This window comes from Sylvia atricapilla, chromosome 10 (genome assembly GCF_009819655.1).
Source record: "Sylvia atricapilla isolate bSylAtr1 chromosome 10, bSylAtr1.pri, whole genome shotgun sequence".
NCBI lineage: Eukaryota > Metazoa > Chordata > Aves > Passeriformes > Sylviidae > Sylvia > Sylvia atricapilla.
Window position 1 is genome coordinate 117,787 of NC_089149.1, and position 59,872 is coordinate 177,658.

Here is a 59,872-nt window from a genome sequence, read left to right on the forward strand (position 1 = left end):
AACAGTAATTTCATTTTCTCACTTTTCCAAAGAATTAGAGTCCTTATACAAATGCTACTTACAACTGAAATTTTCTTGTGAAACATCAGGTACGCTGACTTCTAAAAAATGAAACTAGAAGCAGACCAAAGCATGAAAAGCACTGGGTTTTTTTGAGGATAATACACATGGAGACACACTGTATATTGTTGCACTTTTCAGAAATACACTGAATCAGGATTAACATTGGGCTCTAAAGATATATAAGTCAGTGCCAAATGGTCACTGAGAAAGAAGTTACAGAAAACCAAACCCAGTGATAGCATTCTGTGACACTTCCCTGCAAGCAGGGAATAACAAATGCATCTGGGAAAATTAGGAGGCAGATCACTCTGTTTCTAAAATTTGAACCAACTGGCATGGTTTCCCAGGCATCTCCTGCTTGTTTGCCTGCTTTTGTGAAGTCAAGAGGAAGAAGAAAATCCAAATTACATCAGCAAGAGGATGATTGTACCTGATGGACAGTTGTGCACTTCAGCATGCACAGTGATGGGAAGAATATGTAACAGCAAATGCTGTATAATCGCTGTAAATAATAATTTGTGTGACTTGGCAAAAACTCATTACAAGACAATAGAGCATACACTCCCAAAGAGAGAAATAACAGGTGACCCTAAAGGAAACAATCTCTTTGTTATCCCATTTTTGAAAATATCTTAGGTGGAATTTTTGTCCTCATTATTTAAAGTACTTCAGTGGTGCTTAGATGGTCCACAGCTATTCTGAAGTTCCCTTGTTTTCTCCTACAGACATTGTGGATTACAAAAAAGGCAATTTCATTAATAAATAACAACACATATTTCATATGAATGAACAAAAATAAATATCACAAGACTTAAAAAATGTAACAGTATGTAATAATTTATGTAGTAATTTAAATAAGAGAAGCATCAGAGATTGCTTAGAGCCCACATGCCCCTTTGCTAGTGGTTGACAGTTACTTTTGTAACTCATGTTCAGAGTATGTCTTGAGGAGAATGAAGGAATGGAATTTTACTAAAACCCTTACACAAGACATTCCATGTTGATAAGGGAATTTGTGGGAGTTGGTGAACAGGCAGTGGGGACATGTAAAACAGAGACAAGTAAAACAGAACATGACTACAGAACAATAGAAGAGCAAAGAAGTGTAAAGTTAAAGTACTGTTAAATACAGTAGTTCTAATGTGCCTTCCAGCCCAATTCTCCTAGACACTCATGATCAGCATACTTGGCTTTTTGTATTCATGGTGATGTGATGTCCACGTGTCACTGAGGACACCCCCCAGTCCAAGCTACACTTGCCATAAGGTCTTATCTGAGCTTTGACAAAGGTCAAAAAGATATGAGGGAAATGCTGTGTACATCGACAGTCTGTGCTCAGAGCTTGGGAGAGTCCTGGGGCTAGGACAGGAAACCCATTGTGAGGAAGTCCATGACACCTGGCTTTTCCTTAGGCACCTTCCCCTCTGCCCTCAGGTGCCTCACACACAGCCAACACCCAGGTCTGACAGAGGAGTCTGGGAATAGGAAAGGGAATTGATTTGTCCCATGCCAAAGTTGTGTATAGGGTGTAATGATGCCTTTTACTTTTGTACATTTACAGCTCCCCTCTTTCAGCTTCTCACTAACATGCATTGCATATCCATGCATTTCACAGGCAGTGGCTGAATCTCGGACAAGAGGAGTAGGGTCTGTCCCCTCAGTACATCCCCACTGAATGTACCCCTTTACTATACAGCTGTCAGAGCTGGAGGGCTTTTTGGAAGTCTCCAAAGAACAGCCTGTGCTAATGTGATCCTTTGCTGCAATGAAGATTTTAGTCACATGAAGGGAGACATTTTTCAGCTCATTCTCCTTTGCAATCTCTTTAAAGAGAGGAACTTGGTGCACAGTTTACCCAGACTCTCTCCAGCCCTCAATGGAACAGCACAACACCAAGTGACTACCACACCATATTATGTGTATTAAGAGCCATCTTATGCAGGAACATCCTTCAGTATTTCTTTCTTGACATCAATGTGTCATCATATATATTTTATAAATTATACATTTTTTAATATGTAAATGCGCATACACACAAGTTTACTAGCACCAGCAGAGGCTTGAACAGATCTGTTTTCTACTAGGCTACTGTAAATCCCATCCTATCTATAAATCTGTACCATCCCTGTCCCTCCTGGCTCAATTTAAGGGAGGGTCAGTACCTGTCACAAGCTTATCAAGCTCCAGATATCTAAACTGTGTTTAGACTATGGAAGCAGCTACACAAACCACAAGAGCAAGGACTCATGACCTCAGGTCATAACAGTCTAATGAGTTCAGTAATTGACACAAGAACCTGATCAAGACAAAGCTACAATTCCAAATTACTAGATACATCAAAATACAAAATTTGAAAAGTATCAGCACTGCTTGCATCCTCCTGAAACTACCAAAACTGAGTGGCCTGATATTCCTACAGTTTTCCACAGTAAAATGTGTCATTTCACCTCTTTGCACAGCATGGACTTTGTATGGCTCAGGAGACAAGGAGTGAAGGAACACCTTCACACCAGACAGAAAGGAGTGTCTGTCTTCTGTTATGATACCACAGTTCCTCGAAACATGCTGTTCAAGAGGACAGGATGACACAACACTCAAAGACTGGCTCCACCCCAGTTATCAGCCCTCAGAGTCTCCAAGATGAAGAATTTATTCCAGAAGAATTGTGACTAATGTTTGACAATGGATCACTCCTCCCACATAGATGGCCGGAGATGAAAAATATGGGCAGGAATGGAAGGGGAGAGCCTCTTTAAGAGCAGCCAAGTGTGCAAGCCACTCAGTTTTTCCCTGGGGAAAATACTTGACTCATTCTGAGTACTGCTTTCCAGCTCAGGCTGGATGCCACATTCCTGCTGAAAACAATGTGTAGCTTAAGCCCTTACATAAAACCCAACAATAGTTTAAAAACTCCATGCATAAATGAGTATAGTTGGACAGAGGGGTCTGGCTAGACTTCAGTGGCACTGGCTATGTTAGTGAGTGGAGGAAGAGAAAGCACAGGAGTGAACACCTGGCAACAACCTGGTAGAAGAATCTGCCTTTGAACCACTTGCTGTGAATCAGGATGGCAGGGTGCTGGATGCAATACAACTTAAAACTTTTCCTCTTAACTGCAAGCCAGAATTCACAACTGCAAAAAAGCCACATTCTAGTCATATAAAGAAGGGGAATGAAGTCAACTAAGACTTACTTATATTCCAGCTACAGCAAACATTTTCCCTGTACCTATTACTGAGCCACTGTAAGTGGGAGCCAAATTACAGATGCTGTCTACCAAATGGAAACGTCGTGAAAGCCTATTTAATGTATCAGGTGATGTATAGTGAGTTTTCAGGTTCTGAATCTTTGCCATAGAATCAATACCTGGCTGCCGAAAGCCATGGAAACTGATTATATTGGCCCAACTGACATCCTACTGAATACCACACGTAGGCTGTGCTCTCAGGACTTTTTTTCTCTGCCTGCTCTTCAATTGCATAATAGCTGTCCTTCTTGAGATGAAAAGTTAAATTTATGAGCATGTGCCTTTCAAAATGCTATCCGTAGGGGCCATATGCATGTTTTTGTTACACAGATGGGATCAGAGGCTCCTCTCTCCTTCAGGGACCAGCCAACAAACCAGTGGCAACACCACGGGCAATGTCTACCCTGCACAGAGGAACAGCAGGTCCTGGATCAGACACGACAATGCCACGACATGGCTGGCAGCACATTGGCAGCTCCCAGCACCTGGCAGAGACAGATGCTCTGGCTGAGCAGTGTGGGATGCTAACGGCCATGCCTGCCAAACTGTACCAAACAGCACGTGTCCTTCATAGCCCCCACTAGTTTTAGCAAAAAAACTAAGAGGGAAATCATGATGACACATGAAAAGCAAAAAATCACACAGCTTCCAGAAACTGGTAAATCATCAGCTGCAGGCTCCTGTGCCAACAGCATGGAACACACTATGATTAATAGGGATCTTCCAGTCCACCAGGAACAACCACTCTCACTGTCCAGGTTGTTCTGCTAAATCTGTGATTCATACCAAGAACCTGTTGACTTGATTCATGTTGCATTATATGCCAAATTGAGAAGGCACTCAAAAATTTGTCTTAATAAATAACTGAATAAAACCTTTTACAAAGTAAACTAGTGTCATTTCCTCAGAAATCATGAGTCTGCTCAGCACGACAGATCCTGGAATTCCTAGGACTGGCCCTCCTAAGAAACCCATCCTCTGGTCTTCCTAATATATTATAGAATCTGTATGATTGGAAGTAGTGACAATCATTTCTTGCCATCATTTATTCAATAAGCTTAGATATATGTTATATGAAATGTTCTTGTATGAAAGGGAAAAAAAATGTGTGAGTTATCCTAAAATATGGCATATGCCATAATTTCAAAATGCGATATATGGAAAATACTGTCAGGTTTTGAGTCATCTTCATCATATAACTTAATGTTTGGTGAAGAGGGCTATTAAATATTAAAGCATTTCTAATTCAGTCTTTCCTGCAAACAGTCTGCCATCATGTAGAGCATGAAATCACAAAATAAATTAAAAAAACCCTTTTAATCTCCAAAACAAAGAAGAAACATGTGCCCTGAGGCACAGTCCAACTGCCTAATATCAATAAATAAGTGCTTCTCTTCCTTCTGCCGTCCAAGACCTTTCTCGGGTTTGTGGATGTGTATCTTTATTGGTCTTTACCAGCTCATATTTATATTATCTAGTTTCTCTACTACTTCAGTTACAGAACTGTCTCATGACATGTAAAAACTTGGACTATGGATATATTATTCATATCAGCTGACTCATTTTGCGTTTTTTAAGTCAGTCCTTGCAAAGTAAGTGTTTTCTAATATGAAGAAAGGTCCTGTGTTGCAAAAATGATGATCCAGAACTAAGACAGATATCTACCCATGACCCGAGCCCAGATTATGAGGTGTGTCAGCCACCTTAGTAAAATATTAACAGAGTTTGTGAGTTATAGTAAAATGAGAGGCTGCCCTGCACATTATTTCATTTACGGACGTTCAGAAAATTGACATCACAGCTGCAAGGACATATAAAAAGCCAGCACTGTGCATTTTGGATGGACTGTGGGAACACTGACAGGAGCATTCTACAGGCTCAGCTCCTCTAACGGCACAACAGAAACTGGATTTTGCAAAGTACACTGAGAAGCTTCTTCTTATAAATCAGTTCTGAGAATATCTGAGAGACTTTATTTTGTCTTCAACTGTGTTTGCAATTCCTTTAAAGAAGCATGTGTACGGGAGGCTGTGCCAAGTGCCTGGGAGGCACTCTTATCCCCCTGGCTGTGCTCTGCACCCTTGCTAACATTTTGTTGTTTTTCCCTGGAGGAAAAGTGGCTGACGACAGTGCACACATTACAGATGAAGTTTGGTACTTCGGAGGGATATTGGGATCGGGTGTATTGGTAAGTATCTATATTCAGACATTCCTACCTTCCCTCTACTGGCAGCCATGACTTGTATTGTTGAATTTTCTCAGGACTGCAAATTCCTGTTTGATAAACAAATAACTTTTAAGTCAACCAAAGGCTTGTCAATAAGTAACTTAAGCTAATGATAAGAAAAAAACCAAACCCATAGAATTATTATATTTAAAAGAAAATATAACTTGAATTCATCCCAATTCAAACTGTATTTCTATTATTTCTAGATGATCTTCCCTGCCTTGGTATTTTTGGGCCTTCAGAATAATGATTGCTGTGGATGTTGTGGTAATCGGGGCTGTGGAAAGAGGTTTGCGGTAAGTGGAAGGAAACATGGCAAAAAAAGTAAAAGCTAAACTGTTCCTGATATATGAATCTTCCTCTCACAGTCATTGTGAGTCTAGACAGAGGCTGTCTTGAGTGTGGGACACACAGCCCTGCCATTTGTTTGAGTGCTGGGAAGTGGAAATAACAGGTTTTAAAAATTGTATTATTCCCCTGATATTTTACCACAGGTACCACAATAGTATGGCCTCATTGGATTTTGCCAGGACAAGATACTTATAGTTACTATCACTTTTAAAATTTATAGGTGAAAGATCTACACTTTGTTTTGCAGAGTACAACAGTTCTCTCCTTAGCCAATTTTTGTCGGAAGCTTTTAAAATTAACCTGGCAGTCAGACACTACATTCCCAACTCACTGCAAGCCCACAAAATGAGCTGTATCTCGTTAGATTTACAAGAAATTTCAGGAAGGAATACACCTCGGCAGGTCACCTAATCCAACCTCCTATTTTAAGCAGTGTGGACAAGACTCCACCTTGAATTTACAGCTTCCTTTCACACTAGAAAAGTTTCCAAAGGATACTTTCAGACACTAGTAAACATCTCAAGCATTTTAGTTTAAAAATTAAATGAGAAAAACATTTTATTTCTACTAAGAAAATATGTCCTTTCAAAATAAATTATTGGATCAAGTAGATCATTACATTTTTAAAATAAAGGAACAGATTTTCAATTGGGGAAAAAAAAAAGAGAAAGAGAAAGAGAAAAATAAATAGGAAAAGATTCATACCTATGAGGTTGACCAAAGAGCTTTCCCTAAATTCTGCATTTGATACTGTCCTTCATGCAGTACCAACAAAACAGGTTGAACTTTGAGAGGGAGGAAATGGAACCATTTGTTTATCTTTACAACACTGCATGATCCATTTTCTGCAAGCAGTGAAGAGAAGCTAGCTGAGATTTACAGAGCACATACCACTCTACAAATACCCAGGCATTGGGGTTTTGCTGCTGCTCAGCCAGGTGGTGACCAGGGGCACGGGCACACTGCAGTCCCCATGGTCACGTGCAGTGCCAGAGGTCACACTGCAGTGCCTGCAGTCACACTGCAGTGACCACAGTCACACTGCAGTGTCCATAGTCACACTGCAGTGCCAGAGGTCACACCACAGTGCCCACAGGCACACTGCAGTGACCACAGTGAGTGCTGGCTGAGTAGCAGCCAACCTGCACGTGTGTGGTGCTGCTTGCAATCCTGCAAAGCAACCTGCTTCCTTTGCTGACAGGTGTGTTAGAGTGCAGCTGATTTGGAATATTAATAGAGTCAAGACCAAGTACACTGCACTACAGGAGCCCTACAGGCCTTATCACCATCAGCATAACTGAGAAACAAATTTGGTCTTGTATGTTAGCTGAAATCCTACGTATGAAATCCTTGTATGTTAGTTTGTATGTTTGCTGCAAAAGCATAATTTTAAGGTTTCCCCAGTGAAATATATCAAGATAAAAATGCATGCCAGGACTCAAGACAAGAGTCTTGAGGTCTGAACAAAAACTCACGTAAGATTTGGTGGTATTAGAGGTTGTTTCCAACCCAAATGATTCTAAGACCTGAAAGTATGGGGGTTTTTTCCTCCACCTGTATCACTTTATTCCAATAAAGGACACTACCTCTACCTACAAACTGTTATGGCTACAAGTATTTCAGAATTCAAGCAGGGCATCAGTTTTTGCATTATTTACTTACATATTAGTATATATTGAAAATTCTGTAATAAAAAGCCAAACATACTTTCCCATCCATTCCAATCGCTCTACTAGAGCTAACACTGGTAAGTACCTATGAGGAGATAAAGTAGACTAATATGAAACCTAAAGGGACATCTGGGAAGGAGAACTACAATTATGTGTCCAAATGTAACCAAGATGCCAAAGCTAACTTGTGAAGGATTCCGTAGATTTTTTAAAAATGCCTTGTGTGGTCCAAGACTTCAGTCTTGTTGGCGATCTCCTCAGAAAAAACATCTGGCTGCCGAGGAACAGGAGCCCTGGAACAGGAGGCCCCAGAGAGGAGCAGTGCCATCTGCTGCCAGCCTCTGCCTTCTCCTCCTCAGGCACATGGGGCCAATGCTCATAAAGCTCTAAAATACCAGTGCAGGTATGCATTACTCATTTACTATGCAATGAATACTAACAGACTAGCTGTTTAGGTGCTGAGTATTTGACTATTTAACAGCTGAATTTGAGGAATGTTAACTGACATTAAAAGCGCATTTAATTGTTTGAATGAGAACCAAAATAACCTTATTTTTCTCTTCATCAGATGTTTTCTTCTATAATATTTGCTGCCGTTGGAGTTGTGGGAGCTGGATACTGTTTCATTTTGTCAGCAGTAGCCATAAACAAAGGCCCTAAATGTCAAACTACAGGAAACTGGACCTACCCTTTCCAGGATGGGTAAGACAACACAATCAAAAAAAAAAAAAAAAAAAAATGTATATATATATATATATATATATATGTTTTAAGTTTGTGAGATGATTCAAATTCCAAGTCCGTTGTATGAAAACAGGAATGACACCATTTGTCTAAATTATAGAAGCTCTTAGAAGTGCAGCACACAGCAACATTTACAACCAAAACCACTGAGTTTCAGAGGGGCCGATAAAGAGAAATGCACAGCCTCTTCCTAGGTTATTCTTGGGATGATAAGTAACATATGGGGATAAATTCCACTTAGATGAATAGCAGTGACACATTCTGACACCTCTCAGAGTCCTGAAGGAATTGGCTGATGTAATTGCCAAGCCATTCTTCATATTTGAAAAGTCCTGGCAGTCAGGTGGAGCCCCATGTGGCTGGAAAAGAGGAATCAACACATCCATCTTTAAAAAGGGTAGAAAGGAGGACTCTGGGAGCCATCGACCTGTCAGCCTCACCTCTGTGCCTGAGAAGATCATGGAACAGCTCCTCCTAGAAGGTCTGATGGTGCACACCGAGGACAGGGGAGTGATTTGGCAAGCCCTGGTTGACAAACCCAGTGGCCTTCTATGATGGGGTGACTCCATCAGTGGATAAAGGAAGGACTACAGAAGTCATTTATTTGGACACAATCCCACACAGTATCCTGCTCTCTAAATTGGAGAGAGATGGATTTGATGGGTGAACTGTTAGATGGAGAAGGATTGGTTAGATGGTGGCATCCAGAGGGTGGTAGGCAGTGGCTCAGGATCCTTATGGGCATCATTGAGGCATCCCTAAGGGATCCCTACTGGGACTGGCGCTATTTTGTATCTTCATTAATGCATTACACAGATGGAGGAAGGTATCAAGATGATCAGAGGAATGGAACACCTCTTCCATGAGGAAAGGCTGCAAGAATTGGGATTGTTCAGCCTGGAGAAGGGAAGCTTTAGGGTGACCTGATTGTGGCTTTCCAGTACCTGATGGGAACCTACAAGAAATATGGAGAGGGACTTTGTATAAGACCATGTAGTGACAGGACAATATAACGGCTTTAAACTAAGAGTAGGTTTAGATCAAATATCAGGAAAAAATTCTTCCCTATGAGGGTGCTGAGGTACTGGCACAGGCTGCCAAGAGAAGCTGTGCATGGCCCAGCCCTGAGTCCCTGTGTCCTGTCCAAGGCCAGGATGGACATGGCATGGAGCAACATGGGACAGTGGAAGGAGTCCCTGACCATGGCAGGGGCATTGGAAAGAGATGATCTTTCAGGTCCTTTCTTACGCAAACCATTCTGGGATTCTACGATTCTATGATTCTATTGAAATTTAATGGTACTTAAAACATTACTACTAATAATATATTTTATAATATTATAATATATGTATAATAATACATATTACAATTATATATAACTATATTAATGATATTAATGATATTAATTATATTAATTATATTCTATAATATAGAACAATATAATTATATAATTGTGTTATTAACGATATATAGAAACTATATAATATTAATATATTAACATTATATATTGTATATTATATAATATTACTATGTATCAATAATGTATATTTATATTAATAATATGTTATAGCATTATAATATAATATAATATAATAATATAATATTAAGATCTCTCTATATTATTATACATTGTATAGTTCAATTGTATATTATATATGATATGTACATTATTATATATTATTATATATATTATCTATTTATAAATTTATTTTGGCTATGGCATTTGGAAGTTGCTTCTTCTCATGCTATGCAACTCAAATTTTTGCTGCCATGTATATTTATCACTTAACCCCAGCAATCCCACTGCTCTTGCAGAAGTCAAGACAAGTTCAACAAACAATAGGACACAGTGTGCTACTGAGGAGAGCAGGTGTGACCAGAACAGAACAGCAAGGGCTGCAGTAAACTTCTCATTACCTCAGAACATTTAATGCAGTCTGCCTCAGTCAAAAGGGACCTGGCAGCCTTTCTTATATAACATATATAAAAAAAATTATACCTCAGGTTGGAAGGAAAGAAAAACAAACAAACAAACAAACAACAACAGAAAAAACCCCAAGAAGTATACAGATAGAGGATTATTTGTTCATGGGCTAGTGAGGGCAAAAAAACCAAATCACTTAGTCTCATTCTGAGAATATTTGGAAATATGCTGTTTCAAATGGTTTTGGTTGCAGTCCAGAAATCATTTGACAAGAACACAAACAAGTCAGCACTAAGAATAGCCAGACGAAATATAGCCAGTGCCTAAGCAGTTTACAATTAAATCAAAATGTGACGTTACTACATTTACTTTAGATGAGGCATCTAGAACAAAAGCTGTTATTTTCAGTTCAGCGGGGAAGAAGTGACTTGCATCATTTCATGATTTGATAATTCAGTTGTTTTGATTACAATGTAATTCCTTGTTCCCTACTGTACTTTGAGATACTGGATTACATACCCTGATCACAGTCCACCCACCTCACCTCCCTCCCAAAAAAACACCACAAAAAAACCCAAAACCAACCAACCAAACAAACAAAACAACAACAACAACAAACACAACAAAAAAACCCCCACCAAAACAAACAAACAAAAAAACTGTAATCAAGTGAAAGCAGCAAAAATGCTCCTGACAAAACACTAGAACAGATAAAACTCATTTGGCACATGCTTGGCTAAGATCTTTTCTTCCTAAAACACTAAAAAAATGTTCAATTGTATCAAACACATACTTATCTCCAATTGCACCCTTCTGATGTCTTGCTTTTTTCAAATCACTTGCTACAACTTACCCAGAAAACAAACTGAAGTGTATTTCTAGATAAGTAGCACCAGTGTGACAATGGAAATTCTTACCCTCGGCCATGTCACAGCAGTGACAACCTCCCAGTGATGAGAGACCTCCTCTGTAAGCTGATATAGTTTTCTTCCTAACTATTTTGTTTTCCTGTAGGGATTACCTTGGTGACCATGCATTGTGGAATCTGTGTATGTCACCTGAAAATATTGTCCCATGGCACCTGGCCCTCTTCTCCTTGCTGCTGATCATGAGTGGGATCCAGGGAGTGCTCTGTGGCATTCAGATGGTGAATGGCCTGTTTGGAACCCTCTGTGGGGACTGCAAATGCTGCGGATGTTGTGGGGTGAGCAATGGATGATATTCTCCTCTGTTACTTTGTGTACTGACAAGTTCCATACACACCTCTAGCTGACAGAGAATCTAAACTGGCCTTCCTTCAGCTCCATGATCATGACTTTCTAACCTACTGCCAAAACCTTACACTGTCACCATCAGGAAATAACACAATCCTTTGACAGTCCCAGCAATAGTAGCCAGGAAATGACCTCCATGTTTTTATTCTTCCAGGGAGATGGAACTGTCTAACGAATAGGAATATTGCAGACACCTCTCCTCACCCTGGGAGGATCCCTTCTGCAGCCACTCCACAAGGCAGCCCCCAGAGATGCACTGACTCTGGCTATGGAGATGAGAATGAAGGGCTCTTCCTCCCACCAGTGTTTTGAAGCCCTGATGTCCTTTCCAGCCTTCCTGAAATCCATCATCATGGAATAAAATAAGTGAAATACAACTCTCACATTCATATTTATTTTTGTGAAACAGCTTCCACTTAAAAAGAGGGTATTCTCATGCAAAATACAAATTTGGGTTACAATTTTTATTCAGGTCAGTTAGGTAGCCTGTTACTCCTCAGAGCTTCCAATCTATACATGAGTGCAAATGTTGTTTATTAATCTTTTTGCAGAAGTTCAATTTAGCTGTGTTGAGCACAGTGCTATGAAAGAGACAGGAAAGATAATAGAGAGCTAGCTCAAAGGCAAAAATAACTTTTAGAAAGAACTTTCAAAAACTTTAAAAGAAAAGGCTATTTTCCAGAGGAATCAAGGAGAAAATAAGAGGGAATGGAGACATTTGAGGGATTTAAATCAACCAGTATGCTGCTTTAAAAAAATTCTGCAACAAATTTTCACAAACTAGCTTACAAGGCTGGATGTCTCCATGCTTCTTGATACTGCCCATATCTGTTCCCTAAAATTTTCTTCCTGAAACAATGTTTCTGTGGCCTGTGCTTTCAGAAAATATATTTCATGTAGTGTGTATTTACACTGGAAGACATCTAAAGAATCTAGAAGTACTTAAAAGCACTGAAAGCAATATGCAGAAATGTTAAACAGTTTGATATAGGTACTGAGAATTATGTTGTACAAGACGATAAATTGCAAAAAATCCTTAACAGCTGTCTGTCCCACCTGTTCTACTTATTGCCCAGGAATTTGAGAGTACCCTTTATTTCAACACACACTGTGCACCATCTCATATCTATTCTTTCATCTGTGGTGAGCAGCTGTCCTGCACCTCATCTCACATTTATCTTGTCTGATTTATATGAAGCCTTTGGGAACAAGGAATGTTTCTCATCAGCATTCAACAAAGGGGTGGGTAGCTGCATAGTGCCCAACTTTGGGATATCAATAAAGAGAGTACATAAATCTTTGTGGGAGATGGGAGAAAAAATAACAGGGAGCAAGCTATGATATCTAAAACCAAAATCAATGAGCTACTGCTTCTAAGAGACACCCAGCCACATGATGGCTTTCTAACGTGAGCTAATATATAGCAGATACTGACACAAGGTGCACACATTTCATCTTGTGATCCAGACTGCATTCACCCCTTGGCCTTCAGGTGTGAAAAAGGATAAATGAGCCAGAACAAGGAGCCCAACTGAACTCACACTTTGAAGTGCCAACACTGGTGTTCCCAAATCTATTCAGTTAAAGCTAACATGTGAGGCTCTCCCCAGCACTTAACCTCAAGTGAATCACACATCTGCAGTGTCAGTTCTGCAGTAACTGGAGATTGTTCTGTGGTTTTACTCAGTAAAGAAACCAGTAAAATCAAGGAGAGGGACCAATCATAGCTCCTCATAACAGAGAATGATGTAAAAAGCCAGTGTTAATTCTGGAAAAGAAGGCACAGATAAAGAGAGTGCAGCTCTAGGAAGGGACAGAAGCATGATAATAAGAAAGAAGGCAGAGATAAAAAACAGGGATAATTGAAAGTGTTAACAGACCTCAGGAACCAAATTAAGGACCACACTATGTTACAGTGTGTAGAAATAGCAACATACACTAACACAGAAGTAAAAACAATAGTAGCCAAAAGAAAGAATATTAGTAATATTCTTTGTCAAATCTCAGAAATAGCCATGCTGGCTGAGGGTTCCTTATTCACCCATAAATACTGGCTGCTGGGTGAACGGGATGCTGAGAACACAGCAACTTCAGCATTGCATGGCACTGTTTTAGCTGAGAGCCATCAGAAAAGGATACACATTGGTTATTTAACAACTCAGATTCCATGTGCAGTGTGTATATGTGATTTTGAGCCCATGAACTTCAGCAGGACAAAATTGGTTCAGCCCCTGCACTGCTGAACTATATATAGTTAGTTCTCTTTTTTGATTGTCTTCAATAAATGGACTGCAGAAAAATGAAATGTTAACCACAGGACAGTGTCAGCTTTTCGGGAATGATGCATTAACTGGAGACTCTTTGCAAAAGGTTCATCTCTAAAGAAAGGAAGTAACATATACAATGCTGAAAAAAAAAATTGCTCAGCCCAGAACAAGGGATGTTTTCTCACATCATTCCAGTCTTGACTGTTTGTCACCTGTCTCCAGTTCAACATTAGCTCCCTCTTCATGGATTGTACATTACTCATGGTGCAACCAGCATCAAACCCTGGAGCCATTCCAGCTGCTAGAGGGTGGGAGGGCTGACTTCTTCCATTACACTGATATGGGTGGGGTCTTTGCCCCCATGTTTTAATTCAAATGTATATTGAATTGAATATACATATTGAATACGTAGATACATGTATGAATAGCTCAATATACAATATACAATATAAAACTGAATATTTTAATTCAAAATGTATGCTTTTTTCATAGAATAGTATGTCTGCACCTTTGTTCTGAGCAGTGTTTTACAGTTCCCTGTAAAGCACATGCTAAAACTCTCAAACCATTCCCTCCCCTAAAGATGTTATTCAAAAAAACCAATATGCATCCGAAGTCTTTCAAGTTCATTTGTATTTTTTCATGTAAAAGATCAAAGAAGTAATTAAAACCAAAACAGAATCAAACTCAGGATACAACAGTTTGATCTGACTGCCTCTAATACAATCTATTGCAAGGTAATAAAAATTAAAAACAAATGCTCACACAAGTCATATAAAAAAAATAAAAATGTAAATAAAATTGTTAAAGAACTAGCATATACATGGATGTATGTATTAGGAAACAAGTTTATTTGGACAACCACCCCCATTTTTCTGTAATTAAAACATAGATTTAAATCCTTCCCTTCCCCCAAACAGCATTTGTTGAAAAAAGTCAAACCCAATCCCTCCCCAAGTTACATTCTAACAGTATTTCCAGAATACAAACTATAATTAACCATGTCCCATTACTTCTGTATCACCAAGACTTACATATGCCCCCTCAGGGATGGTCACAGCAACATTGTCCAGCTGGCACATTGGTTGCATTTATACTACAAGTAGACAGTGTACAATTTGGTACATAAATGCTCAAAACCTGAAATAATACAGTGAAATATTATCAACAATAAATTTATTTTCGTATTACATATGCTTTGAATACTGAAAAGTTCTGCCATAAGCCTGTTTGGAACCAGAAACTTTTTTAAAAAGATAACTTTGAAAAAATAGATTTTATTGTCATTGCACTTCATCAGACACATTATCTCTGTAACAAAAATTAAAAGCTGACAGTGTAAAGAATCACTTTTAATTCAACCAAGATTTGTTTCATGACTAAGTAAAGATCTAACCCAAGATTCTGGCAGCTATTTCAACCTGAAGTATTGCTCCACACAGCACCCTCCTGTTTCAGAACTGCTGCTGGTTTACTACGGAAGTAACACAGAAACACAGTTTATTATTGCTTTAACCTTTTAAGGTCTTTGCACCAAGACACTCAACCATCAGAAACACAAATAAAAAGAGAATCAAGCTTGCAGCTTCACAATTCTGATAAATATCTGATGTGATTTCACTAGAAAGTTGCATTAGTTTTCCCTGTACAAAGAGCACCCTTTGGCTGACAACAATGTGTGTGGCTGGGCAGGGATCAGCACCAGCTGACTCACAGCAGCTGCGAGCCCGACCTGCTTAGAATATCTTCTGTTATGACAAACTTACAAGTTCAGTGGTGCAGAGTTACTAGCAAAGGAACAAACTGCATTCTCTAAACATAACCTGCTGATGTGCACTATCACCTGGATCACACCAGCACTCAGGTCCACAGCTGCTGTGGGTCACACCACCGGCTGTTGGCTCCTTATGCCAACTGAGCAGTGCTGGTGACACGGCCTTGAAAGTTGGCCAGAAAATCTCCAATTCTTTATTGAGATCCATCCTGGTACTAAAGAACAAAGCCTTAGGACCATCTGTTTTTAATTTATGCTGACAACCTGAAGAAATCCTTAAAAAGAGAGAGATTAAAACTAATTACACTAATATCGGTCAACCCTGCACGGTCCCCTGTTTATTGAAAACAAATTTATGCTACCTCGACAGTTAGCAAATCTAGCAAGAATTAAAAAAAAACAACAACCCAAATAATAACCCCTCAAAAGAATAAAAGAAATGCCCATTCAGCGATTAAATTCTGTGCAGACACAACTCTGCTGTTACATCTCTTTCTATAAAAAAACCCCACAAAACATTTTTTAAAAGCTACTTTTTACTATGTAATAAAACTTCATAACTGCAGGTCTTTGCCCGACATCTCTTTTTTCAAAATTTCAGTGTGTGTGCTCTGTATTTTTCATCCTGTGACATCATGTGCACTTAGCAGTTCATCATGGACACGGTCATTTACTGTATTGAGTTCTTCTGTTATGTTTTTCACAAAACACTGGAGATTCATTTGCTATGTTTCCCTGTCAGCAGCCATCCTTCCCAGCACGCATCTACATTTATCACCTCATCATTCGTCTTCTCAAATTTGTCAAATCTACTCAGTATTCCCATCACTTCATCACTGACCTTTTCACCTACCTTCACCCAACCAGATGGAAAAAAGTCTTTAGGGGTCAATAGTCCATCACATCAGTAAGATCTTGTTAAGTGTTATCAGAGCTGGCAAACACACATGTATACTTAGTGGTACAACTTTTCTTCTCTTTACATAGCCTGGATTAAGCTTAGAGAAAAGTCATAATGCCTTCCATAAAGTTACCTATTTTTCAATACAAAATTCTTAAATCCATTAATTATAAATTGGATAATCTCAAAACATTTAAGAATATTCAGGACTTCATTTGCATTTCAGGGGAACTGCAGGCTTAATGTTCTTGATGTCTTCTAAGTTCCAAACCTCTGATAAGGAAGTTTTGTAGGATATATGACAGGCAAAAACACACAGCACATGTCTTGTGTCCTGTGCACCAGTTATGGTAAGTGAAAGACATAAAAACTAAGCAGTTTTACCAGGTGTGTCCCAGTGCTGCTTTAGCAGTGCCCTGATAAAGTTCTTGGGTTTTTTTTTCATGTATACAACTACATGTATTTTGACACTGTCAGTTAAAAACATCACTGAAAACAGTAGGAGGAAGGTTTTCTCCCGCCCAATGTATGACATTAACAAGTTGTGCCACATTTTCCAGAACTGATTTTAAAATAATAGTTTTGCACATAAGATACTGCCACAGATTTTAAATATATAAAAAATTGCTTGTTCACATGTTAAGTTACAAAACTGTAGTGCTTAATATAATAAACTAAAAAATCTAAGAATTTTTTTAAAAAAGCTTGTTTGTAATATATTTCTTTGTTTCTAAAAGGCAACTGTCAGTACCAGCCTGGTTTATTTTGTAACAATATTGTAGTGTAAAAATGTTGCTAAACAATTCTGGTACTTTGACAGTGGAATTAATTATTTTCTGAAAACTATACAGTAATTTACTGAAAAAAAGAAACTGATACAGTATTGTTTGTGCCTTCACAAATATATAATGGGAATTACTATGCTTGATATGCTTTGAACTGTATTCCCTACAGAACAGTTAGTTACTATGAACTAAAACAGATTTTTAAGGCTTAAGTAAGTTGATTTAAAAAAAGCTTCTGATACTATTGTCATAAACATAATACTAAAATAGCTCTCATGTCCTGATGCTTTGCACTTTTTCTGAACCAAGTGACCTAGGAGTTAGCTTTTCTGATTCACAAGGGGTCTGTGATGTCAATCAGTACCCAGGATAGGCACAAGCATCAGCCACTTTCTGTCCTAAAAGTGAAGCATTTCTGCCTGGTTTGAAAAGGTGAAAAAGTACACAGATGTGTAAAGTGGTGTGGGTTTCTTTGGAGAAATATATATCCATGTATGTATTTTATATATATATATATATATATATAGGTAAAATACGTATTTTATACTTAAATTAGTATCAATAAAATCCAGGCAGATATTAAACTGACCATAAAGATGATGTAACAAAAGTCAATAAGGCAGTATGTCGTGTCTCTTGAGGATATGCAGATATTCTATGCCTACCCCAAGAGGAAAAATAAATCTGAATTGCACTGTAGGCCCAATAAGCATTACTTGATTACAGCCAGGTAAGGAAGGGCTCGTTTTTGTTAAGCACTGACTCCACGTCGTTGAGAATAGGTATCAAATCTTCTGACTCTAGAGTCCCAAGATCAACATTTGTCCCTGGAAGACAGTCGAGGAAATCAGGGAAACGTGTTTGTTGTGGATTTATGTTCATTGTTGTCTGTGCTATAGTTTCTCCTAGGAAAAGTAAAGAAGAACTTTTGAAGTACCAAACTCTTATTGTGGGTAATTCAAAACAAAAGAAAGGAGATGAAAATTGATTCTTCCTGTTTCCCAACCACTTGTGAGCACCCCTATTCACCACAAATGTTATTTCAAAACTGTATTTAGGAGCAGAGTACATATTCTTCTAAGAATGCATTTCACATCCTTGCTTTGATCTCAAAAGCACAATAGGTCCTTTCCAGCGGTGCTCAAAGCATCCAGCTCTAGCCTTCCACTTGGGAAACAGGACAGTTTCAGGTTTGTTTCCTGTCTGCCAAGGGGACCTCATGTACAGCTCCATCCTGATCTCTGCACCAGGGGCAATGCTGTCCATAGGAAATAACTGAAGAAAGTTCTTTACAGCAATTTAGTTCTGTCATATTACCTTTTCTTTTTTTTTTTCATAAATTAATATGAACAAGCAGAAAACCTTCAATAGATAAACCTCTCATTCTCTGCATAATACTGAATTTCTGATGACTTCAAAAGAAGGCTTAGGTGAGGAACTGCTGAGAATTTCCCTCTCTGAATAAACCCTTGATTTCTCAGTAAATTATTTCAGTATTAAATACCATGAGGACACTAATATAAAATAAATACATATCAAAATGCAAGCTAGCTAAATACATTCTGGTTTAAGGCAAATCCAACTTTGCCAGTATAAGAGACTTACAAGCAAGACTGATTTTCCAGAGTTAGAAAATGTATTGATTTGTACATGTAACCCAAAACAAGCTTTTTACCCCCCATACCACGGAAAATGGTATGAAAACAGAAATTAAGGCTTGCATTTTCCAGGTTTTATTTATTCTGTTTAATATCAGTCTGAGGTAAAGGGGCAGAACCTGGATCTAAGTTAAAGCTGAGAACCTTCTGGGCACTAAGCACCTTCTAGGTATTTGCTCCCACAGTCTCAGTCTGTTCTCTTGGATAGGAAACCAAGAGATTATCATTCAGTTATGCAATTATAAAACATTACTAGTCATACTACAAAGTTATTAAGTGGACTATACTTTAAACTAAATCCGAGTATTCTACCTGTATCCATCTCATCCACGTTGCTGAGGAAATCTTCAGGTGTCGTTGGTATACTGTAGCATCCTAATCCCAAGCCACTGTCTGTACTCTGTTCCCTGGAGTGGTATGGCCCACTAAAAATGGGAACATGAAAAAGACTCAGTAAAGATGCTCTGACAGACACAGTTCCTGAGCACAGTGTTGGAAGAGAACACAGTAGGTTACATATTAGAAATAGATACTGAGTCATTAAACTTCAACTGTTGGCCACTGATTAGCCAGCATCATAATTGTGTCACATCCGCCCAAATAACACAGTAATTGAAGTGAGGCCATTCATACATTTTGAAACACACACGTGTATCTGTAACTCTCTAGCTGAAATCAGTTCTGACAGCCTAAAAAGTTGTGTGCATTTATACTTAGGTAATGTACCTATCCTACCTAGTCTTCTACATACATTAACAACAGAATTAAAACCACCTATTACAATTTATTGCTTTTTCTAAGATTCCTTCTTGAAACATAAACTGAAAGATTTCAGATTAGCCACTCAGCCAGACCCCCTGCTTACAGTAAGTAAACAAAAGAAGACGATATAGAGACTAGTTTAGAGAGACAGCTATAACAGTTTAGAGAAGGCAACAGAAACAACTGCCTAATGAGGAAGAATGAACTTGCCTGTTCAAGAAAGGATCAGATCCATTATTTGTAATAGGCCTCATGTCTTGTGTCATGGCAGGGGTGTTCACAGCTGTCTGAACTGGGACCATGTTTTCTGAGTCCATAGGAAGTTGTCTGCAAAGAGCAGCTTCCTGAAAAGACAATCAAATGCATGGGAAGGGTTATTCCAACAGCTCAGGAATACAGTAGTCTTGTAACAAGTGAACACGTAACATATACACTGAAGGAAAATAATTCTGAGTGATGTCACTGATGAGTATTAGTTTACACTGATACGAAGAAAATCATGATGGTAGACAATGACCCTCATACCCACCTGTGCTGGCTTAAAGCACCACAGAATCTAGCCGCCAGTTCTAACATATCTGGAAGGCAGGCCTGTAATTCAGCAACTATAAAGTACTTAACATGTTACAAGGAAACCACTGGCACCAAGACTGTGATCTTTACAAGGAACACTCTGCCTAATAGTAACCATATGCCTAATGACCTGTCTGGTGTCTGCTATCTGCAGGATGATAAACAAGCAATCAGAGACAAAGGAAACTTATTTTTCGCAACCCTTCCTGAAAGATAAATTCTTATAGCATTATCTCTGCGAAACACCCATGACATCTAGTGGTACAGAGTTCTACACAGAGGTTGTCTGGCTCCATTGCAATGTTCCCGACAAAAATCCTAAGACCTGAAAATAATAAAGCTGTATCTGTTTTTACCATAATTAACTTATTTTTTTAATGAAACAAGCAAAGTAAATATTTCATTTAAATCCTAGTAGAAAACCCTCTCCTCTGAATCAATCGTTCAGTCTCCCCAGTACAGAAAGGATGAAGAGGTTCTCAAGGCTAGAATATGGTGTTTTATTATGTTTTCAATTGTTTTTTTCATTGAGAAGGACTTTTCAGAGATTTCTGACTGACATTACCTCTACTGACTTCCATTTCCATGAAGTTCTTAAGCAGCAAGCACATTCTCTTTTTTCCTTTGGAAAGCTGGCAAAACCAAATTAGTATAGAAGAACATTAACTCCTTATAGAATGACAAAACTGAGTAAGGAAACCTTTAAACAGATGCTATCATATTGGTTTTCTGAAATGCTGCCTTTCTTGCATGTGCTCAGTCTAGAGTTCTAGGGTTGTAGCAAATACACGAAGAGAAGGTCAAAGAAGGAAAGAAATTCCCTAAGCCAAGAGCTTCCAGAGCTATGACCTCTTCCCAGCTGGGCATGCTGCTCCACCCCAGCAGCTGCTACCAGCAATGGCTGTGGGGAGCCAGCAGCTGCTACTGGGCTGAAAGGTTTGTGACCCTCCAAAGAATCCTTCCCCTCTCACTCAAACACTCTGCACCTCCTCACAGCTGCTAGCAGCAGCATACACACTTACTCAGCATTTTCCCCTTAGATAGGTTATGCTAGAAACGCAAAAACAGCAAGGGAGGGTTAGGTCAGGAGTAGCTGTACTTGAACACTGATGACCAGAGGGATTTGTTGTGCCCTCAGCTGCCAGGGTTCAGGATACCGAGGTTACTGGAAGGAAGTTCACAACATTCTGTTAGGAAGAAGACATTTTGCATCTTGCTTTCCTCCCTAAGTGTGACACCACTTGTAAAAACTTCAGTAATGCAAAGTGATGCTGTACTACTTCATGCAATGTAGAGCTTCAGCAAACACCATAGGGGCAGGGTGGTATGAGCACAGTAACTGGGAGTCTGGACTGAGTGTGGCACAGCTGCAGAGGGCTGTGAATGTATTAGTTTCAAAGTCAGCAAAGCAGCAAAACCCTCCCTTGTGTTAATGGCACAACTGTTTTGAAGCCTGATCTGCTCTTGTCTTGAATCAAGAATAGAGTTAAAGAGAGTAAAAATAGCTAAACTTGTTGTTAGCATGACGATCATGACTAATCTCATACCAGATATCCTCACTCTCTTCTCACACCTGTCTCTATCATGAGCTCCCGATGAGAAAGGACACAAAAGGCTTGAGACCCCACCCATGTCAGAGACTGCCACCTTAATAATGTGGAAGCTGCCATTTTTAAAGGCAGAACTTAGGACTGTTAACTGCAGCACCTGCAAGGCCACAAATAATAATATGCTTTTTGATAAAGTGTACTTCTTTCATGCTGTTTCTGAGAGAAACAGGTTCCACTAAGGAATCTGATCAATATGCCATGCAAACATCCCACCACTAGTAGATTTGTCTGTAACAGATGAAACTCAGTTCTTAAAAGTTTATTTTCTTAAGGCACTATAAGGGAAGTTACATATCTATTTCGTACCATATGACATTGTATAGTCATTACATAGAGCTGAAACTTAATAAATAGAACAATAAGCAAAACATCCACAAATAACCAACTCTGAAAAGTCTTCAGACCAGAGGTGTTCACATAAGATGTAAATGTGATTTTAACTAAAAGGCAAAGGGTGAAAATCAGGAGAGTAGGGATTTGAGTCAAGAACAATTCCGTAAGTTCTTCCTTTATCTTCAGTGAAGCAAGAACATGGTCTCCTATGCAAACCAAGTGAAGCTGCACATGAATCAGTGTTAGCTGCTTATGGACAGACAAAGAACAGAATCTGGCCCTTGTATGACTATTAAGAAAGGCTGGTAAGAAAGACACCAGGTCTGTAACTTCTGACTGATGGCCATTCCCTGTTCTGTTCAGTGCTAGTTTTGGGAAAGAAAAATGAAATTAGCTGTTTATATTAGCTTTTTGGTTACCCATCTGTAAAAGCACAGTTAGTCTTGACATAAAGTAACAGAGCCACTAACTGTACTTGTTAAAAATTCAGATGCATTGAACTAAAAGCTCTTGAAGAAAGAAAGAGTATCTTTGGTGTTACCTGTCGCAGTAACTCCTCCTGACGCATCCGAATTCGCTCCCTCTCCATCTGGATCCTCTGGAGCCTGAGTTTCTGCTGCTGCTGCTGCGTGGTGAGCGCGCCGGGCAGCGCCAGCAGCGCCGGGGGGCAGCTCTGCTGGGCCAGGGCTGGGCTGGGGGGCACCTGGGGCTGCCCCTTCATCACTGCAGGAGAGACAAGGGCTCATGGCACCCGGGCCACAACTGCATCTGCAGGGAGCACGGGGCCCAGGACACACGCTGCTCACTTACAGGAATGCACGATTAGAATTTCTGTACTTCAAACGATTGAGACTCCATCTGGCAAGATTTGCACTAGCAACTGCTTAATAAACGGTTTTTAATGTTCTGAGTGTATCAAACAAGAACACCTACAATAAAATAAGTATTCATGTTTATCCTGGTATGTTCAAATATTTACCTAATAAACTAGTAAATAACAGGAATTTTTTTTAAATTGAAAATTCCTAAAAATGTGTGCATATAATAGACAGTAAGCCAGTAAAAATATTTCAACTTAACATTCTCTTTATTGACAGATTTAAATCAATCATTATTATTACCAGAAGTAATTTTCAATTAACAACTGAAACCTTTTCTGATAGGACATGACCCATCCATCCCCCAGCTTTGGTAGGAGATTCACAAGGTTGACAGGGGAAGAACTTCGTAGATGGCAGGGTTAGAAACAGGACCTTTAGTAAGCAAAACTGAGTTACTGAGTAAACAAAGTAAATCCCCTCACTTGCTGACAGAAGGCAGTTGCTGAGTGAGTTAATGTCGCTTAGATTGTTAATGTTTCTTAAATCAGCATCATCTTTTCTGATCAAATTCAGAAAATAAAAATCAGAGCAGAATTCTCTGTGAGATGGACATTTTTACTCATAGAACTGCTATGAAAAAAATTGCAAGAATGTGTAGCTGTGTGACAGTCTGGTGCCAACATGTTACAAAGCTAATAGAATGCCCTGTCACCTCAGACAGCAGGTATCACTCCTGACTTACCAAGACAAATTTTCTCCTGTTTATGGTGCTAAGAATAGCATCCAGCATTGATATCCTCCAGACAAGCCAGGAGTGAAACACAGAGAATTTTCAACATTTTAACTCTATGGTCTGTTCAGGACTCAGGTTAGATTTATTACCTATGCAGACCAAGCCCAGCTGCATGGACCAGGTGTGAATTAGTCCTGGGCCATCTCCTGGGCCAGCCTGGATCTAAGGGCAGCTTTATTACCTGTAGGTGGTGCAAAGCCCACGCTAATAAATCCTTCTGGACCTTGTGGAAAGTATGCAGGCAGATCTAAACCATCTTTGCAACTTGCTTCCAGAACCAGGTGTTCTGGAGAGTACTGCACAGATTGATGCCAATGTGTCATCCCACGGGAGGTTAGATTCGAGATTAGGAAAAATTTCTTTGCCAGGTTTGTCCAACCTCTGGCACAGGTTGCTCAGGACAATGGTAGGGTCCCCTTCCCTTGAGGGATTTAAAAGATGTGTCCCTTGAGGACATGGGTCAGTGATGGCCTTGGCAGTGCTGGGTTAATGGTTAGACTCAATGACCTTTGAGAGCTTTTCCAATCCAAAAGATTCAATGATTCTGATTGTATCAGACCTGGGATAGATCTTCGTACAATTTTATATGCAACACTGAAGGTAATGCCAGGTAGGTTTTGTCCTGCAACCTCACCTACTTGGGCAAACCCCAGCACCCAGGCAGAACACCAGTCTCTTCAAAAGAAGTGTGGCAAAGTGTGATGATACAGTTGTTACAGGGCTAAGACTTCTTACTGCTTTACTAATGTTCACTGTGTCAGTTTGTCAAGCAGCAAGAAAAAAAATGGAATAAACTAAGTTGCTTTTCTTAAGGGTAGAGTTAGCATGATATGCATAGGGAACTGAGAAAAATATTGTATCTGGAATAGTTTTAAGCATACTTCATAGGTCTGATATTGTCTAGACTTCAATTTAATAATGGACCTTTAAATATACTGGTAGAATAAAAAGAATCCCAACAATGGACAAATTACCCTTGTGGTATATCCTTGAACTTAGTTTGTGAAAAACATTTTACCTAAGTGCTTTTCCTGGAACTGCGCAAGTGAACCAGAACTGAACCCAGGCAGTAAAACTGGGTTGGTATACAGCTGATAAGTTCTTGTCACTAATGGTCTGAACTTCAGCGAAAGGAAAGTCTTTCGTCGGCCCCAGTGAGCAACTTAACAAACAATTACATTCTACAAATCCCTGTTCCTTGTGATATAATCCTATGGCACACCTGTTGTGCTATTTATGATGTTTTAGTAATGCCTGCTTTAATTTATATTTCAGTTCTGAATTTGTATTTGAATAGTATGAGTAACATAATGGAGTTTGGACTAAAAAAAGAAAAACCTGGAGTTCACATTCCAGCTGGACTGCCCAAGACAGACCCCACTCTCAGTGCACTGACACCATCAGACACACCAGGGACCCTTGACAGCTCCTCTCAGCCAGAGCTCTGCCGAGTCTTGGGACCACTGGCCTGGTTTTAAGAGGTCAAAAAGTTACTGAAGAAAAACAAATGGTCTTCAGTAAGCTTCAATTCACTAGGCAGCCTCTGGGACTCCAGTGTAACATTTCTAAAGTTCTGCAAAGAAAAAAAAAAAAATTCAAAAGCTCAAATGTACCACTCTGGTAAAGGAGATGGGTCTAAATAAGAGAAGAATATTTGTCATTACAGCAGACAGACTCAGGGTGGCCTTGAATTCAGTTCTCTTGGGGAAAACCAAATTTATTTTGCAAAATTAAGTTGTCTTTTAATAAACAGCCATTACACAATTATCCAGCCCAAATGAAAGCAAGTAAAAATATGGAACTAAGTTCCAAACCTGAACTATGTGGCCACAGTTTCACTGCAGTCCATGAAATTGCAACTATTTAGTTTACATCAAGTTAGACCTATGTAATTTTCTTTTTCCAGTTAGATGAAAAATTTTTTTTTGTTGCTTTTGTTTGCTTTTAAGTTATTATCGATATCGTAGTAAATAGGGTTTTCTGACATTGTAGGAGACCTTTCTGTTGGATTGGGTAAAGATTACTAACCAGGCAAAGATTACTTTGTGGACAAGAGATACTGCAGGTTGCAGAAGCCAAAAAATGCAAGTGTCAATCATTTTAGACATTTCCATTGAACTGATTGCACCAACTTTTATTATTTAAGTGTCAGAAGTGTCTGGAAGCAGCTGTGGATCTTTCTGCTCTGTTTATAGGTACCCAGATGCAAATTCAGATGAACTGGCCAGCGCCAGGTCTCATACAACACAGTCTGATGAAAAACAAATGTCTACACAGGTTAAAAAAAACCAACCCCAAACAACCCAGCCATACTACAGTTCTGACTTAGCCATGACACTGTAAAGAAAAAAGACTGGGCTCCCCCTCCTTTTCTCACTCCACTTCAGCCAACAAAGAACTGCTTGTTTCATTTATTTCCCAGAAACAAGCATTAGCCTTCTAACAAGGTCAGCAAAAAATGCTGCTTTTCAGTTCTGCTGTATTTTGTTCCAAAAATCTGTAAAGTATTAAAGCAAAAAGTTGCACTATTCCAGTGCACAGAGACTTCTTTATTCAGATTTCTGAGCTGAAAATAGCTATATAGAGATTTCTCAACAGTTTCAACTGTTAAGGTCTGTGATATTCACATTTAACTAATCTTTCCTCTTTTCAGTGATTTAAGATTAAAATAAACAATACAAACAACCTGCAGGTGCAACATCAAAGCTATGATTTAGCAGAAAGTTATTTAAAAGATTAGAGATTTACTCTGCAAGCACGTTTAACAATAAATCAGTAACAAAAAGTGATGATGGGGGCTGCTTGAGTGGAGAGACAGCTTTAATGCTAATGATTAATCCTGATGACTGTTAAATTTAAAATATTTAATGAATTATTTTTACTTTTATTTTGCTTCATGCAATCTTCAGCTTTTGCATTTCATTCACTTTGACACCATGGTAATGACCCTCCATTCTTGCACTGGCACATGTTTGGATTACTACCCTTGAGGGGAAATGCTTACACCAACAGGAACTTCTTTGTGTCAAAATTAAAAATGACTAGAATTTGAAAAAATGCCAACGTCTCTCTTGAACACATCAACCTTTAACATGTCAGTTTTATTAGATGACCAGTTCGTGGTTTAAAGGTGTGTCTCCTTCGATTCAATATACCAGATACTGAAGTTAATTCCAATTACATTCTGGACTATTAACCACTGGCCTTAAACATAAGTAAATTACTCCATTTGAAATCTGCCTGATAAATCACTTGTTAGAGGTTTTTATTGCAAACAACCCAAACCCCCTCACTCTTTTGAGAGCTACATCCCAAAGCTCTCATTCCCACGGAACGTGCAAATCCTCTATAATACTTTCAGCTCTCTTGTAAGTAACCATCAGAAGCAGGTGCCAAGATTATTCCCATTGACCACAAATGAATTGTGTTTGCCTCTTTCAGGATATCCAGTAATTAAAAGTGACCTGGAACAGGAAGCCTTTCCACCATGCAGGTGGTATGAGGGCATTGACTACAGAAAGGGAAAAACATGTTCCTCTCAGTGTCACACATTTCTAGCCAAATTTCCAGCCAATGCAAACCAAAACTTGAAAAATCCCGGACGTTAGTGAACACTTTTCAGGGACATTAGTGAACACTAAAATACACATCATCTGGCTTCGAACACTTAAGGAGTGTTAAGTTCTCCAGAGACTGGCTTTGACATAGTTACCAAAACTGCCTTTTATCATCCTTAAACAATAGCAGCTACACCTCTTTTATCGTGGCAGGATATGGAAACTTCGGTTCATGTGTTTATTGCTCCTAGATAGGATTTTGGCATTGTTTTATTGATTGGATTTCCTGGCTGGTTAAAAAAAAAAAAATGAAAGCAGAGCTAAAGTGCTATAACTCCCAGTTATCCAGACCCATTTGAAAAAACATTAGCAATACAGCTGAAAGCTAAACTTCTTAGATTCATGGATGATTTTCCATTAAAGAACAAGCGTTGGAGGCTCTTCACAATAAAAATTTTCTAGTCTGTAATACCCAATGTCCTTCATCTTAGAGAACAAGTGAATTAATAGTGAAAGCCATCCTGCTTGTATCACTTGGGCCATGCCTGCTTGTGGGTCATGACAGAGTACCTTCTGAGGTAAGGTTCTCTTCTTTCAGAAGGGAAAACCAAAACAGAAGCAAATAGTTCTCCACCTGGAGTTCGATACAAGAAGTAAATGTGTTTGAACTCTCAGGATCAAAGCATACACTGAACCCTACACAAAGTAACATCAGGTTTTCCACTGTTTTCTGCCTGAACTGGTCTATTCATAAAATAGAGACAAATATTACCAGCTTCTGCCAGAGATGAGCCATGCTATTTTTCTTATAGTCAGTATTTACACATAATCTGATCAGGTGAAAATGGAGACGTCAAGAGCCAACTAAAGTACATGTGGCACTCTTCTCCCTCTGCCAGAAATTCTTCTCCATTCTTAAGTGTTTGTGTGTGTGCATGGGTGTGGGTGTGTGACATGTCCTGAAACTCCTCCACTCAGTGCTGATGACAGAGCATCTATTTCCTTTGTGGTGCCAGTCTCCTTCCTGATGAAGATGTGAGAACTACACCAGCACCTTCTCCACTGTCACAAAGGATTTCTACACCCAAGTGCACAAAGTCCCAAGCTCCTGCTCTTGTCCCACTGCTGACCCTGCTTTCAGCAGAGGCTGGGTTAGAGCTCTTGCAAGGCCCCTTCCCACCTCAGCTGTTCTGTGACGGACACAACTGTAACTCGTGCAAGGCCTCACCCTGTGTGGAAACTCACTGAGAAAGAAGTCCTTACCTCAGAACAGGCATCTTCATCTCTGTGAGCTCACGACATCAGTACTGATCTCCCAGCAACTGTCCCTCCATTCAGTACACTAGAATGAGTCCACTAATGAGGTTCTTATCAAACCTCTTTGAGGATGTGGCTAGCAGACTGCTGATAAACCAGTAGCACAGAGATAAAGTACAATCTGCTCCAAATATAGAGAGTACAGGAACACTGAAAATCTCAGGAACTATAACATTATTTGTGATTTTATTCCATGCAAATGTGCATTTTGATGAATTCATTTTGGCAGAACCTAAAAATATATATAAGAATATGTATTTATAAGTTACTATGTCAGTGTACAGAATTAAAGAGTGATCCAGGTACATTTTCTGAAGGCAGCATTACCTAGGTCAACAGACACTATCACCCACCACCACAGAACACCCCCAGTCAGCAGGGACCTTGGAAGATCAGCTTGTCCAAACTTACACGGAAAATAAAACATTGCAAGGGAGAAAACAGAGAGGGTAATAGAAGATGGCTCAGCTCTAACACTTCAAAGATCCACATGAACACAGCTTGTCCCTGAGCTCCAGACCTTGTTGCTCCCGCCCTGACAGCCTGGTCATAAGTAACTACAGCATTTAAAATCCCTTCTGCCCATCAACTCCATCTCTGTGCACAGTCTGATGAATCACACAGGTTCCTGTTTGTACCAGAAGGGGTAAAACCAGGCACACCTTTCTGTAACTGCTGCTGCTGGAGCATCCACGGTGAAGAGAGGCAAAGGGGACAGCGGTGGCCAGGCATCAGGGGCACCCCACCTGGCTGGGCTCTGGTGGCTTGAGTTAGACCAAACACCAATTTTAACCACAGGTAGATAAATTGAAAGCCCCTATCCACGTCCAAACAAACTCAGAGGCCTCTCACAAAGTGGCAGTGCCCAAAACTCTCAAACCAGCAAACTCTAGGCACTGCTTAACACACGTTTTTGTCACTCACATGGGATGTAGAGTAACTGTGCCTTGCAGCCTGCAACTGCTATTTGCTCCAAGGTCCAAATCCCACATCCAACTGTGCCACAGGGTGGGCAAGAAGTCTTCTGAGTTTGTTTGCAGATAGCATGTTCTTTTTGTATGAGCTTTTTAAGGAACTCACATATAAACTCATGCTATCTTATCCAGAAAACATAAACTATTAGAGGGGTTGATAATTTTATGGCAAAGTAAGTTGCAAATTGTTAAATTTGGAAAATACTTAAATGAAGACCAGATTGTGCTTACCCTCTGGATGAAGAGTGCAATCACAAAAGAAATCTGTTTAAAACACTTTGAAGGGAGAAGGATGGAAATAACAATGGGTTTGAGTGTTGCATAATGTAGAATAGAGAAAAACTACAAAACAAGTAGCATTTAATTTAAAAAATCGTACAAAAGAAACTTCTGTAAGAACCTAATTTTTCCTCTAAGTCTTGAGACATGTAGCTCAAAAATCACTCTCCACAATCCTTTCACATCAGGGAATGCCATGAAGGCAGAAGGGCGTGTGTGGCTCAGATTCAGGCAGCAGAGTGACCCTCAGCTTGGTGCACTGCAACTGCTTTCTCCTCCCTCTCAGGCACAGGGGTCCCTGTGGGTTGGTCTCCTTGTTCAGGGAACTAGGCCTGACAACTAAAACAGGGATTAGGAGTAATCCTTCCTTCCACAAATGGCCCTTGATTATACTGCAATAATTGATGGGCAAGAGAAAGTTAATATCTTATCAATCAGCTGGAAAATACTCTGTTTTAGAATGGGCAGAAAATTAGGATCTCTGTAGAATCAGCATCACAGTAAATGAAGTTTCTGATGTCCTTATGAAGATGCAAGAAGTACACTGTTTCTTCTTATGTTCAGTCTGAGGTTGATCACTTTCCCTTTTGCTTCCAACAACAAAATATACACTGAAAACATTCCTATTACTGCTGCACTTTCCTTAGTATATACATCTAAATAATCTTAGAAGAATAACAACACTAAAATGTTAAGAAAAAACAAATTGAACAAGTGTTAATATAGGTTAACCTGCAAGAACATGCTTTCAAACTGTGTGACGAATTTTCCTTTTCATTAATGACATGCCACTGAATTTAGTGGTGGTGTACAAATGAGCACAGGAACCTGCCTAGCATATATTACTTTTCTGTAAATTTAACAAGATGCATCAAAGGAAAAAACACCTGATGCCTTTGTTCTGTAACATTTTAAAGGCAGTGCTTTAAATGTTAGTGTGAAAACTAACACTAATGAAGTGTTCACTTATAGCTCATAAATAGGCAAAATAAAACCACAGTAAGAGAAAACAAAGAAAAATACAGCAGATTTTTTAAAGTATGACTACTAACTTCAATCAACTTTCACTATATGCTTTTGTCTGCCTCCATTGCAGGCATATTATGATTTGGCATCACTTAGTCACACTGTGCTTTGATAAAATGTTTGTAACTGCCTTTGTACAATTCCCAGTAAATACTGCTGCAAGGAGTTTATAAACAAAAGCATCAAGCTGCACAAAACAAAACATATTTTCCTCCTTTTCATAAGACGTACAAGGAAAACTCATGTGTTAGTAATTAGAAGTGCAGACCAGTGTGCAGACCTGAAATACTTGAATCTTTTTCTTTTAAGTGGCACATCTTCAAACAAAAAACTTTTCGTTCCTACAGTACAAAAAAGCCCAACAAAAAAACCGACCAAACAAAAAAAAAAAAAAAAAACAAAAAACAAAAAAAAAAAAAAACCAAAAAACCACCAAAAACAAAAAAAAAAACACAATACAAGAGCCCCAAAAAAAACCACCACCCAACAAACAAAAAAACCCCACCACAAAGTAAGGGCCAGAAGAGTGGCATTGCTGGGTATCCAGTTCCCAGTGCTCCTCTCACGTTTGTGAGATGTTGGCACAAGCCCAGGCACAGGCACAGGCCAGCACTGCTCACTGCAGAGGGGAGCAGACCCAGGAATGCTGAGCAGTCACCCTGCTGCCAGCACAGAGCAGGAGAAAGGCCCTTCCTTTTGGCTACAGCAATTTAAAAATAGAGACATTCTCCTTTAGTACTGGAAACGACAGTCACATGTATTTTAAAGTGCCATGTGAAGTATTCAGAGGCTGCAGTGTTCTGTGCACATTACTGCAATCTTTCCATGCAATTTCTCTATGTGTATATACATGCATATACATACAGTTTCTAGATTAAATATTATAAGGTATTTTTTCAAATAAAACAGTGCCACATTTAGTGTGTCTTTGAAAGCCATCAAAAGTTTACCAAGACATATTGATGGAATGTTTTCTGGATTGATTAAATAAATATGGACACTATGTAGATTTTGACACTATTTCTAGTGGGAAATTCAAGCACACATCTGAATCACTATGCCAGGAACTGCATATATACCTGCACAAAAAGTAGAAGCTCATCATACATGTATATATATATAGATGAAGGGCACTGAATGAAATACAGACTGTATTTAACGGGGCGGATTTTGAAGTCTGTGGAAATACCCTTACTGAGCACATGAAATACCTTCAAGAACAGGCTTTCCATTTGGTATAGGCTTTTATTTCTAATCCTTTGAATCTCAAGAAAGACCCTCCCCTAAAATTCAATACATGTGTTTTAGTCCAGAATTTGGCTTTCATTCACTTCCACTAATAAACTGAGGGAAAAAACGTTCTGTACACTCTCCTGATTTATGGCACCACTGATTTTTAACTAGGGACAATATAACAGATGTTAACATAAGCGGAGGAGTTGGTATGAACAAAAACCCTGCTGTCCTATTCTTACCCCTTGGCCATTCCAGCACTGCTAAAAACAGCCTGACCCACACGCAGCTGTGGTTTGAAGCCAGAGCAGAGCAATTGGTACTTTTACCATGTGCTGTGACACTCCAGATACCCTAACCTTTCAGATTTTATTCAGGTTTCTTCTGCAGATATCCACTCTCACATTATGGTTTGCTCCTGCCCACTAAATCTTGTAACATAACCAACACTCTTACTGCCTATATGCAAGCAAGGCAGACAAAGGTAGAAAAAAAGAACTGAAGGTTATTACCTCAGAAGTCAGCCTAGGTGTTGCTTATAAAGACAAAAGTAAATATTGCACTACGTCTATTGGTGCTCATTAGCAGACAAATGTTCAGCATTTTCTTGCCATGTGAAGAGACAGCACTCATGAACCACACTGCAAGTGAACAATCAAGAAATCATGAGATCACTTTACCATAAATTAACCAGAACAAGAATCTGCTATGTGTTTTTAAGTCTGCTTTTTGACACAGTTTTGTAATCTTGAGCCTGTAAGCTCACCTGTTCTCATCTTTTTGAGTAGTAGAAAAGTTTAGTCTTCAAAAGTGAAAGGCTAGGGACTATTTGTAACTCTCAATTATATGTGAAAATGTTTTCTTCAGTTTACAAATTTTCTTTAAAATTTTAGAGTCTTCATAGCTTTATTTTCACTAAGACTTAAATCTGGCAATATCAGACTGATGCAAGTTGATAATTAAATTTACACTTGAAGTGCTAAACAGAAACAGCAAGAGAACCACAGCAGTTATAAAAATTTTGCAGCTAATTCATACTGCAAAGTCAACTTTTTTAGTAGTTTCCAAGTTGCTTTCAGTGCAGAACCTCACTATGCAAAAGCCCCACGACCATAAACAAACTAACAAGCAAACCAGCTATACCTTCTGACCTGAACACAGCTAACCATGGACAGGTTATCCAACAGTTTGGACATGATATGGGGGGTTTGTGAGGGGTTTATACCACCTCAGAAAAGCACAGACAGAACTTATTTTTATATGTCTAACACTACACCAAAAAGCCAGGGAGTCTCTGAAATAGAACCTGAGATGTTAGAACTTCACCTCAAACAGTGCAAATTCACTTGCTGCCAAATCTACAGAGGGGAAAATTAGGTAAATGAAGGAGAGAACATACTGTTAGGTCTGATTGCAGAATCAGAGCTACTTTCTTGAACCAAAATTCACTTTGACAAACAAATCAGGAGGTGTCTCTCCTATCTCTTCTGGGTTTTCACCAGAGAGATGCCCTCCAGTACTCACTGAGATTTGGCTGAGACATTGCCATGGACCTCTGTGGCGCCGGCGGGGACATGGCTGCAGCGTGGTGGCCAACGTGATTCAGCGGCTGGTTCATGGGTTTTCGAGGATCTTGCCATGTTGTAATTTTTTCTATGTGACTGAGAAAGAAAATATACAAGCTTAACATAAAATACCTGGCATATTATATAAAAAGTTAAGCACAATGCCATGAAAGTCCTATTTGTTTTTCTAATTCCATGTCTGCCCTTGTCATCTCACCTTCACCCACTTGAAATTATCTATCATCTGGTTGTTTACTTTTTCTTCTAATCTTCTCCCCCTGCAGTTCTAATTTGCTTTGCTTCACTGTTCAGTAATTAATTTTACTTGAACAATTGGTAAATTCTGTTGTCATAGTGAAAATCTATAATATACACTCATCTTCAGATTATTTAATTGTCCAAAAGTTGTTTACTCTTGTCCTACCAGTTCTTTTTCTACATACTCAATATATGGCCATTCCTCACTCAGCAATAGTAATTCTGCTGCGTGTTGAAAAGACAAGTGTTTGTCTTGCCAAATCCAACTGCCTTGTTGCTTTCCACACTGTGAAAACGAGGCTTTCTGTATGTCTCCAAGAATACCAGCAATATTCCCACTTCCAAACCAGGCAGATTACAGCCTCATGACTCATGTGTAATCACCAATTTCTTTGTAAAGGCACTAAGAGTTTGTATTGCAATCTAGTTAACAACACACCTACCATTTCAGCATGCAAACTCTCATATACATGTATTATCCTGAAAACAATGGAGTCATGCACAAATCCACATAAATTTTACAGTGAGGTAACTATAACAATGATCACTGTAAAATACTTTTGGCCACAAAATTCATTGGTGAAAAGAACTATGGTTTTGTTGCAACTGAAAGTTTACACTGAAATGCATCTGTTTTGTAAGAATCTTAACAGGACAAGCATTTTAAGGATGAGCATGTAATTCTATTTGAAACAAGAAAAGAAAAAGGAAGTATGTTAAAGCAATCAATAGTCTGGAATATTTTAAGGGATTGCCTGGCTCCAAGCCCAACCAAGTAACCAGGTTACTGTCTGTCCTTGAGTGGGTTCTCCTCTATCAATTGTTTGTTACAAAGAGGTAAGTCTTTAAGAACAACACATCAAGAGGCATAAAAATTTAAACATTCTGTGTCTGGAAATACAATTAGATCCAACTTCCATAGAAGAACAATCTAAAACCTTTACTGAGCTCCATCTTAAACTTGCCACTGCTTTTGCAGACCCCAGTGGCATGGCCACCACTGCTGTCACCACTCCACACTCATCTGATCACCAGACCAATTTCACAACCAAGTTTCAGTCTATATTGTGATGTACACCTCAGGTATTACCAAAACCAGTGTGAATTACAAGAAGTGAAAAAGAATCTTGACCATTTTTTAAAGCACAGAAAAATGTGGCATCTTTATGTAGTCTGTAGCTATTTTCTTCTCCTAATATTTTGCATGTAATGTAAAATTCTCAAATGAAGATCACACTTTTACATGAATGTTACTCAGCCTCAAACTGCTGAGTCCCTTCCTTCCTTCGCAGCTTCTAGAGTATTTGTTTGTTATTATTCACAACGAAACCATTCACCATTGCTTCTCTCTAGGACTAAAACACTTTCTTCTGCCCTCATTGTAAATCTTTATTACATAACTGCTTCTCCAGCCTGCTCAGATCATGGCATTCCCACCCTTAAAGTCCTGCAATGCTCCAGTTCAGCAAGTGACAAATTATATCCCAACAGTGGACCCTCATTAAAGAAAAATTAAACCCAAGCTCAGATCTGAACAGCTGAGTATTTTACTTGGACTTCGGGATTCTGTTCCACCTGTTGCACCTGGGGCTTTTGCTAAATGCCTCCTGTTTGGGTGTCAGCCTCTTGCTTTGAAATGCCAGTGCTCCTCTGAATTTGTGCTGCTGCTTTGTTACAAGCAATGCTCTAATCCCTGACTCGCACTGCAGCCGTGCTGAGACATCTCAGGGAGTTTAAACCAGCAGCACGAGGGACACCAATTCTCCTTCTGCTTGTACTCACTCCAGCGACCAATGTATCTCAGTGGGGTCTATTTTCAGACCTTTTTTTTTAAATTAGGAAATTCAGAGCAACTCATCTAAAAAGTTTGTAGAGGAGCTGAGAAAGACAAACTGATTATTCTGTAAATGCACTATCACCTGAAACAACACAAACACAGAGTTTGACTAACAGTGTCAAGGTTTTTGGGGTACTTTATCAGGGCTTGAACAAAGGGACGGAGTGTGGATTTTAGGACTGAGCCACATCAAAGTGAAGCTGCTGCCAGTGGGAAGCTGGTGACTCAGCACAGCACAGACCTCACCTCTGACTCAGAAGCCCCTCCGAGGGAGCCACACTCACACTGCCTTGGAGCACCTCCAGCCATCCAAAGCCAAACATTGGGAAATCTGTTTACATCTCCTGGAGCAGAGCCAGAGCATTGCCCAACCTTCTCTCTGTCCCTCTGCTCCCTGTAAACAAAAACAGCACAGAAAGAAAGTGTACTGGAAGTCAGAGGCCATTCACACTGCTCTGACACTGTGTGATGTGGCACATACACCTTTACACAGACGGGAAGGTTTTTAAAATCTAAGAAAATTACCTCAGGGACACAAGAATTGAGTCTATTGTCTGAGCTTGCTCAGGGTACTGCAGTGCAATTTCTGGTAAAACTACAGTCAGAGCCAAGCCCCACACTATTCCAGTAACCACCATCATGCAGGATGCAGCAGCAAAAGGCTAACTGTGTACAAACTCACAGAATACTGGGCTCTGTAAAAGTCTAGTATCATCTACTTCTTAAAAAACCTTAGCTCTAATATTCTTTTTTATGTGATCTTTATGTCTTACAGTCACAGGTGAGAAAAACGCAAGATCCGAATGGGAATGATTTTTAGCTTTAGAAACAATTACCCCACGTGCACATGACCCATTCTCACAGAAACCAATGGAATTTGTGTGTATATATGACACTGCATTACTGAACTGGGCTAGATGCTTACCAGCAGCAGTTACATCTATCAGGACGTTTAGAGTCCTCCAAACCCACTGCTCATCACGGAAACACCACCTCCTCCCTCGGGATGGCAGCAGCAGTGGTGCCACTGGCACACCTCCATGAGAGCCTTGCCTTTAGGTGATGAGTTTGGCCAAGGGTAGGGCCACGAATCTCTGAAGGGGATCAAGAGGATCAAGAAAGTGCTATAATTAAGCGGTTCTTCACAGCAGCTTATGGCAGCTGTTGGAACTGGTGGGAGGACTGGCTGGGGATGCCACAAAACATCTAGTCCCTGCATCTACAAAATATGTACTGCTTTTGTGTTCAAAACAAAGGCTTCCTGTGACTTCAGCTACCACTATAAGTATGTGCACATTACGAATCACAGGGAGGCATGGGGGGGTGTTAGTGCAGGATGGAGGGCGTGTCTTACTTTCAAATACATACACCCCTTCATTCAATTATACGGAGATAAAAATCTACATTTTTTCCCAGGAAGCACTAAAACAGATGAAAAGAAGGTGAAGGATTAGGGCCTTTCTCTAAGTTGCTTTGTGAAGATACAACTTGACAAATGGGTAAGATGCTCCTTTCATGGGACAGTACTTTGAGATGGGAGAATCAGATAGCTACAGCATATTTTCTGCTATTTAGCACAGGTGCCTCAACATGTTGAGGTTTCCTGAGGTTTCCAAATGTCTGGGGCAGACCAAAGGGCACTTGGGCTGTTACAAATAAAACCAGGTTTAAAGTCTCTTCCACTTTTCTGCATTCTAAATCACAAATGATGCGTGAGGCAGTTGAAAGTCCCAGCTGAACGCCGGTGGACGGTATTCCAGCCCACGGGCAGGCAGCCTGCTCCATGGTCACAGCAGTGCCACAGGGCAGCTGCTCCTGCCAACTGCCTGTGGTGCCAGGATGATAAGGATGGACACCTCAGTCAACTTGCTGAACTTGCAGAAACAAATCTTGCTGGTTGTTTCAGCCAGATTGACAGATTGATCTGCCTGAGCCTGCAGCCACGTGCGAAGAAAATGGAGAAGATTTTGGAAAGAGGAGGACAGAGCCAGGCCACTGCTCTCAACAGTGCCCTGCAGCCAGGACTTCAGCTGTGAAATGGCTGGGACAGTGTTAAACAGCTGGAAAGAACGAGAATATATCATTCATTACATCACTGAAAGCACATAAATATAAAATCCAGTGTTTCTCAATCACTTTCCTTTCGAGTGCAGAAACTAATAATATTCAATAGTTCAGCCACTTGTTGCCATGGGAGTTCAAGAGATGCTCTGCAGTACTCCAGCTCACAAGTTGAGCTAATAAAATTCATGGCACTTGCTTTTTCAGACACTGATAATATTTCATGAAAATTACATGAAGTTTTTACAAGTGGCCACAATGTAATTATTAAACTGATTGAACCATGGACTTTGTTCTCCTTCTGCATGTTCATCATCATCTCTGATCTTGAAGCTGGAACATTACATCTGTATTTGAATATTTATTACTCTATGCTAAGTAACTCCTTCAGTGAAGAGAATTGCTCTTTTCCTGAATTAGTTTCAGCATAATTTGCTGTGAAGAGAACTTTGAGAATGTCCTGCTAAGCTCCCCTGTAACTGACTGATTCCATTGTTGGCGTACATGGAGGCCTTAAAAAAATCAAACTAGTTATACAAATGGATACAAAACACCCTTTGAGTTCTATCGACAACTTAACCTTTAGAATTTGGATGAAATCCCATTTCTTGAGAGAAAGAAAAAAAAGGTACTGAATGAAGCTATTATATAGAACATTCTTACGGTTTTTTAACGTACACAACATATAACAGCATTAATGCATTTGTTTACTTAATGAGTGCCTGTAGCACTCATATTTAAAGGAACATTAATGATTTTATTAAAACCATGTTTCTTTTATTTAAGGGAAAACGTACCAATTTGAAGACAAAGCACTCTTTTGTGAGAGATACACAACATTTTCAGATGCATGCAGCTTCTGAAATTGTTGAACAGGTAATAGAAAGAAAGGTAACCATCTGTCCTCTACTTGAGCTGGAGGGCTGTCACCAGGTCTTGTTGTGAATACCTCATTTTACCAATATAAAAGTCATGTCAAAAGGGACCATATTCATGAACAATCATGGTCTGCATACATATAATATAAACTGGCACTGACTTGTAACAAGAATGGAAGAAGTGGCCCAACCTAATGAACACTCTTTGACTACCCAAGTGGCATTTCTAGGCAAGCTGTTACTACTTTAACATATTCTGCATTCTAGTAGAAATTAATACATAAACACGAACTCACCCTTAACTATACAGAGTTCCCTTATAAGGACGCATTGAAAATCTTCCCCAGGCAAGAACAGATGCTAGGATAGAAAAACCACCCAGAGCAAAACAGGACACAAAATACCTTTGAAGTTATCGAAAAAATACCTAATGTTATATTTTACTGCACTGGCTGGAAGTACAGAAATGTATGAATTTAGTCCCCAAATTCTCCTCTGTAATCTAGATTTTTATTTCATGTTTTGATTTCTGAGTCTGTCAGAAAATCACCATTAATCTTTCCAGGGCATTGTGCATTTTGGCATGTTCAATATGAAAAAAAAAAAAAAAAAAAGGAAGAATTTTTTCCTAGTACTGGTGCTTTTTTAATCAGAGAATTTAGAGGGTTGAATTAATTATCGTAATACCAAGAAGACACTATTTTACTATTAAACTAACAATTATGCACTGTTTTTGCTTTGTAACTTGCAGAATAACTCACCAAGAGCTTCAGATCATTGCAATATATTCAAGTACACTTCTGTAAAAGGTTTTTGTTGCAGAAATAAAACGATTTTCTACTCTGTAAGTAGGCCCATCTGCAATCCTGCCTACCTTCCAATTTTGAAATCATACGGAGAACAGCATTTCTTTAAAAGACAACAAAATATTATTGCCACAGTCTCTGGAATTTCTTTCCACTAATGCACAGCAGTTGTTCTAACTTTTTCCTATGACAAGCTTTTGAACTGCTTGGTCAGGATTTCCAAACAATAACACATATTGGTTTGAGGAACAGCTTTCCCAAACAGACAATCCTCCCTCACTAGAAACAGAACACTGGCTCAAAATACACACATTTGTGCAAAGCAGTTCCTGGTACTGCAGCTCGCAGTCAGAGATCATTTTCACAACCTCAGCTTTCAGGTCAGTACATTTATTAAGCTCCAAAAAGGTCAAAATAACTTCTGTTCTCTGAACTTCACAGACAGCAATATTTATATTTTAATATGCATGCCAGTAGCTACAGCACAACAGACACGCAGAGTCAAACTAGATACTAATTTTTTTCCCTCTGTGACCCAAATCCCTAACCAAGATTTACATCTTGTAAATAGGACTTTATTCTGCCAAAGAGCAAATGCAAAAGCATTTTCTCCTGTGATTTAGTTACAACATAACCAACTAAAAATAATGTTTAAGCAACCGATTTCATTCAATATATCAAAGACATAACTATTTAGATTAATAAAATTACTTTGGATCTATATTTATCTACTTCTATAGTGCTTATGAGGTAGATAGAATTATTTAAAATATCAAGCCACTCAAATCTCTCAGTATTTTAGAAAATAATTTGTTATTGAAATATCATCAGGAACAACTTTGTGACTGGTACCTGTAAACACTGAAGTTTTATTCACTTGCCCACGATTCAATGCATCACACTTCTATTTATATCCAACCACAAATTCTGGTTTTTGGTCCTGCTATCCTTTCAAGTGTTATATGGCACAGATTAATTACAGAATTGTAAGAACCATTGTTTCATACTTACGTGTTTAAAGTTAAATAAACACTACAAATTTCTTTTATCATGTGCAGTTATGTACATAAGGACATGAACATATGATTACTCGGCGGAATTGTACTCACAAGCATTTCTGCAAGGTCTAAAAACCCCTCCACACAGGTCTCTACTGACCCACTTGCAAGTCAGTGGCACTGGTGACATTCTTGCAGACACCAGAGGTGGAGAGAATCCACACTTACCTAAAAAACAACCAACAAAGCTGCTTGTTGCTCCCCTCCAGCCCCAACCCTACAAATCCAAAGCTTGCAGATCTCATTCATATAGAAGAAAAAAGGCTCCAGACACCAGGGGTGGAGAAAGCAGCTATCAGGATGCCTTTGGCATTTCCTCTGTAAGAAAAATTCAATAGGAGAAAATCTGCTTCACTTAAATGAATGCTGAGACAACCATGACCTTGAATGCAGCAGGACTTATCTTACTTCCTCCATTTGGACCATTTAATTACTACTGAGACTACAGTAAAGAAAACAGACAATTCAGGAGATACATAATTCTTAAACAGACAAAAGGTAGAACAGAATGTTGCCCTCTTTGTAATTCCTCAGAAGGTGAGGAAAAGGAAAGCAAAACCCAAACTCTGCTGCTGGAGCTAAGGGATGTGGAGCATGGCTCTTTCCTCTTTCCTATAAGATTAAGAAATCCATTAGGACTTCTTGTAGTCAAACACAGTCCTCACTTTCAGGGCCTGAAGAAACATCTGATGGATTCTATGCAAGTAATGACAAAACCCTGTCTTTTATCAACATCAGCATCTTCTCTACTATTCCCTACTACCTATTTAGAGAGTTCCCTCACGACATGGAAAAATTTCCATGGCTTCAATCTCTTACATGGCACATGCACATGAGAAAAATCCCATCACTTCTTCCAGCTGAGTCACAAGAAACAAATTAAAACTGGCCACATTTTTATAAACATCTGTTGGTTTACCTGTTTTTATTACCCTCTTGATTTTGAAGGTCAGCTTCAAATATTAACAAAACAAACCAAAACAAGGTCTAAAAGAAATGGTTCTTTTCACAGTCAGCACTAGTTATCCACTGGCCTCTGTTCACACAACTCCAACTTACGAGTTGTGCGCTGCCAGGGCCTCAGCACCTCACTCTCATAGACAAGAATGGGAGCAGGTTATGAATAACTTTTTCAGAAGCTTCTTACAAAACTCTGACTCCAAACATATTGGTTCCAGCTGTTGAGAAAGTTTTAGCACACAAAGGGCAGGAGATGTCCTACTTGGATTATTTTTTTCTTTATGATTCATGGTGGAGGTGATTAGCAAGCAGATGAATTTTTCTTGGACATTATTTCTACCTTCCATATGAACTGATCAGTTCCCATGGAAGAAAAGGCAGGACAAATAACCACACTCTAATCGCCAGAGTTCAGAAAGTTGACCTTTTACAATCTCAAAACTAATGTGTATCCAGGAAATCCTGCCAGACAGTCACTGTTTGCAAATGGCTGGGAAATGTGATCATTTGCCATGAAAAACAGACGAAAAGCAGGAGCTGGTTAAAAGACCAAGTCTTTTCTCAAAGAAAACATTCCCAAAATTAAGAAACGATGTCTCAAAGCTGAGAGTTGACCTGAGCTTACAGTGACAGCTCTGCACTGGTGCTCTCTGTCATGAGAATTTCAAAATGAGGCCAGAATTTCAAGTAAGATCCAGCTGAACAAAAGGGATTTCCGTAATTTCTGACACTGCAGTAATATTCCAACCAAACACAGTCTATTTGAAAAGAAATCTTTTTAAGGTTGAAGTAAAAACACAGACATGCAAGGCTTCCCTTAAGCTCAGAATAATGCATAAAAACACCAGTTATTTAGCAATGTAGGTGCATCTTACTGAATTCCAATGGAGTGCAAGGAACACGTCTCTGTAAGGATTACTGGTATGACAAGATGGGCACGTCACAGGAATACACCGTGCCATCTTCAAAAGGAATAATGCCATCAAATGGAGGCCGCACAAATTACACATATTATTAGCAAGTCAGATGCACTCCCTAAATCTATTTATTTAGGAATGCAAGAGAGTGACTGATCAGACAATGCTTAGCCTAGACATTCAACCTGGCTAACAAATACAGTTTTGACTGGGGAGTAGTGTGGGACATGTGAGTATATATGGAGGGGTTGGAGAAAAACATTAGCTACGCTTAGAAAAGGTGTGACATTTTTTAAGACTAAAATGTTGCATCATAGCTACAAAAAATGCTGACACTCACTGAAAAATGTAATTTAAAAGCCAGTGTCCTAAGTACTGTAAAATTTCCTAATACACCATTTAAAATCTGGTACCTAAAATCTGTTTTTTAAAATCTAGTAGGAATGAAATATTTCAGACCAGCTTCTTATCTGAAAAACAGTCCCTCTGTATTTCAACTGGACTTCTTATTAAATAAATGCAAAATTATTTAATAAAAACATATACTGTCCTGAGCTGGAAGGGACCCATGAGGACTATAAAGTCCAACTCCAGACTCCACACAGGTTAACCTAAAAGTTAAACCAGCTATCTAAGAGTCACCCAAACCCTTTTTGACCAGCAATGGGCTTGGGGCCACTTCCCTGGGGAGCTTGTTCCAGTGTCTGAGTGTTCCCTTGGTGAAGAGCTTTAGCCTGTGTTCAGTCCGAGCTTCCCCAACACAGCCAGGAGATGGGCTGAAGCGCCCAGCCCCTCTGCCTGCTCCCCCAGGAAGAGCTCACAGACAGGACCAGCCTCAGCCTCCTCCTCTCCAAGCACAAATCCAGTAGTCTGCCCTCCTTTACAATTTCACATCGTCAATATTTTGCTGGACTGTGTTTTTTTATTATTCAAAGCCTTAAAATCACTTATGGTTTTTCAAGAGCAGCCAAAGACTTTGTAATATCCAAAGTCAAACAGTCAGTGAAAATGAGCCTCTGACCAAAAATAAACCACTAGGAGGCAAAAGAAACTCCGTGACAATGCAAATTAAGATATGACCTGCGAGGTGTTCTCTCGCCTTAACGAGTATCTGTGATGTTTTATTGGTATACTGAGTCCAGGGGAGAGTAATAAAGGAGTCCTATTAAAAAATATAGCTTGTAAAATTTAATGATATGTTGATAGTTTCATAATTCAGAATAATGAAAGCAATCGGATTATTACCTGAGTAGTAGGAGCAATCATCCTTTGTTTTAATTTTCAGTTCAGCTTACATCAGCCAAAGTAAAATCACAGTCTTTATTTTCGAATACAACTGAGTTGGGACTCAGGGGAAATTATCTTCTACATTTCCCTTAAAATCTGCTCTCACCTTACTCATCCAATTGGTTCAGCTACTATACCCAGTTTGGTTTTCGTTATTTCCAATGCCACAGTATTTTCCAATACCTAAGATACTGTTTACTTGTTGTTTTCATGGAAGGCTCTGTCTGTCAGTCCTTACTGACTAAATCCTGTCAAAATAAAAAGAGGTCAAAATAAAAGTTGCATAGGGAACTAAAAATTGGACCAAATCAAGCAGCAGGAGGTATGTCATTTATCAGCCCCAGATTTAAATTTGCAGCCCTTACATGGCACCACTAACCCAAATATCAGAGGTTTGGCCTCATACAGGGAAGAAAGGCTAAACCAGCTGTGTAAACTGAAGAACAACTATGTATGCTTCATCTATGTTTAAAGTGATCATCCTCTTGCTTTAGATTACTTTAAATAATAAGCATGAAGTGAAAGTACAATTATCTTAATAACAGATTAAGAGACTAAGACACGGTCTAGACATTCCACCAATTACAAATGTCATGTCAACAAAAAAAGCTATTATTTTGATTGTTTTGACATGTGATACAAAGGAATGGATATGTTAAAGGTGACTCTCAGAACTAAGGAAAAATAATGGCTTATATCCACCAATTTCATTAACAGTTCTATAAAGATCCTGTAAGTCCCTTATAACGAAAAATAATATTCCACTCACTTAGCATCTCCCAAATAACCACCTCTGGGACTCAGCCAGATTCAACCAGCTCCAGATTACGGTTAGTATTAAAAGTTCCTGACTTACCAAGAGCAAAAATTAAGTATGGCAATAGAGACCAAATGTTGTACTCCATCATCACACAGCAAAGGACTGGAATGCAATGCTGATCAGCTGCCCACAGTCCTATTGCAACCACTGGAAACCAATATGCTAAAATACAGTCCAAATATTTTTGCATTGGAATAACAATCCATTACAAAATATATTAAAAACCTGTGTTGTCATCAACTGCTTATGCTTCTTTAAAATGTTTACTGTTGATCTTCATTACAGTTCACTTTTTTAAAAAAAGCATTCCAAACACATGAACTAAACACAAAACTCCTCACATCCAAGTGTGAAAAATTGCCTATTTTGTGCATGTAGGCTGCAATAAAACATGGAGGCACTTTTTTCGTAACTTTTTTGCAAGAAAACTTCAAGCCTGTGATCTTTCTTTCAAATCAAATCACTACACAATTTAATAGCTCTACATATGGTTTGCATTGTCTATTTCTTCTTTAATATTCATGAAAGCAAAACTTTTCCCTGTAAAATCCAAAATGCCTTAGAATTAAAAATTACAAATCAGTAAACTTTGTATCTGGATTTTGAAATACTTGTATTTAAATGCTTTACAATAAGGTGATCGTATTAGGATTTTAAACTGAAATAAACATTTTTTAAAGTGACAATTCAGTAAAGAATCCCTCAGCAAAGGGAAGAATTTACAAAATTTATTTAGGCCTAGCAGAGATGATCTTGCAGGTCAAGACTCTTGCATATGCCATGTGGAATTACACTATCAAAGAATTGTTATTCAAATGTCTCAAAGAAATAATGCAATTGTAAACTGCAAACTCTCAGAGGTTAACATTAAATAATTATTTTAAAAGCCGCGGTTTATGTAAAATGTCATATACAAATTAAACTTTAAAAACTGACTCAATTTTGTCTCAAGGACCCAACAGTGAAATGCTTTTGCAACTTCTCTTTTTGATAAAAATGCTGGAAGAACTGAATGAGTAGAAAATATTTCCCCTCTGCCAGTCCCTAAAACACAAGCTGCAACAGGCACCTGCCCAACACAGCCAGGAAACACTCAGGTCTGCATCAGGTGGAATTCTTGCAGTGATCTGTTCTTCCCATATGGTCCCAAGAGGAAATTCAGTTCAGCCTTTGATTCTTCTCTGCTGTTCCCAGTACAGTCATCAAGAAAAGAACACCAAATAAGACAGAGGCATTGCTGATGGTTCTGCGCTTTGCAGATGCCTTATAAATATAGTCAATATTAGATAAATAAAGATAAATAAAGATAATCTTTCCACACAGTATTTTACTTATCTGCAGAAGCCAAAACTGAACTTCACATATTTTCAACAGAGCTATTTCATTGCAGTTCGGAGGAAGATCATCTCCCATCTGTCAGTGTACAAAAGTGCAAGAATAACAGAAGTCTTTTAGCTTGTGTTTTCTGTAGGATGCATTCCTTCTGTCATGGGTATTAAAATATGGAGAATGAATCTTTTAGTTTTCACGGTGCTTGTGCTAAGGGAATAATTTTTCAATAATTTCTAATTTTTGTATTTTCTGCAACAGTAAAGGCTACAGCCCCCAGGGAGAACAGTAACAAAGGTACTGGGATGGAGGAGCAGATTATTCACAGCAAGGTCAGGACTGGCACAGTGATAAGCACAGCATCAACACCTTGCCACTGAGTTATTACTTGGGATTCCACGTACTTAGAACCATAATCCTACTGCAGTGATTACTGTGGTATGGCATTCTCAGTGCTCCACTTCCCTTTCAACGTGCAGTCATTCTGCTTTTTACAGGTGCAAAACCTGGGGGTATTTCCAGCACCCAGGAAGGTCATAATAACAGATCTGCATGCAAAGCTGAGAATGATAATCATCTCTATAGCAAAAACCCAACCAAACAAAACCCCAAAGAAGCCCAAACAAACAAAAAAAGCCCAAACAAACAACAAAAAAAGAGGCATGCTTAGTTCCCCGATTATGAATACGTGGGGCTTTCAGTCTATTACAATTAATTGGAACATTTTATCCATTAATCATGTAATTCCATTTTTAAACAATCTCAGCCTCATACATGCCAAAAAGAACTCCCAACTTCAATCTCCCCATTTGCTCTTTTCTTTCACTTCGAAAAGTACTTAATTGTGGTCAAAATCTGTATTGGAGGCAGTGGAGCAAAGTGGACATGAGCACAGAAAACATCCCTCTGAAAGGTGCAGAGGCTGCATGCTTTCACAGTAACTCCTGCTGTGTTGAAGCTGCTTTCATCTGAAATTTTCATAGCAGTAGATGTTTTTTGGGCTTGGGTTTTTTTAAACAAGATTATCTTAAATTGTTCTTCACATGAGGTTCAGATAACAGGAGAAAAACAGTAAAATATCCCCTAAGAATCTAACAAAGAGTTGCTTCCAGTTTGCTTTATAGCTTCAGAAATTACATTTTAAGTAACAGTATGCATTTCTTTTCCAATCTGTCTACCTCACAGCTTCCTGTTTTTCTAGAAAAATGAATCACACATTTGTTTCTCTAAGATAAAAAAAGACCACTGAAAATATTGTTCTAGTAGAAGCCATCCTGACAGAAAAAGGAAATGTTCATGAGACAATATCCTCAGTAGAAGGCATGCTTTTAGTAAAGCAAACCAGACAGTACCACAAAATAAAGGCAAACATATGTCTGTATCTGCAGGAAAAGTAGCAAAAAATGAAAACTGACAGTGCTCCTGTGTCTTAACTGCATCTCAGTTTTATCTGCAAACTTATGCTTCTCTTTCACCCTTTATTGTCCAACTCTTTGCTACAAGAAAGATCTGTCATAATTGCTAAAAAAAGACCATGTGAAAACCTCAAAATTTAAGCAATGTTTTGAGCAGTATTTGACCATAAATATACAGCATGAACACCAGGATCAATCCAATGCCTAAGTCTGGGCAATTATTTGACAAGAGAATCAACACAGGAATTGCTTTCTGGAATATACAGCACCTGAAACCACTTCTGTTGCCCCAGATTGTTCACTCATTTCCAAGCTGCAATACAAAACCGGGACCTGCCATGGCAGCAGGACACTTCATCCAGATGTTTGGCAATGGAACATCATGGCAAATTTGCCAAATAATTCACAAGACATGTAACTCCACAGAGTTTATGGAATCAAAGTTAGACCTTCCCTTTGTCCTCAAAGAAAGGCTACCACAGAAAGAAAACAAACAAAAAATGTGAATTATCCAGACAGTGCAGATGGCTGCTTAAAATAATATTTCTTCATATATTTGGGTGAGCATTAGCATGGTTAATACCAAGAACTGTTTTTTCATTTACGACTTAGGGACTAAAATTGCTTAGGTTTTTATAAAGTTACAAATCTCAAACCAGGATCTCTCCTCGCTTTGGAAAAGTATGTTTAAAAACATACATACCTTTACTGACTAGTCTCACTGCTGAATCTGTAACAAAACCTTAATTTCTTTTAAATATCAATGACTTACTGCTGCCCTCTCAGTAAGTTGTAAACAGTCTCCCTAGAAATCTCATTTACTCTAGTTATTAAGTTTTACATTGTCTGCTGTCTTGCAACAGCACAATTTCATTGATTTTCTATAAAGTCTTCCAGTGACAGACAAAAATCAAAATACCAACTATAAAACATGAATAAAGAAGAAGAGCCCTCCACCACGTCTAATAAAAATTAAGCTTTATCTAATATTATAACGTACTATTGGTAATATCAGGGCTAAGAGACAGTGATAGTAGCACCTGTGAAAATAACCATCCCAAGATTGGAAAAGCCTTCACCAAAGGAATGGCAGTCAAAGCATTAGGGCAGGTGTACCCTCTGCATATAGCAGGTATAGCAGGTACACCCCCTGTGAAGGGATGGCGAGAACCACTGGCATCACTGCACCCCTCCTGCTGCCCAGGCTGCCATCTCAGTGAGAGCTGTAGGCTGTAGAGACACACATTTACTCAAAATGACAACGGCCTCCAGAATTTTCACATTAACTTCATTCACATCAAACCCTCAGTTTTGACATGTGCTGATACGACCCAGCTTGTTTTATACCTTTAGAAATTACATTTTAAGTAACAGGAGTAATTTCTTTTCATCATTCATTTTGCTTCATTTGCAAAAAATATTTTTCCCAATCTCTGAAGCAAAAGCACTTACATTTCTGTTTAAACAGACACCATAGAATGAGAAAAACATGAAATTGGAAATGCACTATTGGAATGCACATGAATTGGAAATTGCTGCTTAGGCAAACAAACAAGACCAAACAGTTCAGTTTTGTTCTTTTTTCTTTCATTCTTTTTTTAAAAAGGCGACCTACAACCCACATAGGCCAGATGATTTTATCAGGTGAAGAGACCATTGGAAATACGGTCTGAAAATCTAACAGACTCCAGCTGGGTAAGGTGTCTTGCTTGCATATTCCTCTGTGTGTTCTGTCTCCAAAAGTGTTTGGAGAATTGCTGTAGTTTGTACAAACTATAGTTAGCTTTTGTAAACAAGCTGCAGCAGAAGTATATTTAAAGAGCAATCTGTATTCTTTTCAAGGATTTTGAACTCCTGTTGCTGGCAGCAATCAATCAGGAAGCACCAGCAACTGCCTATGATATTTTGGTGATTAAAGTCTGAGCTGATCCATGGGAACACAAAAGGGAACACAAGCTTGCATTGTAACAAACAACTTCCATGAAGCAATATTTAAGGTTTATTACTGTATGCTGCCTGTTTCAATACACAGAAGATTTTTCACGGACAGGAACAGATGCTGAAATGAAGCCCAGAAAAGAAGGCACAGAGAATTTATGTGATTTCCAACGAGACGCACACGACAGCACAACAGGAACCGTGCTGCTGTTTCCTTCAGCCTGGGTCAGCTTCCCAATGACTCCCACTTCCTTCTGCTCGGATGCTGCAGAACTCAGGGGCTCCACAGTGCCAGGGAAAACTAAGAAAATATATCAGTCAAGAAGTTTTGAGAACTTCTTTAAAAGCCCCCACAAAATTTAAGGCTCACAGTTCCAACACTACTTCTGGTTTTGGAAACAAGATACTTTAACATAACTTCAAGAACTGCATGACTGAGGACTGTTACTGCATTTTGTAATGCTTACACCTTTGCTCACCAATCCATCACTGAAAACCAGGAACATAGAACACTTATTTAAAAAAACAGTAGACAGACAGGAAAAACTGATCACAGGTAGGAAAAATGATTGCTTGTGGTACAAGAAAAAACTCAAATGTACCATGAAAGCATCCTGCTACTCTCAAACCTGCAAGACTGTCAGAATAATGCATCCAAAAATTATCAGGGACAGATCAATACCTAATAAATAAAAAGGAGCATTCTGACCATGCAAACAGTGAGGGGTCAGCAGACATGATCAGAGAAACAAGTCACTGCAGGAAAAGCTGTGTCCCAATTTGCAGCTCTGCTGTGTTTGTGCTGTGACTGCCGATGCACATTCTGTGAACCATGAGGATACGGGAGCAGCCAACTCCTCTCTGACATCTCCCTTTACACTGGATTATTTTCTGGTGACACTCTAAGCAATTATTTCAGTTTTAACACAATACATTCTGCTCAATTCTCTTAGCACAGCTGTATCTGTCTCTGCAGTGCAGCTTCCATCACATCTGCCTTTAAAATAGTCATAGGTAGGGAAAACTGCAGGTCAGTGCAGTGTTCCCAAGTTTTCCCTTCTTGAAGACTTCTCTAGGTCTGGACTTGAGTTAATAACAGAAAAGAAAAAGATCCACAAACAACCAAACCCCAAATACCTCCACCCTACATCATGCTGACCTCTTTCTCTCCCTAAATGAAGAGGGAAAACGCCACAAGTCTGTATGCTGAAATTCAGCCCACATAACATTTCCTTTGGATTTAATTGCTTTGGTACAATTTGTATCTGTCAATCAAGCAAGGCCTCTGAGCACGAGTTTGTTACAAAGAAGCTCTTGTCCTGTAATAGGCCCCAACATCAAAAAGACAGAATTTTCAACTTCAGCCAAAGCATCCAAAAGGAAACAAGCCAAAGCCAACCACTGACTCTTCCAACATTATTTGAAGGAGTCAACAGCAAAAAGCTGGACAGAAGGACTTTACAGATTCTCTGTCGTCAAACCTGTTCAAAATTGAACAAATCCATAACCTCCAGAAGCAGACAGCTCTCCACACTGTCATTTACTAACTACGGAGTAAGGATGGTCAAGCAGAAAAGCTTTTAGATGTTGGCTACATCAGCTCACAAACATGATAAAAATAAATTTACTATTCATTTTCTTTCTTTGCACAACCCAAACCATTAATAAAGAGAAAACCATTTCAGATGGTTTCATAAAAAATGTCTGGTTTTCATGACAGCATTCTAACTAACACCTGTATCAATTCTACAGATGTCTTTCTAAGAATATGCTAATTGACACTATTTCCTAATCATGAATGCATAAAGCAATCATATTTTCAGCTCATCTAATGAGATGAATGCATGACAGTTATCATCCATTAAAGCACAAATACTCCAGCACTTTGGGTTTAACACTACAACTAAAGGACTAACTTAAGATAAATTTTATTAAACCAGTAATTCCACATGCACATTATTAATTTATTATCTTAAAAGTGTACATAAGTCCAATATATCAAATTCTACATCATCTCAGTTGTTTGTACAGGACAGTTACTACTGATTCCTCAAGTAATTTAGAAATGCATACAGTAAAAATCAGATTCTGTTTCTACAGGGCCCTTTACAAAAAGTTTCTTAAATATTTCCTCGAAGGAAACCCTGCTTGTAAATATTTTTAGGGTCAGTGCAGTCTTGCTTGAAGCTTTCTTCACTGATGCTTTACAGTCCAATCTAAAATGTAGCTTGTATCCTAACTCAGAAAACTCAAGAGGAGAGGGAAGTGGATCATATCTAATTCTGTCCTCAGATTTTATTAAGCTCCACATTAACCACCAAATTCTTTTAAGCAGCACTGATGACATGATTTTTAGATTCTGAAAAAATTAGTCTGTTCATCATGGAAAGACCATCTTGGACCAGAAAGTGAACAAATATCAGCCTTCATCAGAGACTCTGTAGCTGTTTCTACTGCCGAATTCAGAGAAGAAAGAGTAACTCACGGATCCTTGGCAGTTTTTTAAGTGAAACTCCAAGATCATCATCATTAAATCAGCACTTAAGGAGCAATCAGACAGACCCCTAATGCTTGTCAATTACAGCTTGAAAATTTAATTTTGATGGGTGCATTCCAATCTCAGAACTTCCTAAGTAACTTTAAAGTGAGTTATAAATGTGAGCTATAGTTGAATTTCTGACAATTAAACTTCAGTGGTATATCACATTGTTCCTGCCTTTTAAGAACTCTTTAATGCACTTGACAATTTAGGATAAAAGCCATTGGCAGTATTACATCTTGGAACTGTCTAGCATGTTATGATTTATTTTTAATAAAGGGATGCTGGCATAGGAATAACCACTGGGAACAAGGAACAAAAAAACCTCCCTTAAGGTGTGGACTAAATGCTTCAAAATCCACACGAATCTGTGAAATCTCTCTCTACTGCCTGACACCAAAGCCAGCAGGGATGCAGGGCCTCTTGCCTTGCAGCACTCTTCTCTAAGCACCAAGGAGAGCCAAAGCCACATGAGCCCCCACTGCAGGACCCATCACAGCCAGGTGTGGCTGTGGTCACACCTGTGCGACAGCAGCGCAGACAGGTAGGACAAAGGGCTTAGTGCCGTCCACATTCTTCCCAGAACTCTTCAAACACTATCCATCTCCTCCCCCATTCCCAGATGTGTAACCACATTCTCAAGATGGAAAAGTTTCTCTATGATGAAGCAAGCACAACACCAGTGTAAAATAACAAGTCTCTACAGAATGAACACAAACACTTTTCAAGGAAAGACCGTATTAGAAAATCACTTCAACAGTTCTGCTGTCTTAGTACTATTTGTTTTGTCATTCTCAGGAAAAAAGTTTTCCATTGTATTTGTAGTACTTTTTCTAGTATTTATATTATTTACATTACTCATCTGCTGTCCTGCTGAACACAGTTATATAAAACTGATGATGTGTTAAATCAAGCTCTAATTCCAGCAGAAACCAGTAAGAAAAAATCTGAACATTCTGAGTAAATGAAATATTGTAAGTAACTAGGCTCCTTATCCCCAACCAGAACTTACTGGCAAATATGTCCTGGTATGGCAAATGTTTACTGTAACATTTTAAAAATAACAGTGATAAAGATAACAGTGGCAAAAACTTCACAAATCTGTTTATAAGAGTCTGACCAAGAAGCTCTCTACACACACTGAGAAAGTATGAAACCCTCAGTATTCATTTGAAAAATGAGGCTGGACCACCTAAACCCAAACTGGTAAAAGTAATACTTGAAACATTCCTTTTACAGAATACGTACACACAGCCCAGCGTGGAGATCAATATACAACTGACATTCCCCACTCACAGGCATAGGAGCAGGCAGTCGGCCTGTCTCTACAGAAATGCTTTTTATCACAAATAAATCACGCTTACATTTTTTTCCACACATGCTCACACAGAAAAATGCTTTAGATAACATTGCTGCAAGTGTGTGTTCATTAGCCTGTTTTCCAGCCCCCACTTGTGCAGTTTGGTATTTAATTACAGGGTGGAGTGGTCCCCAGGCTACTTATGTTTCTTCCAGTCACAGCCAGAAAATTTCTGCAGGAACTGACATGCAGAAGTGCAACTGCTTCAAGTTCTAGCTGGCTCCCTGTCAACAAGGTTAGCTCACTCTTCATTGAAACTCACACTGGTACTTCTGTTAAATAATAATTGAAAATGTGGGTTAATACAACAAATTGCATTCTACACTCCAACAGATAGTAAAGGCTTTAATAGGACCTGATTTGGCTATTGATTTTTGGTTGGTTTCTCAATTTTTTTTTGCTAATGTCAAGAAACAAATCTTTACCGTTATGCTGGAAAGCACTGGATGGGTTTGTTTTTGTTTTTTTTTTTCCTTGAATATAGGGAAATGTAACCTTGTATGCCTAGTTTGATAGAACATGATTTTTAGCGTACCACCTGACTCTATTATTTTATTGCACACAGCTTTAAATGCTGCTTTCTGTAATCAAGCCTAAATTGTATTTTCACCTGAAGACCATTTTTACATTTGTAAAATACTGTAATTCATATGGGAATTCATTTTATAGCTAAATATTAGTCCCCAAAGCATTGGAGTATAACAAATACATTAAAGGTATAAAGACATGCATTATTCCAATTAATTTTATATAAATGAGAGAAGTTCTATTGGACAGATAAAACTGGGGAAACAAAACAAATATTAATTTAGGTAACAAATTACATGCACAATGAATATTGTATTTTGTATTAAAAAGGATGCTGTTAATCAGAGTATTACTGATGACAGGATTTGGAAAAAAAATTTAAAACCACTTCGAGTTTTTACTCATGCTTTTTATTTAGTAAAGGCCTTGTATTTTTGGCCTAAGCAACAAGAATAAATCAACTTGGAAAACTCTGTCTCTAGGTCAGAAATGCATGACAGGAAGGTGAAACCACATGAGTTCATTTTGGTATTAGTCAAAAAACACAGAGCAGACAAAGATTATATTATGCAATTTTTAGCCAGAGGTATCTGAAAACACTCCCTGACCAAACCCTAGCAAGAATAATTATTTATCAATGGTCTGTTACAGTGCTTCTGTCAGTCAGCTACTAATCTGCAGCTTGTTCTATTGAGAAAAATACATGCTAAACGTAGAGACATGAGATCTTCTCATTTAGGTGATAAACCATTCTAATAACAAACTTCTAAGTGTGGGCCCTGGGACATATGCACAGTGTCATCAACAATATACAATGACCTACAGAAAGCTATTTATGTGCTTTGCTGGTAGCTCAGAGTGTGACAAAAGGCAAAAAATCTAAACTCTGCAGAGTCATTTGGAGACTGGGCTCTTGAGTAATCCATTAGAGATTCCAAACCCACAAGGCAAAAAAAATCATCATACAAACAATTAAATTATTACTTTTTTTTCACTTTTCTAAACAGTTTTGTCCCTTTTTTTCTCTCACACATTGTCTGTATGATATTTATGAAGGCTGAATACCCACACATGTCTCAATGTGAACTCAAGATTTTACTCTTTTGACCAAGAAGGCTGCAGAGAGCAAGTAAATGATGGCCTGGAGCCCTGGCAGTTTAACTCCCTCAATATCCTCAGCTAGATGCTTAATCAGTTTTACCTTTTATTTCATTAGCAAACATTTTCTCTTATTTACCAAGTGAACGCAGTGCGACTTAGTTTGCAATGAATCTGTAGCTGACTTACAGAATCTACCAAAATAAGGCACTGTTGCTTTACCACTTATTACGGATATGATGTATTTTCAGGCCTATTAAACGGCTTTGGATCAAATGTCAATTGTCATAAAACAGTCCGGCTAAAATGACTGGCCGGAAGAGACATGGGCAGTTGTGTCACCACACTTCTCGAGCCCTGTCACTAGACCAAGGCGGCTCCATCCCCGCGGGCAGGGATGCTCGGGCCACCGCAGGGCCTGAGCCGGGCCGGGCAGCTCTCACCCACCCACAGCCCCTCCACCTCCGGCAGCTCACGGACACGCACAGCTCTGCTCCCACCCTCCAGAAACTCCCTGGAATAACTGTTATTGAACTTATTGTCAAAAGTATTAATTTCGGAATTTGGACGTGTCGCCAAGCAGAAAAGAAATGCCGTATCGACAAGTACGGCAGGACTTCGCCCGGGCTCCGGGAGCGTCCCAGGCTCTCCCTCGTCTCTCTCTTCCCACCGGGAAGGGATTTCCCCCCCGGCCCGGAATGCCGCACACACCTACACACCCCGGACCCGGAGGCCACCCCGCCGCCTGGCCGCGCAGCTCCCGCCCGGCAAAGCGCCCCGCGAACCCCTGCGGAGCCCGGCCGGACCCCGCCGGTCCCCCGCCGCACTCACTTGAGGAAGTAGCGCTGCCCGGTCTGCGTGAGCGCCATCTCCCAGCCCGGCGGCAGCGGCCGCTCGTCCGTGACATCGCAGGAGCGCTGCCGGAGGTGGCCGTGCTGCGGCGCCGCGCCCGCGCCGGGCAGCGAGGCGGGCGAGGAGTGCGAGCGGACGTGCACGGGCGGCAGGCGCGGCGGCGGCCCGCCCGAGTCCGTGCTCGACTGCCGCGAGTGCGAGCCCGAGTCGGGCTCCCTGAAGAAGGACTCGGGCAGGATCTTCTTCCGCCAGGAGCTGGGCCTGGGGTTCATCACCGCGTTGAAGAGCGCCTCCAGCTCCGTGTCCAGGTCCTGCGTGACGTGGATTACCTGCTGTCCCGGCGGCGGGGCCGCGGGGTTCATCGTCCGCCCGGACGGCCCGACGGCGGGCGCAGCCGTCCCGGGGCGGGCGGTGGCCGGGGCCGGCCCCACTGCCGGGCCCCCCTCCGAGGACCTCCGGAGCGAGCGAGCCCTCCGGGAGCGGAGCGGGCGGACGGTGCCTCTGCGACCCCGCCGGTGTCCCGGCGCGGGCGGGGCGGCCCCCGGGCAGCGGCGGGACAGGGACGGCGGCGGGACGGGGGCAGTGCCAGCGGCTCCGGCCCGGCCCCGGCGGCTCCGGCCCGGCCCCCGCGCCGCCCCGCCCGCAGTTATGCAACTGCCGCGGAAACTTTGGGCACGGGACGGCCCTGGAGGCCAGCGGAGCCCGCTCCCCAGCGCAGCCCGCCCCGCCCTCGCCCCCTCTCGCGTCGCCCGGGCCGTGCCGCCCTCGGCCGGGGACAGGGGCCGGGCTCTGGCCGCCGGGACCCCGCGCGGAGCCCAGCCCCGGCTCCTGGTGCCCGGGGACCCTCCGGAGTGTTCTGTCTCTGCCAAGCTGATGAGCCGTGCTCCGAAATCCTTTTTCAGAAAGTTAATGGCCGATACTCATTTCTGGAAGCAAAATTATGCTTAAATTAGTTCACGTACAAGTTTAACTGCATGATTTAGTGATGCTATGGCAGTGGGGAGGAATGAAGCATCCGTAGTGCCGTGGACAGCAAGCACTTCGTTGTGGTTTGGATAAGGTTTGGCCCTTTGCTGGAAAGTACTGAGTCCTGTGCAGAGCTGTATCATAAGTCTTCCAGCTCACGGCCCAGAGGGGCAGGTTCAAATGCAGGCGTGATGCTTTGTGAATCTCTGCTGATTGCCCATTCAGTCACTTGTCTTTGGTTTAGCCTATACTAGAAACCAGAGCTGTCATCGAAATGAATACCTGTGACTTTCTACAATTAATAAATAGAATCTTGACTCATTTTTTGTGAACTTGGAATAATTTTTGAATGGCAATGTGACCAAAATTTGTTTAAATTCAGTAGCTGTGTCTATAAAGAATAATACTGCTCCACTTTCCAACTTAAATGTTGGCTTTTACAGAGAAAAGCATCCAGTGTTTTTATGACTACACACACAGAGGTATCACACATTGGCTAAACAAATACAACTTTATTTTAGAATTGCATTTTGTTGTTTTCTGTGTTCTGGACAGACACCAGGCTATGCTGATTGGTAAGAATATACCCTCCGCAGTAAAGTCCTCCACACTAGAAAAATCTTAAGCAATTTTTTTCTGAACTGTATTCCTTTCTTCTTTAAAAGAAGCATGAATTTCTCTAAACCGCATTTGGCTTTTGTAGTGAAGAATGTGGGCCTGACTGAACGGTCCTTGTCCCTCAAATTAGTGTTACAAATCAGTGTTGGTTATGCAGATTCTCAGAGCTGCAGTTTAAGCCTGCACACGAACTACAGCTAGCTCTGTGAAACAGATCCTGTGCATTTCCTGATGGCTTTGCTTCAACAAATATTCCTTGTCAGTTATGTTTCCTCACATTTTCTGTTCATAGTTCTATTTGCTTGGCAATCTCCTCCCTGAAGTTCATTTTGTTCTTCATTTTTGTGAGGGTCTGGGGGTTTTGTTGTTATTGTTTTGAAGGCTTTTGGGTTTGGTGGTTTTGTTGTTGTTATTTTCCCCAACATCTGCTGTATTTCTGGTCAGGAAACCCAGTACTCCTGAGACTTGTTTATGTTTCCCTTCCCAAACAATTTTTATACCATTCTTCTACTGCTTCGTACTGGGTTCCTTACTGCAACAAGCTCAAAGAGCAGTGCTAATCACAGCAGCTGCTCCGGGACTATGCAGACATTACACATCTTTTTTCTTTCCTGCAATATCCTTGTTTAAATCCTTGGCATATGAGATTCTGGGGGTGCGTGCACATGGTTATTGCACAGATAATGGTCTGAACATGAGTGATTTTCCATATAGCCTGTAAAAGGGCTTATTTTGCTTCCAGGGCTGAGTAAAGACAAACTACACACTCTCTACCTGTTCCTTTCCAGGTGACATGTGCATTCAAGTGAAGACTCTGACAGCTTCATGCATGGGGCCATCTCATCTATGTTAATTAGATTACCTTCATAAGCATGTCATCTTATGGGTGAGTACATACACATCTGTCCTAAACTTAAGCCACATTTACTACAATTAGAACTGTCTTCAATGAGATGTATTTCAGCTGCACTTTTAACTGAATAGTACAATTATCTGCTATTGTACCCCTTGGTGGAGGCTAAATCATTTTTCTCTAATAATTTGGAAGTGATTAGAACTGTACTAATAAATTTTCATAGTGTTGTTGTGATTAATCTTTGTTAAGAAATAACTTCCTTCTTTGGACAAAAAAAAAAAAAAAAAAAAAAAAAAAAAAAAAAAAAAAAAAAAAAAAAAAATTACCACCGGGACTTGACTTTCAGGGCAAGTGACTCAAAATGCTCAAATCTACAGAAAATAAGGACACTTCCATCATAGTGTGGTTGGATTAAATGATAAAGGAGCCAATCACAAATGTGACATAGAAAGCTCCTTATTTCTTTGTTCTCATTGCAACATTGTACATTGTAAAAAAAATAAGGCAATAACATTATTTTATCTCTATTTCACATGGTTTTCAAACGTCTTTGAAAGGTACAGAGGTTTTGTGTTCATGCGAAGGATTTATAAAATCCAGTACTTTGAATATACACTACTTTTTGTGGGTTTTCTAGCAGCAAGTTCAGCCTCTACTTCCATCAAAAACCCAAGCAAACAGCTCAGAATTAAGTCCACTTTAAAAAGTACCCTTATATGATGAGCATCTAATGAGTTAAAGAAATAATGCCACGTGTAATTTTTAATTTAGATCTATCACTATTCTACGTCAAAGCTCTTCATAGATCAACATTTTTCTGAGAAACCTACATAGGTGAAGCAGCATGTGTGCTCTCTGTTATAAAATAAAACATCCAGGGTCCCTGGGCAAGCTCTGTTCTTTCTGAGTAACCAAGTGACCAGCACACAGCACAGCCTGGCAGAGTTCTGCCTCTGCTTTGAGTTTGCTCTGTGCAAGGAGACTCTGAGCAGGCAGTAACTACAGCTAGGTGCTCCCTGTCCATCTGTGAACAGCCATACAGGAACAGAAAACTTGTGTTCCTCTGAACTAAATGGCGGTGGAGAACAAAGAACACAATGGAACAGCAGTAAATTTTTAAAATCTTCTTAAAAGTAAAATGGGTTAAAAGTAGCAACATAACTTTTTTTTCAGTAGCTTGTGAAAATTGCTTTGTACTCTCCTTGTCATGTTCAAGGGTTTCTGTAAAGCAAGTGCAAATTAATTACAGAAGATAAATATAGCTTTACATGCCACCTTCAATTTGGGAGTTTACAACAAAATCCAAGTCTGTATCCAAGGGTGAATCCCTATTTTACCAGTATCTCTGGGTTACTGACAAATGAGCCTTTTTACTCCCCAGCCTGACCCCAGGTACAGAGCACTGGCAGCTGTGCAGTCACACTCTCCAGCAGGGTGTGAGTGCTAAGCCCTCAGTAGCTGCCCTGGATGCTGTGAAGACAGAGAAGTGAGAACTTAGAGAAGTGTAGACCAGTTCCAACTTTCACCTAAAGGCCTATCTGCCTGTCCAATAATTAAGCCCAAATCCTGTTGCTACGGAGTTGGTTTTCCAGGCTCAGTACTTCCCTCAGAACAAACTCAAAGGTATTATCTAAAAGTAAGATGCTTGGTGTAAAGGATCTTTCCCCTTCCCTCTCTCCTTGAGTCTGTTTGATCATTGCAAGAGTTTGAGCTTCTCTCAGTTTCACCCAGCTTCGAAGTTTACTTTTGACTATCCTTAGTTG

General features: G+C 39.7%; 2 protein-coding genes across 2 annotated transcripts; one reads left to right on the forward strand and one right to left on the reverse strand.

Annotated features, from left to right (window-relative positions):
- The first annotated feature begins 5,100 nt into the window (after nt 1–5,100).
- TM4SF4 (transmembrane 4 L six family member 4) lies at nt 5,101–11,877 on the forward strand. Its single transcript, XM_066325594.1, has 5 exons — nt 5,101–5,498; nt 5,744–5,833; nt 8,127–8,260; nt 11,241–11,430; nt 11,655–11,877. Exons 1-5 carry the CDS (start codon nt 5,325–5,327, stop codon nt 11,670–11,672), a joined length of 606 nt encoding a protein of 201 aa, XP_066181691.1. The 5' UTR covers nt 5,101–5,324; the 3' UTR covers nt 11,673–11,877.
- Nucleotides 11,878–14,209: 2,332 nt separating this feature from the next.
- WWTR1 (WW domain containing transcription regulator 1) lies at nt 14,210–56,127 on the reverse strand. Its single transcript, XM_066325593.1, has 6 exons — nt 55,649–56,127; nt 33,688–33,824; nt 22,705–22,886; nt 19,858–19,991; nt 19,198–19,310; nt 14,210–18,132 (listed from the first exon to the last, which is right to left on the reverse strand). The coding sequence occupies exons 1-6, from the start codon at nt 56,029–56,031 to the stop codon at nt 17,948–17,950; spliced, it is 1,134 nt and encodes a 377-aa protein (XP_066181690.1). The 5' UTR covers nt 56,032–56,127; the 3' UTR covers nt 14,210–17,947.
- Nucleotides 56,128–59,872: the final 3,745 nt, after the last annotated feature.

Excerpts from the sequence above, each read along its gene's own strand:
- TM4SF4 (XM_066325594.1), top strand. The coding sequence starts at position 5,325 with ATGTGTACGGGAGGCTGTGCCAAGTGCCTGGGAGGCACTCTTATCCCC. Across the intron at positions 5,499-5,743 it reads TATTGGGATCGGGTGTATTG|ATGATCTTCCCTGCCTTGGT; the intron begins GTAAGTATCTAT and ends TATTATTTCTAG. Across the intron at positions 8,261-11,240 it reads ACCTACCCTTTCCAGGATGG|GGATTACCTTGGTGACCATG; the intron begins GTAAGACAACAC and ends GTTTTCCTGTAG.
- WWTR1 (XM_066325593.1), bottom strand. The coding sequence starts at position 56,031 with ATGAACCCCGCGGCCCCGCCGCCGGGACAGCAGGTAATCCACGTCACG. Across the intron at positions 19,992-22,704 it reads AGGAGGAGTTACTGCGACAG|GAAGCTGCTCTTTGCAGACA; the intron begins GTAACACCAAAG and ends TTGTCTTTTCAG. Across the intron at positions 19,311-19,857 it reads TCTGATCCTTTCTTGAACAG|TGGGCCATACCACTCCAGGG; the intron begins GCAAGTTCATTC and ends TCCCATTTTTAG.